Source organism: Cibotium barometz, chromosome 55, assembly GCF_041138505.1.
Source record: "Cibotium barometz isolate CiBa-2024 chromosome 55, ASM4113850v1, whole genome shotgun sequence".
NCBI classification, from domain to species: Eukaryota; Viridiplantae; Streptophyta; class Polypodiopsida; order Cyatheales; family Cibotiaceae; genus Cibotium; species Cibotium barometz.
In genome coordinates this window covers 39,386,626-39,458,714 of record NC_141100.1, presented here as the reverse complement: position 1 = coordinate 39,458,714, position 72,089 = coordinate 39,386,626, and positions in this window count along the sequence as shown.

Here is a 72,089-nt window from a genome sequence, read left to right as displayed (position 1 = left end):
GTAGATTCTCCTAACCTTTTCACAGGTTCTTTCACAATTACATCTCCTCTTTTACAGCCTCTATCCAAGAGCTTGTTCCCACACACACCCTATTCACTTGTATATTTCAACAATGCGTTCGCTACAGTAGAAAAACCAGGCTACTCTCCTTGAAAGCCATTGAAGCTTCCATTAAAGCTTCAAAATCAAGCTTCTTTTTGCTCTAATCCTGTCCTCTTAGCTCTAATCACTTAAGTGCTCTTGTGAGGGCTTGTTGCAGATCCTATTTTGAGTTTGAAGTGGTGGGCATACACCATGAGGTATTCATGAGCCTCATTCTCATCAAGCTCCATCAACATCTTCAAGTGCACAAAGCTTTTCAAAGTGTGCTTATAAGCACTAATAGTGTTGATTAACACTAATGCGGCTTCTAATCCAACAAAGGGGAGTCATTCCAAAGTGTTTCTAAACACTAAGAGTGTTCTTAAACATTAATGGTGAATCTAATCAGCAATGCAAGTGTCATTAGATGCTAGAAATGTGCTCTTAAGCACTAATCATGTTTTTAAACACTAATGGTGATCTTTATCACCAAACAAAGTGTTCTTTGACACTAATGAAGCTAATCTCCATCAAAATTAATGGTTGGGCACAAACCCTAAATGCTAAACCATAAGCTTCACCATCTTAATCTCCTTTTTTATGCAACATCCTTGGCTTGGTTAAGGGTTGTTGCATTCTCATAAGCCTCTCTCTTTCTACTTAAGCCAAAACATCACAAATTTTTGGTTTTTTCTTCTTTATAAATCAGCCCATTACTCTCTAGTAATCTCAAAGGACAACACCCAAATTTTTGGTTTTTTCTTCTTCATAAATCAGCCCATTACTCTCTAGTAATCTCCTTCAATACCCAATGTCAAAGGACGACACCCAAATTAAGAAGTTCTCAAGAGAGGGCTTCCACACTTAGCAAGTCCTTGTCAAGATGATGTCCAAAGGTTTTGGGCCATTCATTCCCGTCGGCACTAAGGTTATTGATCGAACTAAGGCTGAAGATATTGAAGATGATGAGAGGGCACAAGCCATCATCATGCTTCATCTTGATGAGGCTCTCATACTAGCTTCTGACTGCAAAGGAGAAATGGGATGAGCTTGATAAGCTCTATGGAGCTCGTGGTAAGAATTCCAAGATCTCACTTAAAATTGAATTTTTCAGCTTGGAACTCAAAGAGGGAGACGGCATCGGAGCCTTCATCTCTCACTTGAAGGGCCTTATGGCTCAACTTGCATCAGTGAATGCGAGAATGGATGAAGATGATGTAGTGGCTGAAGAACATACCTAATCCCACCCTTAAAGGAGTCATTCAATCTTGTCTTATTGATGAAGAAAAGAGGCCAAAGGGAGGAGTTGAATCTTCAAATGCAACTTCATCGAATATCGAACAAGCTTTGTCACATCAAGTGATCAAAGTAAGACGTGTCCATTGCAAAAAGGTGGGTCATTTGGCAAATAATTGTTGGATCAAACATCCCAACAAAATGAAATGTAACAAGTGTAAACAAACGGGACATATCACTTCTAAATGTCCTAACAAAGAGTCAAAGGCTAACTTTGTATCAGCCTCTAACTCCACTGAGAAATTATTTTAAATCTCAATGTACCCACACCTATATTCCTAACCTTGTACGTCTAAGGTTATAAAGGCAACCTATGTCCAATACCACCTATTCCAATTTTCTTTCATAGTTGGTATTGAGGGGGGGTATTAAGAGACTAAGGTTATGTAAAAGGGGAGGAGAAGGGTGTGTGTGTGTGAATGGACTTATGGTCCACTAGCTCACCTATTTAAAGGTGGAGCTAGAAGGCATCGTATTGAGCAAGAAGCCTAGTTGTATTTTGAGCAACTTAATAAGCAAGATATTTTCTTGTATTTTGTGAGTCTCTCTCTTCCACATCTTTGATCTAGCATGAGCACCATGAAATTATAACAGTGTGTGTGCTTGCAAGAGCTCAAGCTCTTTTCTCCTTTGCATCTTTTTAGATATACTAACTGGGAATTTAAGCTTACAATAGCTTTATACACCTATCGCATATTATACAAAGTTGCAATTAGTTGCACACCCTTTAAAATGGTGTATGGACTTGAGGTAGTAATGCCTTGGGAGTTCATGATTCCTAGCTTAAGAGTAGCTGATGGTGAGATGAATTGGTTGACCAATTATTTGTTTTAGAATGACTCGAAGAGGAAAGACAAATTATAGTACAAAACATGCTGACAGAGAAAGACTGTAGAGAGAAGTGGTTTGACCAAAATATCAAGAATAAGGAGATCAATCAAGGAGATCTTGTACTTATCTATGTAATCCGTAGTGAAAAGAAAAATCCCAAATACACTTGAAAGCAACCATTTAGGGTTTTTGAAGTTACACCACAAGGTACTATACATATTGAGACTCTTAACAGAGCTAAGACTATCAATTTCCTTAGTGGTATAGTAAGTTTAAGAAATGATGGACCTCTTATTAAAGAATCCTTATATGCTTCTCATGATACACAAGCTGCCATGGAAAAGGCCGCTCAAAAGAAGATCTAATCCCAAGGGAAAGACAAGCAAAACTTTAACAATAGGAGTCAAGGGAAACTTTAACAACATTGAGAAGAAAACCTTGGACCTTCCACACAAGCTTATGTTGGAGAGGTAATCGACAACATGGATGCATTCCATCTCTCAGAACACCCATTGAATTATCTAGCCCCTATGGTAAAGTGTTCTATAATGCTATGCTTGACATGGGTGCTAATCACAATCTACTCTCATTTGCTACATGGAATCAGTTGGGTGAATCTCAACTTGAAAAGTATAACATGAGAATAGAGGGGATAAGTGGTGCCAAAAATACCAAAGTGCTTGGTTTGTTTAAAACTATCATCCAAGGTGATAACGAGCACTTGGTTATGTCGATTTTTTATGCCCATGGGAACTTTAAAAGAACATGTCATTTTTGGACGAACCTAGATGATAGTGGCTCAATGCAAAATTGAATGGGCCAAAAGGAGTGTCTCAGTCGTAAAACATCCTAACCCTTTTACACTCCACGAACATTACTCTCATGGGTCCCTAAAGCTTTTCACTCGCCAACTTACTGTCAAGGAAATGAGGAGGCATCGCAACAAAAATCAATCCAAACCACGGGTTACCTCTCGATGGATTCCAACTCGTCTTCTGCAAGCTCAAGGCTACTATGAGGGTAACAAGTGGATTTGGGTGCTAAAAAGGAAGCAAATTCCCATAACCTTATCAACAACCAAAGCAACATCTATGGGGTGACCCTCAATCTTGTCCACTCACAATGCCCAAAAAAAAAGAGGGAAGAATCAAACCTTCCTCATTAGTCACTTAAAGTATTTGGATTGTAAGATTCCTCCCCAGCCTCTCAAGATGTCCGCATCTTCCCCTGTAATCAAATCCCTCTTCAGAAATATAAGAGATCTTGTTTCTACCAGTTTTGGCCTAGAGAGAGAAAATGTTCTAGAGAGATAATATTCAGATTTTAAATATTTTCGGATGGAAAAAATTCTCATCTTATTAAAATAAGTTTCCCTGAAACAGAAGTTCAAAAAGATTTCCAGAAGGTGCATTAGAAATTAAGTATAATCTGTTCAAGAGGTATTATCCAGGGGGTGAAGATTTTTTCGAAATTTTAAATTAAGGTTCCTATGGACCTATCCTATAAGATTCATCCAAATGTAGGAAGGAGATAAATAGAAGAATAAAAGAAAAATCCCCCAAAAATGAGTAAATACTCACATAAGATGAAGAGTTGACTAAGGAAAAGGTTAATAGTTAAAAAAGAGAGATATTTGGAAGTAATGATGCATTTTTGACACCTCTGCATGGGGGAATTTCCCTCATGAAGGAGGAGCCTATTTCACATGCTTGAATGAGTTTTAAACTCCCAAATAATGAGATATTTTTATCTCTCCTCTCTCCTGTTTCAACTAGATCCAAAAAGGGAGCAAAACTGACCCAAAAATGGTCAAAAATTGACCAAACTGATCTGGAAAATTCTAGAATCAGTTGGCTTGGTTAGAAGCTCACTTTTTCCTATAAATAGAAGCCTTCCCCTTTGTTGAAACTCAATAGTGTTTTTGCACTCTTACCCTGCTTCTCCCTAGAGCCAGAAAACTGTGAATTTACTCATAATTCATTAGTTTTTGACCTTCCCTCTTCTAAAGACTAGTGGCCACTCTTGTTTCAAACAAGAGTTACCCTCAATTTACCCTCAAACCATCAAGCCAAAGGAAAGCTCTCAAATTCCTTCGTAAGTTGGAGATTCTTCTCTTTTTTTATTCATTTTTATGGTTTTTACGATTTTTGTCTTCTCTAAATTGTAAATGATGTTATGCCTCATTAAAAAAAGGCATTCCCCTCTCTTCTTTAGCAAATCCAACCATTCTTTATCCTAGATGAACGATTAATGGATAAAATCAAGTTTTTCATAATGTTTCTCTTAAACAATGGAACCATTTCCCTCCATGACCTTCACGGGAACAAAGTTCAAGGAACTGGAGTTTCCGGATCCCCAGACCTTCAGTTAGTAAAAGCTTCTAAGTTGCTGAAAGGACTTAGAAAGAAGCAGCAAATTTATGTTGTCGAAATGAACCGAGTAGACTCAAAGCTTAAGGCTAAAGAACCAGGATGGTTAAATGAATTTGATGATCTATTCCCAGCAGAGCTAACTGAAATGCCTCCAATTCGGGAAGTAGATCATGTGATAGAATTGACCCCCGGAGCTCAGCCAGTAGCCCTGCGCACATACTATAAGATTCCTCCCCAGCCTCTCAAGAAGTCCAGTATCTTCCTGTGTAATCAAATCCCTCTTCAGAAATATAAAAGATCTTATTTCTAACTGTTTTAGCCTAGAGAGAGAAAATATTCCAGAGAGAGAATATTCAAATTATGAATATTTTTGGATACCCAAAATATCCCATATTTTTAATATTGCTCATAGTTTTTTACTAATAAACCTTGTACATTTCAACTCTTCATCTTATGTGAGCATTTACTCATTTTTGGATACCCAAAATATCTCATATTTTTGATATTACTCATAGTTTCTTACTAATAAACCTTGTAAAGCATGTGAGCGTGATTAATGGCATGTAGAGTTCCAAGGCAATGTAAACATAAGGCAAGGAAATGTAGAAAATCCTTGGTTTATGAGGATTCCTAAACCCTATTTTCTCATAAAACCCTTTTTCTTTGGCCAAATAGATCAAGAAACATATGGTAGAATAGAAGAGACCATGGGAAAGAGGATTATGGATTGAATTTATTGAGAAATTTCACTAAAAACCCTAATCTTGGAGAATTTCCTAAACCCTTTTCCTCTCAAGAAACCATAAAATCATGAACATTCTGTCATAAAAATGGTATGGGAGGGTAGAGGAAGCTTGAGGAAGAGAACTAACACCCAAAAACTCAAAAATCCTAATTCCTTTGAAAAACAAAGCATAGGTAGCATATATAAGAAGAGAAGAGCATGTAGAAGATGGTTAGGGTGTTACTTATATAAGCATGAGAAACTCTAATTTCGAAGGAAAACCTAAATCACCAAAATTATTCTCAAATGAAGCATTGAAGGTATCAACATGAAGCTTACATGAAGATAAGAAGTTTCCATATCATGTAGAAGTGATTTAAGCAAGTAGCTAACTCTTCATATGCATCTCAACATGGCCCCACACATGGGTGGCGTAACGGTGCAAAATTACCTTCCTTCCATGGCCGAAAGAAGCTCCTTGTTTAGCTCTTGAAGAGAATGATCCATGGCTTCATTTATTGGTGGAAGAAAAGTGGTATAATATGTAGTAAAGAGCATACTTGTCTCTTGAAGAGAATGATCCATGGCTTCATTTTATTAGTATAATGTGTAGTAAAGAGCATACTTTCAAGGTCTCCATGAAAGATTAAAAGGGGGAAAAAGGGGAAGAAGAAGGACACTCACTTTTCACCATTTTAAAAAAAATGAAAGACAACCCTAAAAGTGGGGAAAAAAACTTTTTCCTTCTCCCTTTTTCTCCAAAAATTTTCTCAAACCATAGTATAACACTCCTATTCTCACCAATTTGAATCTAACACTCCATATCTAGCAAGATTGTACTCAATCTTGGCTATAATTCAATAAAATGGTGCAACATTTAAAAAAAAAAACAAGAAAACCAAAAAATGTGTGCATAGATTCAAGAATTTGTGGAAAATAAACATGTAGGATCACTTAAATTTTATTATTCTTTACATTTGGGTTTTAAAAGTGTTCTACATATGTTCTAGCCACATAACGTTGTTTAGGCATCATGCCAACCACATAAGGTGCCATTTAGAGGTGAAAGTATTGATTTTAGTAAGCAAGGGTGTGATACCTCTTGTCCAACCATGATGATACCTTGGTGGTAAGGGGTGTAACTTCAAATATTGTGTCCTTCCAACTTGCGAGTTGATGTTGAGGGGTTGATCATCCCAACCGCATAAGGTACCATTTTTAGAGGTGAAAGTATTGATATTAGTAAGTAGTAAGCAAGGGTGTGATACCTCTTGTCCAAACATGATGATACCTTGGTGGTAAGGTATGCAACTTCAAATATGGTATCCTACTAGCTTGTGAGTTGATGTTGAGGGATTGCTATACATCTCCTTCTACCACTAGAGGAGGTACTTGTCACCTTGCCTTCTTCGGCGGATGAAAATTCTTATACAACTCAGTTTGACAGTTTTGGTTTTGTCCCGTTGTTGCAAATAGGTTTGTGTGGTACCTCTCCTTTTTTAGGAGTGGGTTTTGTGTGTATATTTATAGGATTGAGATTGAGGGCTCTTGTGTGTCTTCACGTTTTCTAGGTGAAGGTTTTTGCTTGCTTCTTTCCTTTTTGTTGTCATGATTAAAACTAGTAGGTTCTTATGAGTTTATCTCCATTTTAAGATTATATTCTTATGCTTCTACTAGTATGGGATGTAATTCAACTCGTGCTCCTTGTTATTGACTTTGGTTGCCATACTTGGTCTTGAAATGTTACTTTTGTGGTTATTATTATGGAGTTTGCTTGCCACATTGCAATTCCATGGCTTTGGCACCTAGATTTAGCAGTTGTCTTGGTAGTATCTTTGGGAAATTCAGCTAGTCCTTCTGTACCCAACATTGGCTTACTTTAGCAAGTTGAGATTGTGAAGAGGTTTTTAACCAAAATTTCTTTGAAGAGTTCTTTTTTAAGGAAAACTTTCTTGGGTTAAGTATCAATGCTTGATTGGTAGCATTCTCAGTGTGGCTAGTTATTAGCACTACTCGGTGTCACTGTCAGATTTCTTCAAGGCAAGCCCAAAATTTGATTGGGATTTCTAAATTTCAGTTGCTGAAAATATACCCAAGGCCAGTTTTTCGTGAACATTGACTAACATCCATCACAAATCTTGTCACATAAGAGACCTATGTATGCCAATTATATGAAGCCTTAAATCAGGCTTCATTCACTAAAGCTATCTCACATCCCATGCCACACATCTACCACCCTCTAACACAGTTAATGTCACCAAGGTTGTGTTAAGTTGCACCATGGTAGAGCCCAAGGATCATGAAGACCTTGCTTTTGAACCACTCTCCTTGCTAGAACATCTTTAATAGGACTTTGTGAGAAGGTTTCCCCGCTCTTGGACCACCATACAACAGTTGTCCCCATCCACCAAGAAACCTTGTGGGACCTAATAACTATCATGATTGGTCATAATATACTTTGGCGAATATACTTTGGTGTAATACTGGAGGTCAAGATTAGCTCTTGGGTAGTGAAACACAAATATCAAGCAAAATTCATGGAGGAATTACTTGACGTTTTATCATATTTTTTCTCCAAGCTATCATTAGGCAGATAGGTTGCTTGCATGATTCAGAGAGACTTGATCGTATTTTTCCTCTCAGGGTTATCATTGAGGAGATGAGGGCACGTAGGTAACAATTCTCTTTCTTTCTTTCTTTCTTTCTTTTTTGTGTGTCTTTGGAAGGTCTCCGATTCAATTGACTCGGGATGTTTGCAGAAACTTTATTTTTTCCACCAAAGATGATGTGGGGGACTGATGGCGGTCAAAATCGGGCACTAAGATGTGCGTCAGGTGAGGTTAGAAGTACTACTGGGGTTAAAATGGGTTGTGTACTCTCTCCCTCACAGCATACATTGATGAGTATACATACTACTACTGAATCACAAACACACACAAAGATAGCGAGCGAGTCTTTTGCTGGTTCATGACTCTTGTAGAAACTTTCTTTATTTTCCATGATGAGAGATAATGCTACTATAGGTGAGTGGCTGTGAGATCAACAATACTAATTATGGTTGTTAACGTAGACTTCTCTCAACAACTGTTGCACCTGCACCACCCATTATATATATATATACCCTCCTCCCCCAATGTTGGTCATGCAATATATTACTATCATTATCTTTTATGTAGAATTTATGTTGTACACACATATATCCTTTGGTTATATGTATGTATATATACTGTACCACACTAGTGCAATGCAAAGCTTTCCATCTTGAAAAACTAGAGTAAGAAAATCCAAACATTACACACACAACACAGACACCTTAACACTTATATATCACACAAAAAAGAGCAAATATTTGCATACATATTTTCTCAAGGGGAGAACCAAAATATGGAATACATTTCTATGTATTCAAAAAGCACGTGCACACACACACACACACACACACACACACACACACACACACACACACACACACACACACACACACACAATTATCACAATACATATTTCACTATCTAGAATCTATATTATTAACAACATTTACACTCCCAAGGGAGGGCACATTCTTTGGTGTGTAATTTTTAGAAGAGAAAGTGTGCCGACTCTCCACCCACATAAAAATTTGGTTATTTATATTTATATATGTACATTTATATATAGTAGCACACTAGTGCAAGAAAAAAACCATATGTACTATATTGAATTCCAGAATCTTGTAGCCCACTAATTAAAACTAAGAAAATAATGCTATGTCATTAAGACTATATGAAAGAAACCTTTTCATGTCACTCTAAAATTCAAGATACTAAAATTCAAAACTTAAACACTAAGAAAACAAGGCTCAAAGCTCTAAAGGTTGCCAAAATTAAAGCAGATCAATACATACATTAAAGAAAGCGCACAAATATATACACAATACTACTTTACATACATCAAAGCTGAGGAAACTATCTTTGTTTGTGAAATCTGTTTTTAAATGATTGTTTTATGTCAAGAATGCTGGGGAAGCATTTTGACCGTCTTGTGAATGAGGTCATGGAGACCTATCTGTTAAAGTTGCAACTGCTGTGACGAAGAGTCATCGGAGGACGTCTCGCGTTAAATGGTGAGCTTCCGGTACAGTGGATGAGGGACCAAGGAAGCGGCCTATGAGTGAAACACTAGGTGACCTGTGAAGGATCCTAGAGGGTGCTGACCATACGGTGCTCAAGCTCTGGGCCACCAAAGATACCCACAAGTACGTCAGGGAAGATATTGGAACAAGGAGTAAGAGTTGTTTTCTGAATTTGGGCATGGATCTGGTTGATTGACCTTGCTGGTCCTCAACGGATGAGTCCATGACTCTTTTATATGGATCTGTTGGTTGATCTTGCTGATCTTCAACGGAGATTCCATCTGGATATTTTTATGTGATTATATTGCCGGGTACTATGAGCTAGGAACTATTGAAAAGGCCCCTGGTAAACAGGTGGTGAGCGTTCTGGTTGCCAATGATGCCATAGGTACACTGATGAAGGAAGGAATTGGAAATTAGGATTCAACTGGATAATTAGAGGATTATGATCAGTAACACTATGGTTTCATTAAATGATTATTTTAAAGATTGTTGAATCTATGAAAAATGCAAGTTCATATTGGGTGTGTAAGTGGTGTGACTAGTTTTATGTTTACATGAATATCCTGCTAAGGGGCCTGGGAACTCTTTTCCCTGGTACCCGGGACAAAACCTATCAAAATTCCTAATTGGATCCCATCACTACAGTGGTTGGGCAGTTGACTAACCCATGGGACTCGATGGGGTTAGGCTGGACTGATGGATCTCTCAATTTCTGTATAGTACGATAGATGAGGTAAATCTTGGATAAAAACTATTCTATGGAAAAGAATCAACAGTTGTGCCTCTCAATGAGGAAAAAAGCGTTGGTCTCTATGATCCAAGTACAATCTTTTCCCTGATTTGATTATGGGACTTACGGGTTCGGTCAGATCAGTTCAGTTAGTTCAGGCTTTTGACTACGCTAGAGAAAAGTTATCCTGGAGGAATCACTCGTGCTTTTCAGGCAAGGGAATTTTTTCCGAGTTTGGTTTTGGAAGAACCGATGGATTAGTCTCTTGTCTAGATATCCGTGGGCGAGGCCCCGACTGTGGGACCCTGCCCCGTGCAAGAAGTGCTACTTCCGCTGCTAGCACCCCCAAATTCGTTGCGCAGTGGGGTCAGGGATCTTACAAAGGATTTGGGGGAGCTCAGATATTTCTTGGGCATTGAGGTGATTATGTCACCACATGGTATTGGATTACTGCAGAGACAGTATGGCTTGGACATGTTGTCCAAGTATGGTATGAGAGGCTATAAGCCTATCATACCATACTTGGATTAGAATGGCAAGTTGAGTGCAGATTGAGGAGAGATTTTGGAGGATCCTACTTTGTATAGGTGCATAGTAGGAAGCTTGATCTACATGACAATCACCAGGCCAGATTTGAGCTATGTTGTTGGGTTGGTGAGTCAATTTATGCAGGCTCCTCGAAAGCCGCATTTGGATGCATTGAGACGCATACTGAGGTATGTGAGGTCTACTTTGCATTGTGGACTATTTTATGAAATTGGGACAGAGATATGTGTACATGGGTACACAGATGCTGATTGGGTTGGTAGTATCTCAGATAGAAGATCTAGAAGGCATTGTATTGAGCAAGAAGCCTAGTTGTATTTTGAGCAACTTAATAAGCAAGATATTTTCTTGTATTTTGTGAGTCTCTCTCCTGCACATCTTTGATCTAGCATGAAATTATAACATGGTATCTAGAGCTTTGGTTGCTTAGGTCACTTTTGTGGTGTAGAATAGGTCAACTCTATTATTATTTTTCTTTGTGGAGCTGAACCTCCTGCAAGTGGAGCAGCTCCAGCAACTCGTGGAGGCAAGCACTCATGGAGCTTTCAACTAAAAACTTGCAGAGGACGTTCGGGCGCTCAAGATCGTACAGCTCATCAGACAAGTGACCCCTTCTCTGCCGTAGCATTGTCGTCTGAGCAAGCCGGCACAATTTTCTAGCTACCGTCGATGTCGTACACGCATTCGATGTCTGCAAGTGATTACAGGCTATGAGAGATTAGGGCTTTTGAAGCCCATAGTCTCAACTACCTACAGCCCGAATCTTAGCCCTAATGGCGGCCTGATGCGTTCGCTACAATAGAAAAACCAGGCTACTCTCCTTGAAAGCCATTGAAGCTTCCATTAAAGCTTCAAAATCAAGCTTCTTTTTGCTCTAATCCTATCCTCTTAGCTCTAATCACTTAAGTGCTCTTGTGAGGGCTTGTTGCAGATCCTATTTTGAGTTTGAAGTGGTGGGCATACACCATGAGGTATTCATGAGCCTCATTCTCATCAAGCTCCATCAACATCTTCAAGTGCACAAAGCTTTTCAAAGTGTGCTTATAAGCACTAATAGTGTTGATTAACACTAATGAGGCTTCTAATCCAACAAAGGGGAGTCATTCCAAAGTGTTTCTAAACACTAAGAGTGTTCTTAAACATTAATGGTGAATCTAATCAGTAATGCAAGTGTCATTAGATGCTAGAAATGTGCTCTTAAGCACTAATCATGTTTTTAAACACTAATGAAGCTAATCTCCATCAAAATTAATGGTTGGGCACAAACCCTAAATGCTAAACCATAAGCTTCACCATCTTAATCTCCTTTTTTATGCAACATCCTTGGCTTGGTTAAGGGTTGTTGCATTCTCATAAGCCTCTCTCTTTCTACTTAAGCCAAAACATCACAAATTTTTGGTTTTTTCTTCTTTATAAATCAGCCCATTACTCTCTAGTAATCTCAAAGGACAACACCCAAATTTTTGGTTTTTTCTTCTTCATAAATCAGCCCATTACTCTCTAGTAATCTCCTTCAATACCCAATGTCAAAGGACCACACCCAAATTAAGAAGTTCTCAAGAGAGGGCTTCCACACTTAGCAAGTCCTTGTCAAGATGATGTCCAAAGGTTTTGGGCCATTCATCCCCGCCGGCACTAAGGTTATTGATCGAACTAAGGCTGAAGATATTGAAGATGATGAGAGGGCACAAGCCATCATCATGCTTCATCTTGATGAGGCTCTCATACTAGCTTCTGACTGCAAAGGAGAAATGGGATGAGCTTGATAAGCTCTATGGAGCTCGTGGTAAGAATTCCAAGATCTCACTTAAAATTGAATTTTTCAGCTTGGAACTCAAAGAGGGAGACGGCATCGGAGCCTTCATCTCTTAGTTGAAGGGCCTTATGGCTCAACTTGCATCAGTGAATGCGAGAATGGATGAAGATGATGTAGTGGCTGAAGAACATACCTAATCCCACCCTTAAAGGAGTCATTCAATCTTGTCTTGATGAAGAAAAGAGGCCAAAGGGAGGAGTTGAATCTTCAAATGCAACAACTTCATCGAATATCGAACAAGCTTTGTCACATCAAGTGATCAAAGTAAGATGTGTCCATTGCAAAAAGGTGGGTCATTTGGCAAATAATTGTTGGATCAAACATCCCAACAAAATGAAATGTAACAAGTGTAAACAAACGGGACATATCACTTCTAAATGTCCTAACAAAGAGTCAAAGGCTAACTTTGTATCAGCCTCTAACTCCACTGAGAAATTATTTTAAATCTCAATGTACCCACACCTATATTCCTAACCTTGTACGTCTAATGTTATAAAGGCAACCTATGTCCAATACCACCTATTCCAATTTTCTTTCATAGTTGGTATTGAGGGGGGGTATTAAGAGACTAAGGTTATGTAAAAGGGGAGGAGAAGGGTGTGTGTGTGAATGGACTTATGGTCTACTAGCTCACCTATTTAAAGGTGGAGCTAGAAGGCATCGTATTGAGCAAGAAGCCTAGTTGTATTTTGAGCAACTTAATAAGCAAGATATTTTCTTGTATTTTGTGAGTCTCTCTCCTCCACATCTTTGATCTAGCATGAGCACCATGAAATTATAACAGTGTGTGTGCTTGCAAGAGCTCAACCTCTTTTCTCCTTTGCATCTTTTTAGATATACTAACTGGGAATTTAAGCTTACAATAGCTTTATACACCTATCGCATATTATACAAAGTTGCAATTAGTTGCACACCCTTTAAAATGGTGTATGGACTTGAGGTAGTAATGCCTCGGGAGTTCATGATTCCTAGCTTAAGAGTAGTTGATGGTGAGATGAATTGGTTGACCAATTATTTGTTTTAGAATGACTCGAAGAGGAAAGACAAATTATAGTACAAAACATGCTGACAGAGAAAGACTGTAGAGAGAAGTGGTTTGACCAAAATATCAAGAATAAGGAGATCAATCAAGGAGATCTTGTACTTATCTATGTAATCCGTAGTGAAAAGAAAAATCCCAAATACACTTGAAAGCAACCATTTAGGGTTTTTGAAGTTACACCACAAGGTACTATACATATTGAGACTCTTAACGGAGCTAAGACTATCAATTTCCTTAGTGGTATAGTAAGTTTAAGAAATGATGGACCTCTTATTAAAGAATCCTTATATGCTTCTCATGATACACAAGCTGCCATGGAAAAGGCCGCTCAAAAGAAGATCTAATCCCAAGGGAAAGACAAGCAAAACTTTAACAATAGGAGTCAAGGGAAACTTTAACAACATTGAGAAGAAAACCTTGGACCTTCCACACAAGCTTATGTTGGAGAGGTAATCGACAACATGGATGCATTCCATCTCTCAGAACACCCATTGAATTATCTAGCCCCTATGGTAAAGTGTTCTATAATGCTATGCTTGACATGGGTGCTAATCACAATCTACTCTCATTTGCTACATGGAATCAGTTGGGTGAATCTCAACTTAAAAAGTATAACATGAGAATAGAGGGGATAAGTGGTGCCAAAAATACCAAAGTGCTTGGTTTGTTTAAAACTATCATCCAAGGTGATAACGAGCACTTGGTTATGTCGATTTTTTATGCCCATGGGAACTTTAAAAGAACATGTCATTTTTGGACGAACCTAGATGATAGTGGCTCAATGCAAAATTGAATGGGCCAAAAGGAGTGTCTCAGTCGTAAAACATCCTAACCCTTTTACACTCCACGAACATTACTCTCATGGGTCCCTAAAGCTTTTCACTCGCCAACTTACTGTCAAGGAAATGAGGAGGCATCGCAACAAAAATCAATCCAAACCACGGGTTACCTCTCGATGGATTCCAACTCGTCTTCTGCAAGCTCAAGGCTACTATGAGGGTAACAAGTGGATTTGGGTGCTAAAAAGGAAGCAAATTCCCATAACCTTATCAACAACCAAAGCAACATCTATGGGGTGACCCTCAATCTTGTCCACTCACAATGCCCAAAAAAAAGAGGGAAGAATCAAACCTTCCTCATTAGTCACTTAAAGTATTTGGATTGTAAGATTCCTCCCCAGCCTCTCAAGATGTCCGCATCTTCCCCTGTAATCAAATCCCTCTTCAGAAATATAAGAGATCTTGTTTCTACCAATTTTGGCCTAGAGAGAGAAAATGTTCTAGAGAGATAATATTCAGATTTTAAATATTTTCGGATGGAAAAAATTCTCATCTTATTAAAATAAGTTTCCCTGAAACAGAAGTTCAAAAAGATTTCCAGAAGGTGCATTAGAAATTAAGTATAATCTGTTCAAGAGGTATTATCCAGGGGGTGAAGATTTTTTCGAAATTTTAAATTAAGGTTCCTATGGACCTATCCTATAAGATTCATCCAAATGTAGGAAGGAGATAAATAGAAGAATAAAAGAAAAATCCCCCAAAAATGAGTAAATACTCACATAAGATGAAGAGTTGACTAAGGACAAGGTTAATAGTTAAAAAGAGAGATATTTGGAAGTAATGATGCATTTTTGACACCTCTGCATGGGGGAATTTCCCTCATGAAGGAGGAGCCTATTTCACATGCTTGAATGAGTTTTAAACTCCCAAATAATGAGATATTTTTATCTCTCCTCTCTCCTGTTTCAACTAGATCCAAAAAGGGAGCAAAACTGACCCAAAAATGGTCAAAAATTGACCAAACTGATCTGGAAAATTCTAGAATCAGTTGGCTTGGTTAGAAGCTCACTTTTTCCTATAAATAGAAGCCTTCCCCTTTGTTGAAACTCAATAGTGTTTTTGCACTCTTACCCTGCTTCTCCCTAGAGCCAGAAAACTGTGAATTTACTCATAATTCATTAGTTTTTGACCTTCCCTCTTCTAAAGACTGGTGGCCACTCTTGTTTCAAACAAGAGTTACCCTCAAACCATCAATCCAAAGGAAAGCTCTCAAATTCCTTCGTAAGTTGGAGATTCTTCTCTTTTTTTATTCATTTTTATGGTTTTTACGATTTTTGTCTTCTCTAAATTGTAAATGATGTTATGCCTCATTAAAAAAAGGCATTCCCCTCTCTTCTTTAGCAAATCCAACCATTCTTTATCCTAGATGAACGATTAATGGATAAAATCAAGTTTTTCATAATGTTTCTCTTAAACAATGGAACCATTTCCCTCCATGACCTTCACGGGAACAAAGTTCAAGGAACTGGAGTTTCCGGATCCCCAGACCTTCAGTTAGTAAAAGCTTCTAAGTTGCTGAAAGGACTTAGAAAGAAGCAGCAAATTTATGTTGTCGAAATGAACCTAGTAGACTCAAAGCTTAAGGCTAAAGAACCAGGATGGTTAAATGAATTTGATGATCTATTCCCAGCAGAGCTAACTGAAATGCCTCCAATTCGGGAAGTAGATCATGTGATAGAATTGACCCCCGGAGCTCAGCCAGTAGCCCTGCGCACATACTATAAGATTCCTCCCCAGCCTCTCAAGAAGTCCAGTATCTTCCTGTGTAATCAAATCCCTCTTCAGAAATATAAAAGATCTTATTTCTAACTGTTTTAGCCTAGAGAGAGAAAATATTCCAGAGAGAGAATATTCAGATTATGAATATTTTTGGATACCCAAAATATCCCATATTTTTAATATTGCTCATAGTTTTTTACTAATAAACCTTGTACATTTCAACTCTTCATCTTATGTGAGCATTTACTCATTTTTGGATACCCAAAATATCTCATATTTTTGATATTACTCATAGTTTCTTACTAATAAACCTTGTAAAGCATGTGAGCGTGATTAATGGCATGTAGAGTTCCAAGGCAATGTAAACATAAGGCAAGGAAATGTAGAAAATCCTTGGTTTATGAGGATTCCTAAACCCTATTTTCTCATAAAACCCTTTTTCTTTGGCCAAATAGATCAAGAAACATATGGTAGAATAGAAGAGACCATGGGAAAGAGGATTATGGATTGAATTTATTGAGAAATTTCACTAAAAACCCTAATCTTGGAGAATTTCCTAAACCCTTTTCCTCTCAAGAAACCATAAAATCATGAACATTCTGCCATAAAAATGGTATGGGAGGGTAGAGGAAGCTTGAGGAAGAGAACTAACACCCAAAAACTCAAAAATCCTAATTCCTTTGAAAAACGAAGCATAGGTAGCATATATAAGAAGAGAAGAGCATGTAGAAGATGGTTAGGGTGTTACTTATATAAGCATGAGAAACTCTAATTTCGAAGGAAAACCTAAATCACCAAAATTATTCTCAAATGAAGCATTGAAGGTATCAACATGAAGCTTACATGAAGATAAGAAGTTTCCATATCATGTAGAAGTGATTTAAGCAAGTAGCTAACTCTTCATATGCATCTCAACATGGCCCCACACATGGGTGGCGTAACGGTGCAAAATTACCTTCCTTCCATGGCCGAAAGAAGCTCCTTGTTTAGCTCTTGAAGAGAATGATCCATGGCTTCATTTATTGGTGGAAGAAAAGTGGTATAATATGTAGTAAAGAGCATACTTGTCTCTTGAAGAGAATGATCCATGGCTTCATTTTATTAGTATAATGTGTAGTAAAGAGCATACTTTCAAGGTCTCCATGAAAGATTAAAAGGGGGAAAAAGGGGAAGAAGAAGGACACTCACTTTTCACCATTTTAAAAAAAATGAAAGACAACCCTAAAAGTGGGGAAAAAAACTTTTTCCTTCTCCCTTTTTCTCCAAAAATTTTCTCAAACCATAGTATAACACTCCTATTCTCACCAATTTGAATCTAACACTCCATATCTAGCAAGATTGTACTCAATCTTGGCTATAATTCAATAAAATGGTGCAACATTTAAAAAAAAAACAAGAAAACCAAAAAATGTGTGCATAGATTCAAGAATTTGTGGAAAATAAACATGTAGGATCACTTAAATTTTATTATTCTTTACACTTGGGTTTTAAAAGTGTTCTACATATGTTCTAGCCACATAACGTTGTTTAGGCATCATGCCAACCACATAAGGTGCCATTTAGAGGTGAAAGTATTGATTTTAGTAAGCAAGGGTGTGATACCTCTTGTCCAACCATGATGATACCTTGGTGGTAAGGGGTGTAACTTCAAATATTGTGTCCTTCCAACTTGCGAGTTGATGTTGAGGGGTTGATCATCCCAACCGCATAAGGTACCATTTTTAGAGGTGAAAGTATTGATATTAGTAAGTAGTAAGCAAGGGTGTGATACCTCTTGTCCAAACATGATGATACCTTGGTGGTAAGGTATGCAACTTCAAATATGGTATCCTACTAGCTTGTGAGTTGATGTTGAGGGATTGCTATACATCTCCTTCTACCACTAGAGGAGGTACTTGTCACCTTGCCTTCTTCGGCGGATGAAAATTCTTATACAACTCAGTTTGACAGTTTTGGTTTTGTCCCGTTGTTGCAAATAGGTTTGTGTGGTACCTCTCCTTTTTTAGGAGTGGGTTTTGTGTGTATATTTATAGGATTGAGATTGAGGGCTCTTGTGTGTCTTCACGTTTTCTAGGTGAAGGTTTTTGCTTGCTTCTTTCCTTTTTGTTGTCATGATTAAAACTAGTAGGTTCTTATGAGTTTATCTCCATTTTAAGATTATATTCTTATGCTTCTACTAGTATGGGATGTAATTCAACTGGTGCTCCTTGTTATTGACTTTGGTTGCCATACTTGGTCTTGAAATGTTACTTTTGTGGTTATTATTATGGAGTTTGCTTGCCACATTGCAATTCCATGGCTTTGGCACCTAGATTTAGCAGTTGTCTTGGTAGTATCTTTGGGAAATTCAGCTAGTCCTTCTGTACCCAACATTGGCTTACTTTAGCAAGTTGAGATTGTGAAGAGGTTTTTAACCAAAATTTCTTTGAAGAGTTCTTTTTTAAGGAAAACTTTCTTGGGTTAAGTATCAATGCTTGATTGGTAGCATTCTCAGTGTGGCTAGTTATTAGCACTACTCGGTGTCACTGTCAGATTTCTTCAAGGCAAGCCCAAAATTTGATTGGGATTTCTAAATTTCACTTGCTGAAATATACCCAAGGCCAGTTTTTCGTGAACATTGACTAACATCCGTCACAAATCTTGTCACATAAGAGACCTATGTATGCCAATTATATGAAGCCTTAAATCAGGCTTCATTCACTAAAGCTATCTCACATCCCATGCCACACATCTACCACCCTCTAACACAGTTAATGTCACCAAGGTTGTGTTAAGTTGCACCATGGTAGAGCCCAAGGATCATGAAGACCTTGCTTTTGAACCACTCTCCTTGCTAGAACATCTTTAATAGGACTTTGTGAGAAGGTTTCCCCGCTCTTGGACCACCATACAACAGTTGTCCCCATCCACCAAGAAACCTTGTGGGACCTAATAACTATCATGATTGGTCATAATATACTTTGGCGAATATACTTTGGTGTAATACTGGAGGTCAAGATTAGCTCTTGGATAGTGAAACACAAATATCAAGCAAAATTCATGGAGGAATTACTTGACGTTTTATATATTTTTTCTCCAAGCTATAATTAGGCAGATAGGTTGCTTGCATGATTCAGAGAGACTTGATCGTATTTTTCCTCTCAGGGTTATCATTGAGGAGATGAGGGCACGTAGGTAACAATTCTCTTTCTTTCTTTCTTTCTTTCTTTTTTGTGTGTCTTTGGAAGGTCTCCGATTCAATTGACTCGGGATGTTTGCAGAAACTTTATTTTTTCCACCAAAGATGATGTGGGGGACTGATGGCGGTCAAAATCGGGCACTAAGATGTGCGTCAGGTGAGGTTAGAAGTACTACTGGGGTTAAAATGGGTTGTGTACTCTCTCCCTCACAGCATACATTGATGAGTATACATACTACTACTGAATCACAAACACACACAAAGATAGCGAGCGAGTCTTTTGCTGGTTCATGACTCTTGTAGAAACTTTCTTTATTTTCCATGATGAGAGATAATGCTACTATAGGTGAGTGGCTGTGAGATCAACAATACTAATTATGGTTGTTAACGTAGACTTCTCTCAACAACTGTTGCACCTGCACCACCCATTATATATATATATACCCTCCTCCCCCAATGTTGGTCATGCAATATATTACTATCATTATCTTTTATGTAGAATTTATGTTGTACACACATATATCCTTTGGTTATATGTATGTATATATACTGTACCACACTAGTGCAATGCAAAGCTTTCCATCTTGAAAAACTAGAGTAAGAAAATCCAAACATTACACCCACAACACAGACACCTTAACACTTATATATCACACAAAAAAGAGCAAATATTTGCATACATATTTTCTCAAGGGGAGAACCAAAATATGGAATACATTTCTATGTATTCAAAAAGCACGTGCACACACACACACACACACACATCACAATACATATTTCACTATCTAGAATCTATATTATTAACAACATATACACTCCCAAGGGAGGGCACATTCTTTGGTGTGTAATTTTTAGAAGAGAAAGTGTGCCGACTCTCCACCCACATAAAAATTTGGTTATTTATATTTATATATGTACATTTATATATAGTAGCACACTAGTGCAAGAAAAAAACCATATGTACTATATTGAATTCCAGAATCTTGTAGCCCACTAATTAAAACTAAGAAAATAATGCTATATCATTAAGACTATATGAAAGAAACCTTTTCATGTCACTCTAAAATTCAAGATACTAAAATTCAAAACTTAAACACTAAGAAAACAAGGCTCAAAGCTCTAAAGGCTGCCAAAATTAAAGCAGATCAATACATACATTAAAGAAAGCGCACAAATATATACACAATACTACTTTACATACATCAAAGCTGAGGAAACTATCTTTGTTTGTGAAATCTGTTTTTAAATGATTATTTTATGTCAAGAATGCTGGGAAAGCATTTTGACCGTCTTGTGAATGAGGTCATGGAGACCTATCTGTTAAAGTTGCAACTGCTGTGACGAAGAGTCATCGGAGGACGTCTCGCGTTAAATGGTGAGCTTCCGGTACAGTGGATGAGGGACCAAGGAAGCGGCCTATGAGTGAAACACTAGGTGACCTGTGAAGGATCCTAGAGGGTGCTGACCATACGATGCTCAAGCTCTGGGCCACCAAAGATACCCACAAGTACGTCGGGGAAAATATTGGAACAAGGAGTAAGAGTTGTTTTCTGAATTTGGGCATGGATCTGGTTGATTGACCTTGCTGGTCCTCAACGGATGAGTCCATGACTCTTTTATATGGATCTGTTGGTTGATCTTGCTGATCTTCAACGGAGGTTCCATCTGGATATTTTTATGTGATTATATTGCCGGGTACTATGAGCTAGGAACTATTGAAAAGGCCCCTGGTAAACAGGTGGTGAGCGTTCTGGTTGCCAATGATGCCATAGGTACACTGATGAAGGAAGGAATTGGAAATTAGGATTCAACTGGATAATTAGAGGATTATGATCAGTAACACTATGGTTTCATTAAATGATTATTTTAAAGATTGTTGAATCTATGAAAAATGCAAGTTCATATTGGGTGTGTAAGTGGTGTGACTAGTTTTATGTTTACATGAATATCCCGCTAAGGGGCCTGGGAACTCTTTTCCCTGGTACCCGGGACAAAACCTATCAAAATTCCTAATTGGATCCCATCACTACAGTGGTTGGGCAGTTGGCTAACCCATGGGACTCGATGGGGTTAGGCTGGACTGATGGATCTCTCAATTTCTGTATAGTACGATAGATGAGGTAAATCTTGGATAAAAACTATTCTATGGAAAAGAATCAACAGTTGTGCCTCTCAATGAGGAAAAAAGCATTGGTCTCTATGATCCAAGTACAATCTTTTCCCTGATTTGATTATGGGACTTACGGGTTCGGTCAGATCAGTTCAGTTAGTTCAGGCTTTTGACTATGCTAGAGAAAAGTTATCCTGGAGGAATCGCTCGTGCTTTTCAGGCAAGGGAAGTTTTTCCGAGTTTGGTTTTGGAAGAACCGATGGATTAGTCTCTTGTCTAGATATCCGTGGGCGAGGCCCCGACTGTGGGACGCTGCCCCGTGCAAGAAGTGCTACTTTCGCTGCTAGCACCCCCAAATTCGTTGCGCAGTGGGGTCAGGGATCTTACAAAGGATTTGGGGGAGCTCAGATATTTCGTGGGCATTGAGGTGATTATGTCACCACATGGTATTGGATTACTGCAGAGACAGTATGGCTTGGACATGTTGTCCAAGTATGGTATGAGAGGCTATAAGCCTATCATACCATACTTGGATTAGAATGGCAAGTTGAGTGCAGATTGAGGAGAGATTTTGGAGGATCCTACTTTGTATAGGTGCATAGTAGGAAGCTTGATCTACATGACAATCACCAGGCCAGATTTGAGCTATGTTGTTGGGTTGGTGAGTCAGTTTATGCAGGCTCCTCGAAAGCCGCATTTGGATGCATTGAGACGCATACTGAGGTATGTGAGGTCTACTTTGCATTGTGGACTATTTTATGAAATTGGGACAGAGATATGTGTACATGGGTACACAGATGCTGATTGGGTTGGTAGTATCTCAGATAGAAGATCTAGAAGGCATTGTATTGAGCAAGAAGCCTAGTTGTATTTTGAGCAACTTAATAAGCAAGATATTTTCTTGTATTTTGTGAGTCTCTCTCCTGCACATCTTTGATCTAGCATGAAATTATAACATGGTATCTAGAGCTTTGGTTGCTTAGGTCACTTTTGTGGTGTAGAATAGGTCAACTCTATTATTATTTTTCTTTGTGGAGCTGAACCTCGTGCAAGTGGAGCAGCTCCAGCAACTCGTGGAGGCAAGAACTCATGGAGCTTTCAACTAAAAACTTGAAGAGGACGTTCGGGCGCTCAAGATCGTACAGCTCATCAGACAAGTGACCCCTTCTCTGCCGTAGCATTGTCGTCTGAGCAAGCCGGCACAATTTCTAGCTACCGTCGATGTCGTACACGCATTCGATGTCTGCAAGTGATTACAGGCTATGAGAGATTAGGGCTTTTGAAGCCCATAGTCTCAACTACCTACAGCCCGAATCTTAGCCCTAATGGCGGCCTGATGCGTGTTGAAATTTGAGCATAATGATGAGCTATGGTGGATCATACACTAGAATCAACATGATTAATAAAGTGATTAAGAAATGATTAAGACGTAATTAGTGAATAATTAGCAGATAGATTAATGTAGGCATGGATACTCAAAAACCAGCAAATTCTCATTAGGGCTATGCCTCAATTTATAGTGTTTACATCAAGCATCAAATCCCCTTGATTTCTCCATGATTCACTCCCTGAATATCTCCACCTCTTGCCTGATTCTCTCCACCTCTTCTCTTTTCCCTGAATATCTCCCAGAATATCTCCACACTCCTAAATTCCCTCATGCTACCCATTATTCTCTCCCAGTAGATTCTCCTAACCTTTTCACAGGTTCTTTCACAATTACATCTCCTCTTTTACAGCCTCTATCCAAGAGCTTGTTCCCACACACACCCTATTCACTTGTATATTTCAACACCTCCCCTCAAGTGAATAATCCTAGTACACCTAGACCCTATACCAAGTTTGCCACCCATTAATTGGTAGTCCGCGACCAGTGTCTAATCCTCCCCTCAAGTTATCTCAGCACACCTGGACCCTGTATCAAGTTTCTCTCTTACTTGACAGTCCGCGACCAGTGCCTCAAGTCCCTAAACTCCATAGTCCTTGACACTCTCTCTCTCAATGTGTCCAAGGCTACTATAAGTGCCCGTGACCTTGACTAAAGTGCTCACACATACATCTACCACTTGGCCTACATCATCGGTGGCTCAGAGGTGGTTTTACTTTATTGGGGCAGGTTACATTGGGTTGTGGGTTCTCTCTCTCTCTCTCTCTCTCTCTCTCTCTCTCTCTCTCTCTCTCTCTCTCTCTCTCTCTCTCTCTGAGATTTTTACATGGCTCCTCACTCTTTGGAGCCTCACATCTTCTCTTTTCTTCAGTCTTCTTCTCGTGGCAGCATCTCTTCTCGGGGCAGCTTCTCTTCTTGTGGCAGCTTCTCTTCTCGTGTCCATGTCTTCCTTCAGGTCTTCTTCTCGGTGTGGATCCTCTTCTTGGGAAGAGATATTCTTCTTCTTTCATGGCTGGAGCCATGAGCTCGTCCGTCAGGTCATTTTGCTCCATGTAAGCAACATGTTTCAATGTTTTGCTGACAGTTCCTTTGGGCTTTTTATGTTTATCTTTTGTCATTATGCAATGCAAACCCAAATTTATGCGTGAGGTCTTACCTCTTGCCTTAATCTGGACAAGGGCAGTGTCTGTTCCCATTTTTACACTGATAAAATGTGCCCAATACATAATGCGTATAGCATTCATTCTCATGCACATTCCAAATGCAATTCTGGCTGTGAATAATCTTGAATTTGAGTGAGATTTACAGGCATTAACCAAGGGTTGAATGCAAAATGTTGATTTTCACAATTTTATCAGCACAATTTTCCCAGAAATTACACTAAATTAAGGGTAACCAATTTGTACGGGATGGTTGGAGTATCAAACCAACTCCGATTTGAAATCTGAAGTTATAGGGATCTGTATCAGATACCTAATGGTTAATTTGAACCCTCAATTGCACCAAAGTATAGTGATTAGCACTGATTAATCACTGATTAGCAAATTAATGCTCTGGTTTGTGTGCAGAAAATAGAGTATGCGGGGAGCTCAGATCTGATGCCTTCCACTTCAAATGAGCTCAAATGCTTTCAAAGGCATCAATAGCAATGAGTCTAGTAGAGGATTAAGCCAAGAAACACAAGATTTGACCAAATAATGAAAGCTTAATCTCTGTTTTACCAAAGTCACCTGCAGATTTGATGAAGAGCTTTGATCTCTCTGTAGACTTGATGAAATTGATTTCTGTCTTCACCAGCTTGTAGAGCATGCTTGATTACCCCTTGGGCTAGGAGGAATTGAAGTAATTTGATTGGAGCCAAGAGAAATCTGCAGTTTGCTTCAGAAAAAATGCGCCGGTTCAAACGTCGATTTTCGCTTCATTTCTGCGCGGTTTGCTACGCCGTCTTGATAGGCTTGAAGCCAAAGACCTAAGCTAGCTTGTGTAAGAATCTTATGCCCTAATTTTGAGTGTGCTAGATGCTAGAGACCCTCCACTGGCTGGGGGTGAAGGGGAAGAGTAAAAACTCACTAAAAACTGATTTTTTGCTAATTATCTTACTAATCTTGATTAATTCACTAATGGGCTCATAAATCTGGTTGATTCTAGGCATGGCTCTGATACCATGTTGAAATTTGAGCATAATGATGAGCTATGGTGGATCATACACTAGAATCAACATGATTAACAAAGTGATTAAGAAATGATTAAGACGTAATTAGTGAATAATTAGCAGATAGATTAATGTAGGCATGGATACTCAAAAACCAGCAAATTCTCATTAGGGCTATGCCTCAATTTATAGTGTTTACATCAAGCATCAAATCCCCTTGATTTCTCCATGATTCACTCCCTGAATATCTCCACCTCTTGCCTGATTCTCTCCACCTCTTCTCTTTTCCCTGAATATCTCCCAGAATATCTCCACACTCCTAAATTCCCTCATGCTACCCATTATTCTCTCCCAGTAGATTCTCCTAACCTTTTCACAGGTTCTTTCACAATTACATCTCCTCTTTTACAGCCTCTATCCAAGAGCTTGTTCCCACACACACCCTATTCACTTGTATATTTCAACACCTCCCCTCAAGTGAATAATCCTAGTACACCTAGACCCTATACCAAGTTTGCCACCCATTACTTGGTAGTCCGCGACCAGTGTCTAATCCTCCCCTCAAGTTATCTCAGCACACCTGGACCCTGTATCAAGTTTCTCTCTTACTTGACAATCCGCGACCAGTGCCTCAAGTCCCTAAACTCCATAGTCCTTGACACTCTCTCTCTCAATGTGTCCAAGGCTACTATAAGTGCCCGTGACCTTGACTAAAGTGCTCACACATACATCTACCACTTGGCCTACATCATCGGTGGCTCAGAGTTGGTTTTACTTTATTGGGGCAGGTTACATTGGGTTGTGGGTTCTCTCTCTCTCTCTCTCTCTCTCTCTCTCTCTCTCTCTCTCTCTCTCTCTCTCTCTGAGATTTTTACATGGCTCCTCACTCTTTGGAGCCTCACATCTTCTCTTTTCTTCAGTCTTCTTCTCGTGGCAGCATCTCTTCTCGGGGCAGCTTCTCTTCTTGTGGCAGCTTCTCTTCTCGTGTCCATGTCTTCCTTCAGGTCTTCTTCTCGGTGTGGATCCTCTTCTTGGGAAGAGATATTCTTCTTCTTTCATGGCTGGAGCCATGAGCTCGTCCGTCAGGTCATTTTGCTCCATGTGAGCAACATGTTTCAATGTTTTGCTGACAGTTCCTTTGGGCTTTTTATGTTTATCTTTTGTCATTATGCAATGCAAACCCAAATTTATGCGGGAGGTCTTACCTCTTGCCTTAATCTGGACAAGGGCAGTGTCTGTTCCCATTTTTACACTGATAAAATGTGCCCAATACATAATGCGTATAGCATTCATTCTCATGCACATTCCAAATGCAATTCTGGCTGTGAATAATCTTGAATTTGAGTGAGATTTACAGGCATTAACCAAGGGTTGAATGCAAAATGTTGATTTTCACAATTTTATCAGCACAATTTTCCCAGAAATTACACTAAATTAAGGGTAACCAATTTGTACGGGATGGTTGGAGTATCAAACCAACTCCGATTTGAAATCTGAAGTTATAGGGATCTGTATCAGATACCTAATGGTTAATTTGAACCCTCAATTGCACCAAAGTATAGTGATTAGCACTGATTAATCACTGATTAGCAAATTAATGCTCTGGTTTGTGTGCAGAAAACAGAGTATGCGGGGAGCTCAGATCTGATGCCTTCCACTTCAAATGAGCTCAAATGCTTTCAAAGGCATCAATAGCAATGAGTCTAGTAGAGGATTAAGCCAAGAAACACAAGATTTGACCAAATAATGAAAGCTTAATCTCTGTTTTACCAAAGTCACCTGCAGATTTGATGAAGAGCTTTGATCTCTCTGTAGACTTGATGAAATTGATTTCTGTCTTCACCAGCTTGTAGAGCATGCTTGATTACCCCTTGGGCTAGGAGGAATTGAAGTAATTTGATTGGAGCCAAGAGAAATCTGCAGTTTGCTTCAGAAAAAACGCGCCGGTTCAAACGTCGATTTTTGCTTCATTTCTGCACGGTTTGCTACGCCGTCTTGATAGGCTTGAAGCCAAAGACCTAAGCTAGCTTGTGTAAGAATCTTATGCCCTAATTTTGAGTGTGCTAGATGCTAGAGACCCTCCACTGGCTGGGGGTGAAGGGGAAGAGTAAAAACTCACTAAAAACTGATTTTTTGCTAATTATCTTACTAATCTTGATTAATTCACTAATGGGCTCATAAATCTGGTTGATTCTAGGCATGGCTCTGATACCATGTTGAAATTTGAGCATAATGATGAGCTATGGTGGATCATACACTAGAATCAACATGATTAACAAAGTGATTAAGAAATGATTAAGACGTAATTAGTGAATAATTAGCAGATAGATTAATGTAGGCATGGATACTCAAAAACCAGCAAATTCTCATTAGGGCTATGCCTCAATTTATAGTGTTTACATCAAGCATCAAATCCCCTTGATTTCTCCATGATTCACTCCCTGAATATCTCCACCTCTTGCCTGATTCTCTCCACCTCTTCTCTTTTCCCTGAATATCTCCCAGAATATCTCCACACTCCTAAATTCCCTCATGCTACCCATTATTCTCTCCCAGTAGATTCTCCTAACCTTTTCACAGGTTCTTTCACAATTACATCTCCTCTTTTACAGCCTCTATCCAAGAGCTTGTTCCCACACACACCCTATTCACTTGTATATTTCAACAATGCGTTTGCTACAGTAGAAAAACCAGGCTACTCTCCTTGAAAGCCATTGAAGCTTCCATTAAAGCTTCAAAATCAAGCTTCTTTTTGCTCTAATCCTGTCCTCTTAGCTCTAATCACTTAAGTGCTCTTGTGAGGGCTTGTTGCAGATCCTATTTTGAGTTTGAAGTGGTGGGCATACACCATGAGGTATTCATGAGCCTCATTCTCATCAAGCTCCATCAACATCTTCAAGTGCACAAAGCTTTTCAAAGTGTGCTTATAAGCACTAATAGTGTTGATTAACACTAATGAGGCTTCTAATCCAACAAAGGGGAGTCATTCCAAAGTGTTTCTAAACACTAAGAGTGTTCTTAAACATTAATGGTGAATCTAATCAGCAATGCAAGTGTCATTAGATGCTAGAAATGTGCTCTTAAGCACTAATCATGTTTTTAAACACTAATGGTGATCTTTATCACCAAACAAAGTGTTCTTTGACACTAATGAAGCTAATCTCCATCAAAATTAATGGTTGGGCACAAACCCTAAATGCTAAACCATAAGCTTCACCATCTTAATCTCCTTTTTTATGCAACATCCTTGGCTTGGTTAAGGGTTGTTGCATTCTCATAAGCCTCTCTCTTTCTACTTAAGCCAAAACATCACAAATTTTTGGTTTTTTCTTCTTTATAAATCAGCCCATTACTCTCTAGTAATCTCAAAGGACAACACCCAAATTTTTGGTTTTTTCTTCTTCATAAATCAGCCCATTACTCTCTAGTAATCTCCTTCAATACCCAATGTCAAAGGACGACACCCAAATTAAGAAGTTCTCAAGAGAGGGCTTCCACACTTAGCAAGTCCTTGTCAAGATGATGTCCAAAGGTTTTGGGCCATTCATCCCCGTCGGCACTAAGGTTATTGATCGAACTAAGGCTGAAGATATTGAAGATGATGAGAGGGCACAAGCCATCATCATGCTTCATCTTGATGAGGCTCTCATACTAGCTTCTGACTGCAAAGGAGAAATGGGATGAGCTTGATAAGCTCTATGGAGCTCGTGGTAAGAATTCCAAGATCTCACTTAAAATTGAATTTTTCAGCTTGGAACTCAAAGAGGGAGACGGCATCGGAGCCTTCATCTCTCACTTGAAGGGCCTTATGGCTCAACTTGCATCAGTGAATGCGAGAATGGATGAAGATGATGTAGTGGCTGAAGAACATACCTAATCCCACCCTTAAAGGAGTCATTCAATCTTGTCTTATTGATGAAGAAAAGAGGCCAAAGGGAGGAGTTGAATCTTCAAATGCAACTTCATCGAATATCGAACAAGCTTTGTCACATCAAGTGATCAAAGTAAGACGTGTCCATTGCAAAAAGGTGGGTCATTTGGCAAATAATTGTTGGATCAAACATCCCAACAAAATGAAATGTAACAAGTGTAAACAAACGGGACATATCACTTCTAAATGTCCTAACAAAGAGTCAAAGGCTAACTTTGTATCAGCCTCTAACTCCACTGAGAAATTATTTTAAATCTCAATGTACCCACACCTATATTCCTAACCTTGTACGTCTAAGGTTATAAAGGCAACCTATGTCCAATACCACCTATTCCAATTTTCTTTCATAGTTGGTATTGAGGGGGGGTATTAAGAGACTAAGGTTATGTAAAAGGGGAGGAGAAGGGTGTGTGTGTGTGAATGGACTTATGGTCCACTAGCTCACCTATTTAAAGGTGGAGCTAGAAGGCATCGTATTGAGCAAGAAGCCTAGTTGTATTTTGAGCAACTTAATAAGCAAGATATTTTCTTGTATTTTGTGAGTCTCTCTCTTCCACATCTTTGATCTAGCATGAGCACCATGAAATTATAACAGTGTGTGTGCTTGCAAGAGCTCAAGCTCTTTTCTCCTTTGCATCTTTTTAGATATACTAACTGGGAATTTAAGCTTACAATAGCTTTATACACCTATCGCATATTATACAAAGTTGCAATTAGTTGCACACCCTTTAAAATGGTGTATGGACTTGAGGTAGTAATGCCTTGGGAGTTCATGATTCCTAGCTTAAGAGTAGCTGATGGTGAGATGAATTGGTTGACCAATTATTTGTTTTAGAATGACTCGAAGAGGAAAGACAAATTATAGTACAAAACATGCTGACAGAGAAAGACTGTAGAGAGAAGTGGTTTGACCAAAATATCAAGAATAAGGAGATCAATCAAGGAGATCTTGTACTTATCTATGTAATCCGTAGTGAAAAGAAAAATCCCAAATACACTTGAAAGCAACCATTTAGGGTTTTTGAAGTTACACCACAAGGTACTATACATATTGAGACTCTTAACAGAGCTAAGACTATCAATTTCCTTAGTGGTATAGTAAGTTTAAGAAATGATGGACCTCTTATTAAAGAATCCTTATATGCTTCTCATGATACACAAGCTGCCATGGAAAAGGCCGCTCAAAAGAAGATCTAATCCCAAGGGAAAGACAAGCAAAACTTTAACAATAGGAGTCAAGGGAAACTTTAACAACATTGAGAAGAAAACCTTGGACCTTCCACACAAGCTTATGTTGGAGAGGTAATCGACAACATGGATGCATTCCATCTCTCAGAACACCCATTGAATTATCTAGCCCCTATGGTAAAGTGTTCTATAATGCTATGCTTGACATGGGTGCTAATCACAATCTACTCTCATTTGCTACATGGAATCAGTTGGGTGAATCTCAACTTGAAAAGTATAACATGAGAATAGAGGGGATAAGTGGTGCCAAAAATACCAAAGTGCTTGGTTTGTTTAAAACTATCATCCAAGGTGATAACGAGCACTTGGTTATGTCGATTTTTTATGCCCATGGGAACTTTAAAAGAACATGTCATTTTTGGACGAACCTAGATGATAGTGGCTCAATGCAAAATTGAATGGGCCAAAAGGAGTGTCTCAGTCGTAAAACATCCTAACCCTTTTACACTCCACGAACATTACTCTCATGGGTCCCTAAAGCTTTTCACTCGCCAACTTACTGTCAAGGAAATGAGGAGGCATCGCAACAAAAATCAATCCAAACCACGGGTTACCTCTCGATGGATTCCAACTCGTCTTCTGCAAGCTCAAGGCTACTATGAGGGTAACAAGTGGATTTGGGTGCTAAAAAGGAAGCAAATTCCCATAACCTTATCAACAACCAAAGCAACATCTATGGGGTGACCCTCAATCTTGTCCACTCACAATGCCCAAAAAAAAAGAGGGAAGAATCAAACCTTCCTCATTAGTCACTTAAAGTATTTGGATTGTAAGATTCCTCCCCAGCCTCTCAAGATGTCCGCATCTTCCCCTGTAATCAAATCCCTCTTCAGAAATATAAGAGATCTTGTTTCTACCAGTTTTGGCCTAGAGAGAGAAAATGTTCTAGAGAGATAATATTCAGATTTTAAATATTTTCGGATGGAAAAAATTCTCATCTTATTAAAATAAGTTTCCCTGAAACAGAAGTTCAAAAAGATTTCCAGAAGGTGCATTAGAAATTAAGTATAATCTGTTCAAGAGGTATTATCCAGGGGGTGAAGATTTTTTCGAAATTTTAAATTAAGGTTCCTATGGACCTATCCTATAAGATTCATCCAAATGTAGGAAGGAGATAAATAGAAGAATAAAAGAAAAATCCCCCAAAAATGAGTAAATACTCACATAAGATGAAGAGTTGACTAAGGAAAAGGTTAATAGTTAAAAAAGAGAGATATTTGGAAGTAATGATGCATTTTTGACACCTCTGCATGGGGGAATTTCCCTCATGAAGGAGGAGCCTATTTCACATGCTTGAATGAGTTTTAAACTCCCAAATAATGAGATATTTTTATCTCTCCTCTCTCCTGTTTCAACTAGATCCAAAAAGGGAGCAAAACTGACCCAAAAATGGTCAAAAATTGACCAAACTGATCTGGAAAATTCTAGAATCAGTTGGCTTGGTTAGAAGCTCACTTTTTCCTATAAATAGAAGCCTTCCCCTTTGTTGAAACTCAATAGTGTTTTTGCACTCTTACCCTGCTTCTCCCTAGAGCCAGAAAACTGTGAATTTACTCATAATTCATTAGTTTTTGACCTTCCCTCTTCTAAAGACTAGTGGCCACTCTTGTTTCAAACAAGAGTTACCCTCAAACCATCAAGCCAAAGGAAAGCTCTCAAATTCCTTCGTAAGTTGGAGATTCTTCTCTTTTTTTATTCATTTTTATGGTTTTTACGATTTTTGTCTTCTCTAAATTGTAAATGATGTTATGCCTCATTAAAAAAAGGCATTCCCCTCTCTTCTTTAGCAAATCCAACCATTCTTTATCCTAGATGAACGATTAATGGATAAAATCAAGTTTTTCATAATGTTTCTCTTAAACAATGGAACCATTTCCCTCCATGACCTTCACGGGAACAAAGTTCAAGGAACTGGAGTTTCCGGATCCCCAGACCTTCAGTTAGTAAAAGCTTCTAAGTTGCTGAAAGGACTTAGAAAGAAGCAGCAAATTTATGTTGTCGAAATGAACCGAGTAGACTCAAAGCTTAAGGCTAAAGAACCAGGATGGTTAAATGAATTTGATGATCTATTCCCAGCAGAGCTAACTGAAATGCCTCCAATTCGGAAAGTAGATCATGTGATAGAATTGACCCCCGGAGCTCAGCCAGTAGCCCTGCGTACATACTATAAGATTCCTCCCCAGCCTCTCAAGAAGTCCAGTATCTTCCTGTGTAATCAAATCCCTCTTCAGAAATATAAAAGATCTTATTTCTAACTGTTTTAGCCTAGAGAGAGAAAATATTCCAGAGAGAGAATATTCAGATTATGAATATTTTTGGATACCCAAAATATCCCATATTTTTAATATTGCTCATAGTTTTTGACTAATAAACCTTGTACATTTCAACTCTTCATCTTATGTGAGCATTTACTCATTTTTGGATACCCAAAATATCTCATATTTTTGATATTACTCATAGTTTCTTACTAATAAACCTTGTAAAGCATGTGAGCGTGATTAATGGCATGTAGAGTTCCAAGGCAATGTAAACATAAGGCAAGGAAATGTAGAAAATCCTTGGTTTATGAGGATTCCTAAACCCTATTTTCTCATAAAACCCTTTTTCTTTGGCCAAATAGATCAAGAAACATATGGTAGAATAGAAGAGACCATGGGAAAGAGGATTATGGATTGAATTTATTGAGAAATTTCACTAAAAACCCTAATCTTGGAGAATTTCCTAAACCCTTTTCCTCTCAAGAAACCATAAAATCATGAACATTCTGCCATAAAAATGGTATGGGAGGGTAGAGGAAGCTTGAGGAAGAGAACTAACACCCAAAAACTCAAAAATCCTAATTCCTTTGAAAAACAAAGCATAGGTAGCATATATAAGAAGAGAAGAGCATGTAGAAGATGGTTAGGGTGTTACTTATATAAGCATGAGAAACTCTAATTTCGAAGGAAAACCTAAATCACCAAAATTATTCTCAAATGAAGCATTGAAGGTATCAACATGAAGCTTACATGAAGATAAGAAGTTTCCATATCATGTAGAAGTGATTTAAGCAAGTAGCTAACTCTTCATATGCATCTCAACATGGCCCCACACATGGGTGGCGTAACGGTGCAAAATTACCTTCCTTCCATGGCCGAAAGAAGCTCCTTGTTTAGCTCTTGAAGAGAATGATCCATGGCTTCATTTATTGGTGGAAGAAAAGTGGTATAATATGTAGTAAAGAGCATACTTGTCTCTTGAAGAGAATGATCCATGGCTTCATTTTATTAGTATAATGTGTAGTAAAGAGCATACTTTCAAGGTCTCCATGAAAGATTAAAAGGGGGAAAAAGGGGAAGAAGAAGGACACTCACTTTTCACCATTTTAAAAAAAATGAAAGACAACCCTAAAAGTGGGGAAAAAAACTTTTTCCTTCTCCCTTTTTCTCCAAAAATTTTCTCAAACCATAGTATAACACTCCTATTCTCACCAATTTGAATCTAACACTCCATATCTAGCAAGATTGTACTCAATCTTGGCTATAATTCAATAAAATGGTGCAACATTTTAAAAAAAAAACAAGAAAACCAAAAAATGTGTGCATAGATTCAAGAATTTGTGGAAAATAAACATGTAGGATCACTTAAATTTTATTATTCTTTACACTTGGGTTTTAAAAGTGTTCTACATATGTTCTAGCCACATAACGTTGTTTAGGCATCATGCCAACCACATAAGGTGCCATTTAGAGGTGAAAGTATTGATTTTAGTAAGCAAGGGTGTGATACCTCTTGTCCAACCATGATGATACCTTGGTGGTAAGGGGTGTAACTTCAAATATTGTGTCCTTCCAACTTGCGAGTTGATGTTGAGGGGTTGATCATCCCAACCGCATAAGGTACCATTTTTAGAGGTGAAAGTATTGATATTAGTAAGTAGTAAGCAAGGGTGTGATACCTCTTGTCCAAACATGATGATACCTTGGTGGTAAGGTATGCAACTTCAAATATGGTATCCTACTAGCTTGTGAGTTGATGTTGAGGGATTGCTATACATCTCCTTCTACCACTAGAGGAGGTACTTGTCACCTTGCCTTCTTCGGCGGATGAAAATTCTTATACAACTCAGTTTGACAGTTTTGGTTTTGTCCCGTTGTTGCAAATAGGTTTGTGTGGTACCTCTCCTTTTTTAGGAGTGGGTTTTGTGTGTATATTTATAGGATTGAGATTGAGGGCTCTTGTGTGTCTTCACGTTTTCTAGGTGAAGGTTTTTGCTTGCTTCTTTCCTTTTTGTTGTCATGATTAAAACTAGTAGGTTCTTATGAGTTTATCTCCATTTTAAGATTATATTCTTATGCTTCTACTAGTATGGGATGTAATTCAACTCGTGCTCCTTGTTATTGACTTTGGTTGCCATACTTGGTCTTGAAATGTTACTTTTGTGGTTATTATTATGGAGTTTGCTTGCCACATTGCAATTCCATGGCTTTGGCACCTAGATTTAGCAGTTGTCTTGGTAGTATCTTTGGGAAATTCAGCTAGTCCTTCTGTACCCAACATTGGCTTACTTTAGCAAGTTGAGATTGTGAAGAGGTTTTTAACCAAAATTTCTTTGAAGAGTTCTTTTTTAAGGAAAACTTTCTTGGGTTAAGTATCAATGCTTGATTGGTAGCATTCTCAGTGTGGCTAGTTATTAGCACTACTCGGTGTCACTGTCAGATTTCTTCAAGGCAAGCCCAAAATTTGATTGGGATTTCTAAATTTCAGTTGCTGAAAATATACCCAAGGCCAGTTTTTTGTGAACATTGACTAACATCCATCACAAATCTTGTCACATAAGAGACCTATGTATGCCAATTATATGAAGCCTTAAATCAGGCTTCATTCACTAAAGCTATCTCACATCCCATGCCACACATCTACCACCCTCTAACACAGTTAATGTCACCAAGGTTGTGTTAAGTTGCACCATGGTAGAGCCCAAGGATCATGAAGACCTTGCTTTTGAACCACTCTCCTTGCTAGAACATCTTTAATAGGACTTTGTGAGAAGGTTTCCCCGCTCTTGGACCACCATACAACAGTTGTCCCCATCCACCAAGAAACCTTGTGGGACCTAATAACTATCATGATTGGTCATAATATACTTTGGCGAATATACTTTGGTGTAATACTGGAGGTCAAGATTAGCTCTTGGGTAGTGAAACACAAATATCAAGCAAAATTCATGGAGGAATTACTTGACGTTTTATCATATTTTTTCTCCAAGCTATCATTAGGCAGATAGGTTGCTTGCATGATTCAGAGAGACTTGATCGTATTTTTCCTCTCAGGGTTATCATTGAGGAGATGAGGGCACGTAGGTAACAATTCTCTTTCTTTCTTTCTTTCTTTCTTTTTTGTGTGTCTTTGGAAGGTCTCCGATTCAATTGACTCGGGATGTTTGCAGAAACTTTATTTTTTCCACCAAAGATGATGTGGGGGACTGATGGCGGTCAAAATCGGGCACTAAGATGTGCGTCAGGTGAGGTTAGAAGTACTACTGGGGTTAAAATGGGTTGTGTACTCTCTCCCTCACAGCATACATTGATGAGTATACATACTACTACTGAATCACAAACACACACAAAGATAGCGAGCGAGTCTTTTGCTGGTTCATGACTCTTGTAGAAACTTTCTTTATTTTCCATGATGAGAGATAATGCTACTATAGGTGAGTGGCTGTGAGATCAACAATACTAATTATGGTTGTTAACGTAGACTTCTCTCAACAACTGTTGCACCTGCACCACCCATTATATATATATATACCCTCCTCCCCCAATGTTGGTCATGCAATATATTACTATCATTATCTTTTATGTAGAATTTATGTTGTACACACATATATCCTTTGGTTATATGTATGTATATATACTGTACCACACTAGTGCAATGCAAAGCTTTCCATCTTGAAAAACTAGAGTAAGAAAATCCAAACATTACACACACAACACAGACACCTTAACACTTATATATCACACAAAAAAGAGCAAATATTTGCATACATATTTTCTCAAGGGGAGAACCAAAATATGGAATACATTTCTATGTATTCAAAAAGCACGTGCACACACACACACACACACACACACACACACACACACACACACACACACACACACAATTATCACAATACATATTTCACTATCTAGAATCTATATTATTAACAACATTTACACTCCCAAGGGAGGGCACATTCTTTGGTGTGTAATTTTTAGAAGAGAAAGTGTGCCGACTCTCCACCCACATAAAAATTTGGTTATTTATATTTATATATGTACATTTATATATAGTAGCACACTAGTGCAAGAAAAAAACCATATGTACTATATTGAATTCCAGAATCTTGTAGCCCACTAATTAAAACTAAGAAAATAATGCTATGTCATTAAGACTATATGAAAGAAACCTTTTCATGTCACTCTAAAATTCAAGATACTAAAATTCAAAACTTAAACACTAAGAAAACAAGGCTCAAAGCTCTAAAGGTTGCCAAAATTAAAGCAGATCAATACATACATTAAAGAAAGCGCACAAATATATACACAATACTACTTTACATACATCAAAGCTGAGGAAACTATCTTTGTTTGTGAAATCTATTTTTAAATGATTGTTTTATGTCAAGAATGCTGGGGAAGCATTTTGACCGTCTTGTGAATGAGGTCATGGAGACCTATCTGTTAAAGTTGCAACTGCTGTGACGAAGAGTCATCGGAGGACGTCTCGCGTTAAATGGTGAGCTTCCGGTACAGTGGATGAGGGACCAAGGAAGCGGCCTATGAGTGAAACACTAGGTGACCTGTGAAGGATCCTAGAGGGTGCTGACCATACGGTGCTCAAGCTCTGGGCCACCAAAGATACCCACAAGTACGTCGGGGAAGATATTGGAACAAGAAGTAAGAGTTGTTTTCTGAATTTGGGCATGGATCTGGTTGATTGACCTTGCTGGTCCTCAACGGATGAGTCCATGACTCTTTTATATGGATCTGTTGGTTGATCTTGCTGATCTTCAACGGAGATTCCATCTGGATATTTTTATGTGATTATATTGCCGGGTACTATGAGCTAGGAACTATTGAAAAGGCCCCTGGTAAACAGGTGGTGAGCGTTCTGGTTGCCAATGATGCCATAGGTACACTGATGAAGGAAGGAATTGGAAATTAGGATTCAACTGGATAATTAGAGGATTATGATCAGTAACACTATGGTTTCATTAAATGATTATTTTAAAGATTGTTGAATCTATGAAAAATGCAAGTTCATATTGGGTGTGTAAGTGGTGTGACTAGTTTTATGTTTACATGAATATCCCGCTAAGGGGCCTGGGAACTCTTTTCCCTGGTACCCGGGACAAAACCTATCAAAATTCCTAATTGGATCCCATCACTACAGTGGTTGGGCAGTTGACTAACCCATGGGACTCGATGGGGTTAGGCTGGACTGATGGATCTCTCAATTTCTGTATAGTACGATAGATGAGGTAAATCTTGGATAAAAACTATTCTATGGAAAAGAATCAACAGTTGTGCCTCTCAATGAGGAAAAAAGCGTTGGTCTCTATGATCCAAGTACAATCTTTTCCCTGATTTGATTATGGGACTTATGGGTTCGGTCAGATCAGTTCAGTTAGTTCAGGCTTTTGACTACGCTAGAGAAAAGTTATCCTGGAGGAATCACTCGTGCTTTTCAGGCAAGGGAATTTTTTCCGAGTTTGGTTTTGGAAGAACCGATGGATTAGTCTCTTGTCTAGATATCCGTGGGCGAGGCCCCGACTGTGGGACCCTGCCCCGTGCAAGAAGTGCTACTTCCGCTGCTAGCACCCCCAAATTCGTTGCGCAGTGGGGTCAGGGATCTTACAAAGGATTTGGGGGAGCTCAGATATTTCTTGGGCATTGAGGTGATTATGTCACCACATGGTATTGGATTACTGCAGAGACAGTATGGCTTGGACATGTTGTCCAAGTATGGTATGAGAGGCTATAAGCCTATCATACCATACTTGGATTAGAATGGCAAGTTGAGTGCAGATTGAGGAGAGATTTTGGAGGATCCTACTTTGTATAGGTGCATAGTAGGAAGCTTGATCTACATGACAATCACCAGGCCAGATTTGAGCTATGTTGTTGGGTTGGTGAGTCAATTTATGCAGGCTCCTCGAAAGCCGCATTTGGATGCATTGAGACGCATACTGAGGTATGTGAGGTCTACTTTGCATTGTGGACTATTTTATGAAATTGGGACAGAGATATGTGTACATGGGTACACAGATGCTGATTGGGTTGGTAGTATCTCAGATAGAAGATCTAGAAGGCATTGTATTGAGCAAGAAGCCTAGTTGTATTTTGAGCAACTTAATAAGCAAGATATTTTCTTGTATTTTGTGAGTCTCTCTCCTACACATCTTTGATCTAGCATGAAATTATAACATGGTATCTAGAGCTTTGGTTGCTTAGGTCACTTTTGTGGTGTAGAATAGGTCAACTCTATTATTATTTTTCTTTGTGGAGCTGAACCTCCTGCAAGTGGAGCAGCTCCAGCAACTCGTGGAGGCAAGCACTCATGGAGCTTTCAACTAAAAACTTGAAGAGGACGTTCGGGCGCTCAAGATCGTACAGCTCATCAGACAAGTGACCCCTTCTCTGCCGTAGCATTGTCGTCTGAGCAAGCCGGCACAATTTTCTAGCTACCGTCGATGTCGTACACGCATTCGATGTCTGCAAGTGATTACAGGCTATGAGAGATTAGGGCTTTTGAAGCCCATAGTCTCAACTACCTACAGCCCGAATCTTAGCCCTAATGGCGGCCTGATGCGTTCGCTACAATAGAAAAACCAGGCTACTCTCCTTGAAAGCCATTGAAGCTTCCATTAAAGCTTCAAAATCAAGCTTCTTTTTGCTCTAATCCTGTCCTCTTAGCTCTAATCACTTAAGTGCTCTTGTGAGGGCTTGTTGCAGATCCTATTTTGAGTTTGAAGTGGTGGGCATACACCATGAGGTATTCATGAGCCTCATTCTCATCAAGCTCCATCAACATCTTCAAGTGCACAAAGCTTTTCAAAGTGTGCTTATAAGCACTAATAGTGTTGATTAACACTAATGAGGCTTCTAATCCAACAAAGGGGAGTCATTCCAAAGTGTTTCTAAACACTAAGAGTGTTCTTAAACATTAATGGTGAATCTAATCAGTAATGCAAGTGTCATTAGATGCTAGAAATGTGCTCTTAAGCACTAATCATGTTTTTAAACACTAATGAAGCTAATCTCCATCAAAATTAATGGTTGGGCACAAACCCTAAATGCTAAACCATAAGCTTCACCATCTTAATCTCCTTTTTTATGCAACATCCTTGGCTTGGTTAAGGGTTGTTGCATTCTCATAAGCCTCTCTCTTTCTACTTAAGCCAAAACATCACAAATTTTTGGTTTTTTCTTCTTTATAAATCAGCCCATTACTCTCTAGTAATCTCAAAGGACAACACCCAAATTTTTGGTTTTTTCTTCTTCATAAATCAGCCCATTACTCTCTAGTAATCTCCTTCAATACCCAATGTCAAAGGACCACACCCAAATTAAGAAGTTCTCAAGAGAGGGCTTCCACACTTAGCAAGTCCTTGTCAAGATGATGTCCAAAGGTTTTGGGCCATTCATCCCCGCCGGCACTAAGGTTATTGATCGAACTAAGGCTGAAGATATTGAAGATGATGAGAGGGCACAAGCCATCATCATGCTTCATCTTGATGAGGCTCTCATACTAGCTTCTGACTGCAAAGGAGAAATGGGATGAGCTTGATAAGCTCTATGGAGCTCGTGGTAAGAATTCCAAGATCTCACTTAAAATTGAATTTTTCAGCTTGGAACTCAAAGAGGGAGACGGCATCGGAGCCTTCATCTCTTAGTTGAAGGGCCTTATGGCTCAACTTGCATCAGTGAATGCGAGAATGGATGAAGATGATGTAGTGGCTGAAGAACATACCTAATCCCACCCTTAAAGGAGTCATTCAATCTTGTCTTGATGAAGAAAAGAGGCCAAAGGGAGGAGTTGAATCTTCAAATGCAACAACTTCATCGAATATCGAACAAGCTTTGTCACATCAAGTGATCAAAGTAAGATGTGTCCATTGCAAAAAGGTGGGTCATTTGGCAAATAATTGTTGGATCAAACATCCCAACAAAATGAAATGTAACAAGTGTAAACAAACGGGACATATCACTTCTAAATGTCCTAACAAAGAGTCAAAGGCTAACTTTGTATCAGCCTCTAACTCCACTGAGAAATTGTTTTAAATCTCAATGTACCCACACCTATATTCCTAACCTTGTACGTCTAATGTTATAAAGGCAACCTATGTCCAATACCACCTATTCCAATTTTCTTTCATAGTTGGTATTGAGGGGGGGTATTAAGAGACTAAGGTTATGTAAAAGGGGAGGAGAAGGGTGTGTGTGTGTGAATGGACTTATGGTCCACTAGCTCACCTATTTAAAGGTGGAGCTAGAAGGCATCGTATTGAGCAAGAAGCCTAGTTGTATTTTGAGCAACTTAATAAGCAAGATATTTTCTTGTATTTTGTGAGTCTCTCTCCTCCACATCTTTGATCTAGCATGAGCACCATGAAATTATAACAGTGTGTGTGCTTGCAAGAGCTCAAGCTCTTTTCTCCTTTGCATCTTTTTAGATATACTAACTGGGAATTTAAGCTTACAATAGCTTTATACACCTATCGCATATTATACAAAGTTGCAATTAGTTTCACACCCTTTAAAATGGTGTATGGACTTGAGGTAGTAATGCCTTGGGAGTTCATGATTCCTAGCTTAAGAGTAGTTGATGGTGAGATGAATTGGTTGACCAATTATTTGTTTTAGAATGACTCGAAGAGGAAAGACAAATTATAGTACAAAATATGCTGACAGAGAAAGACTGTAGAGAGAAGTGGTTTGACCAAAATATCAAGAATAAGGAGATCAATCAAGGAGATCTTGTACTTATCTATGTAATCCGTAGTGAAAAGAAAAATCCCAAATACACTTGAAAGCAACCATTTAGGGTTTTTGAAGTTACACCACAAGGTAGTATACATATTGAGACTCTTAACGGAGCTAAGACTATCAATTTCCTTAGTGGTATAGTAAGTTTAAGAAATGATGGACCTCTTATTAAAGAATCCTTATATGCTTCTCATGATACACAAGCTGCCATGGAAAAGGCCGCTCAAAAGAAGATCTAATCCCAAGGGAAAGACAAGCAAAACTTTAACAATAGGAGTCAAGGGAAACTTTAACAACATTGAGAAGAAAACCTTGGACCTTCCACACAAGCTTATGTTGGAGAGGTAATCGACAACATGGATGCATTCCATCTCTCAGAACACCCATTGAATTATCTAGCCCCTATGGTAAAGTGTTCTATAATGCTATGCTTGACATGGGTGCTAATCACAATCTACTCTCATTTGCTACATGGAATCAGTTGGGTGAATCTCAACTTAAAAAGTATAACATGAGAATAGAGGGGATAAGTGGTGCCAAAAATACCAAAGTGCTTGGTTTGTTTAAAACTATCATCCAAGGTGATAACGAGCACTTGGTTATGTCGATTTTTTATGCCCATGGGAACTTTAAAAGAACATGTCATTTTTGGACGAACCTAGATGATAGTGGCTCAATGCAAAATTGAATGGGCCAAAAGGAGTGTCTCAGTCGTAAAACATCCTAACCCTTTTACACTCCACGAACATTACTCTCATGGGTCCCTAAAGCTTTTCACTCGCCAACTTACTGTCAAGGAAATGAGGAGGCATCGCAACAAAAATCAATCCAAACCACGGGTTACCTCTCGATGGATTCCAACTCGTCTTCTGCAAGCTCAAGGCTACTATGAGGGTAACAAGTGGATTTGGGTGCTAAAAAGGAAGCAAATTCCCATAACCTTATCAACAACCAAAGCAACATCTATGGGGTGACCCTCAATCTTGTCCACTCACAATGCCCAAAAAAAGAGAGGGAAGAATCAAACCTTCCTCATTAGTCACTTAAAGTATTTGGATTGTAAGATTCCTCCCCAGCCTCTCAAGATGTCCGCATCTTCCCCTGTAATCAAATCCCTCTTCAGAAATATAAGAGATCTTGTTTCTACCAGTTTTGGCCTAGAGAAAGAAAATATTTTAGAGAGATAATATTCAGATTTTAAATATTTTCGGATGGAAAAAATTCTCATCTTATTAAAATAAGTTTCCCTGAAACAGAAGTTCAAAAAGATTTCCAGAAGGTGCATTAGAAATTAAGTATAATCTGTTCAAGAGGTATTATCCAGGGGGTGAAGATTTTTTCGAAATTTTAAATTAAGGTTCCTATGGACCTATCCTATAAGATTCATCCAAATGTAGGAAGGAGATAAATAGAAGAATAAAAGAAAAATCCCCCAAAAATGAGTAAATACTCACATAAGATGAAGAGTTGACTAAGGACAAGGTTAATAGTTAAAAAAGAGAGATATTTGGAAGTAATGATGCATTTTTGACACCTCTGCATGGGGGAATTTCCCTCATGAAGGAGGAGCCTATTTCACATGCTTGAATGAGTTTTAAACTCCCAAATAATGAGATATTTTTATCTCTCCTCTCTCCTGTTTCAACTAGATCCAAAAAGGGAGCAAAACTGACCCAAAAATAGTCAAAAATTGACCAAACTGATCTGGAAAATTCTAGAATCAGTTGGCTTGGTTAGAAGCTCACTTTTTCCTATAAATAGAAGCCTTCCCCTTTGTTGAAACTCAATAGTGTTTTTGCACTCTTACCCTGCTTCTCCCTAGAGCCAGAAAACTGTGAATTTACTCATAATTCATTAGTTTTTGACCTTCCCTCTTCTAAAGACTAGTGGCCACTCTTGTTTCAAACAAGAGTTACCCTCAAACCATCAAGCCAAAGGAAAGCTCTCAAATTCCTTCGTAAGTTGGAGATTCTTCTCTTTTTTTATTCATTTTTATGGTTTTTACGATTTTTGTCTTCTCTAAATTGTAAATGATGTTATGCCTCATTAAAAAAAGGCATTCCCCTCTCTTCTTTAGCAAATCCAACCATTCTTTATCCTAGATGAACGATTAATGGATAAAATCAAGTTTTTCATAATGTTTCTCTTAAACAATGGAACCATTTCCCTCCATGACCTTCACGGGAACAAAGTTCAAGGAACTGGAGTTTCCGGATCCCCAGACCTTCAGTTAGTAAAAGCTTCTAAGTTGCTGAAAGGACTTAGAAAGAAGCAGCAAATTTATGTTGTCGAAATGAACCTAGTAGACTCAAAGCTTAAGGCTAAAGAACCAGGATGGTTAAATGAATTTGATGATCTATTCCCAGCAGAGCTAACTGAAATGCCTCCAATTCGGGAAGTAGATCATGTGATAGAATTGACCCCCGGAGCTCAGCCAGTAGCCCTGCGCACATACTATAAGATTCCTCCCCAGCCTCTCAAGAAGTCCAGTATCTTCCTGTGTAATCAAATCCCTCTTCAGAAATATAAAAGATCTTATTTCTAACTGTTTTAGCCTAGAGAGAGAAAATATTCCAGAGAGAGAATATTCAGATTATGAATATTTTTGGATACCCAAAATATCCCATATTTTTAATATTGCTCATAGTTTTTGACTAATAAACCTTGTACATTTCAACTCTTCATCTTATGTGAGCATTTACTCATTTTTGGATACCCAAAATATCTCATATTTTTGATATTACTCATAGTTTCTTACTAATAAACCTTGTAAAGCATGTGAGCGTGATTAATGGCATGTAGAGTTCCAAGGCAATGTAAACATAAGGCAAGGAAATGTAGAAAATCCTTGGTTTATGAGGATTCCTAAACCCTATTTTCTCATAAAACCCTTTTTCTTTGGCCAAATAGATCAAGAAACATATGGTAGAATAGAAGAGACCATGGGAAAGAGGATTATGGATTGAATTTATTGAGAAATTTCACTAAAAACCCTAATCTTGGAGAATTTCCTAAACCCTTTTCCTCTCAAGAAACCATAAAATCATGAACATTCTGCCATAAAAATGGTATGGGAGGGTAGAGGAAGCTTGAGGAAGAGAACTAACACCCAAAAACTCAAAAATCCTAATTCCTTTGAAAAACAAAGCATAGGTAGCATATATAAGAAGAGAAGAGCATGTAGAAGATGGTTAGGGTGTTACTTATATAAGCATGAGAAACTCTAATTTCGAAGGAAAACCTAAATCACCAAAATTATTCTCAAATGAAGCATTGAAGGTATCAACATGAAGCTTACATGAAGATAAGAAGTTTCCATATCATGTAGAAGTGATTTAAGCAAGTAGCTAACTCTTCATATGCATCTCAACATGGCCCCACACATGGGTGGCGTAACGGTGCAAAATTACCTTCCTTCCATGGCCGAAAGAAGCTCCTTGTTTAGCTCTTGAAGAGAATGATCCATGGCTTCATTTATTGGTGGAAGAAAAGTGGTATAATATGTAGTAAAGAGCATACTTGTCTCTTGAAGAGAATGATCCATGGCTTCATTTTATTAGTATAATGTGTAGTAAAGAGCATACTTTCAAGGTCTCCATGAAAGATTAAAAGGGGGAAAAAGGGGAAGAAGAAGGACACTCACTTTTCACCATTTTAAAAAAAATGAAAGACAACCCTAAAAGTGGGGAAAAAAACTTTTTCCTTCTCCCTTTTTCTCCAAAAATTTTCTCAAACCATAGTATAACACTCCTATTCTCACCAATTTGAATCTAACACTCCATATCTAGCAAGATTGTACTCAATCTTGGCTATAATTCAATAAAATGGTGCAACATTTTAAAAAAAAAACAAGAAAACCAAAAAATGTGTGCATAGATTCAAGAATTTGTGGAAAATAAACATGTAGGATCACTTAAATTTTATTATTCTTTACACTTGGGTTTTAAAAGTGTTCTACATATGTTCTAGCCACATAACGTTGTTTAGGCATCATGCCAACCACATAAGGTGCCATTTAGAGGTGAAAGTATTGATTTTAGTAAGCAAGGGTGTGATACCTCTTGTCCAACCATGATGATACCTTGGTGGTAAGGGGTGTAACTTCAAATATTGTGTCCTTCCAACTTGCGAGTTGATGTTGAGGGGTTGATCATCCCAACCGCATAAGGTACCATTTTTAGAGGTGAAAGTATTGATATTAGTAAGTAGTAAGCAAGGGTGTGATACCTCTTGTCCAAACATGATGATACCTTGGTGGTAAGGTATGCAACTTCAAATATGGTATCCTACTAGCTTGTGAGTTGATGTTGAGGGATTGCTATACATCTCCTTCTACCACTAGAGGAGGTACTTGTCACCTTGCCTTCTTCGGCGGATGAAAATTCTTATACAACTCAGTTTGACAGTTTTGGTTTTGTCCCGTTGTTGCAAATAGGTTTGTGTGGTACCTCTCCTTTTTTAGGAGTGGGTTTTGTGTGTATATTTATAGGATTGAGATTGAGGGCTCTTGTGTGTCTTCACGTTTTCTAGGTGAAGGTTTTTGCTTGCTTCTTTCCTTTTTGTTGTCATGATTAAAACTAGTAGGTTCTTATGAGTTTATCTCCATTTTAAGATTATATTCTTATGCTTCTACTAGTATGGGATGTAATTCAACTCGTGCTCCTTGTTATTGACTTTGGTTGCCATACTTGGTCTTGAAATGTTACTTTTGTGGTTATTATTATGGAGTTTGCTTGCCACATTGCAATTCCATGGCTTTGGCACCTAGATTTAGCAGTTGTCTTGGTAGTATCTTTGGGAAATTCAGCTAGTCCTTCTGTACCCAACATTGGCTTACTTTAGCAAGTTGAGATTGTGAAGAGGTTTTTAACCAAAATTTCTTTGAAGAGTTCTTTTTTAAGGAAAACTTTCTTGGGTTAAGTATCAATGCTTGATTGGTAGCATTCTCAGTGTGGCTAGTTATTAGCACTACTCGGTGTCACTGTCAGATTTCTTCAAGGCAAGCCCAAAATTTGATTGGGATTTCTAAATTTCAGTTGCTGAAAATATACCCAAGGCCAGTTTTTCGTGAACATTGACTAACATCCATCACAAATCTTGTCACATAAGAGACCTATGTATGCCAATTATATGAAGCCTTAAATCAGGCTTCATTCACTAAAGCTATCTCACATCCCATGCCACACATCTACCACCCTCTAACACAGTTAATGTCACCAAGGTTGTGTTAAGTTGCACCATGGTAGAGCCCAAGGATCATGAAGACCTTGCTTTTGAACCACTCTCCTTGCTAGAACATCTTTAATAGGACTTTGTGAGAAGGTTTCCCCGCTCTTGGACCACCATACAACAGTTGTCCCCATCCACCAAGAAACCTTGTGGGACCTAATAACTATCATGATTGGTCATAATATACTTTGGCGAATATACTTTGGTGTAATACTGGAGGTCAAGATTAGCTCTTGGGTAGTGAAACACAAATATCAAGCAAAATTCATGGAGGAATTACTTGACGTTTTATCATATTTTTTCTCCAAGCTATCATTAGGCAGATAGGTTGCTTGCATGATTCAGAGAGACTTGATCGTATTTTTCCTCTCAGGGTTATCATTGAGGAGATGAGGGCACGTAGGTAACAATTCTCTTTCTTTCTTTCTTTCTTTCTTTTTTGTGTGTCTTTGGAAGGTCTCTGATTCAATTGACTCGGGATGTTTGCAGAAACTTTATTTTTTCCACCAAAGATGATGTGGGGGACTGATGGCGGTCAAAATCGGGCACTAAGATGTGCGTCAGGTGAGGTTAGAAGTACTACTGGGGTTAAAATGGGTTGTGTACTCTCTCCCTCACAGCATACATTGATGAGTATACATACTACTACTGAATCACAAACACACACAAAGATAGCGAGCGAGTCTTTTGTTGGTTCATGACTCTTGTAGAAACTTTCTTTATTTTCCATGATGAGAGATAATGCTACTATAGGTGAGTGGCTGTGAGATCAACAATACTAATTATGGTTGTTAACGTAGACTTCTCTCAACAACTGTTGCACCTGCACCACCCATTATATATATATATACCCTCCTCCCCCAATGTTGGTCATGCAATATATTACTATCATTATCTTTTATGTAGAATTTATGTTGTACACACATATATCCTTTGGTTATATGTATGTATATATACTGTACCACACTAGTGCAATGCAAAGCTTTCCATCTTGAAAAACTAGAGTAAGAAAATCCAAACATTACACACACAACACAGACACCTTAACACTTATATATCACACAAAAAAGAGCAAATATTTGCATACATATTTTCTCAAGGGGAGAACCAAAATATGGAATACATTTCTATGTATTCAAAAAGCACGTGCACACACACACACACACACACACACACACACACAATTATCACAATACATATTTCACTATCTAGAATCTATATTATTAACAACATTTACACTCCCAAGGGAGGGCACATTCTTTGGTGTGTAATTTTTAGAAGAGAAAGTGTGCCGACTCTCCACCCACATAAAAATTTGGTTATTTATATTTATATATGTACATTTATATATAGTAGCACACTAGTGCAAGAAAAAAACCATATGTACTATATTGAATTCCAGAATCTTGTAGCCCACTAATTAAAACTAAGAAAATAATGCTATGTCATTAAGACTATATGAAAGAAACCTTTTCATGTCACTCTAAAATTCAAGATACTAAAATTCAAAACTTAAACACTAAGAAAACAAGGCTCAAAGCTCTAAAGGTTGCCAAAATTAAAGCAGATCAATACATACATTAAAGAAAGCGCACAAATATATACACAATACTACTTTACATACATCAAAGCTGAGGAAACTATCTTTGTTTGTGAAATTTGTTTTTAAATGATTGTTTTATGTCAAGAATGCTGGGGAAGCATTTTGACCGTCTTGTGAATGAGGTCATGGAGACCTATCTGTTAAAGTTGCAACTGCTGTGACGAAGAGTCATCGGAGGACGTCTCGCGTTAAATGGTGAGCTTCCGGTACAGTGGATGAGGGACCAAGGAAGCGGCCTATGAGTGAAACACTAGGTGACCTGTGAAGGATCCTAGAGGGTGCTGACCATACGGTGCTCAAGCTTTGGGCCACCAAAGATACCCACAAGTACGTCGGGGAAGATATTGGAACAAGAAGTAAGAGTTGTTTTCTGAATTTGGGCATGGATCTGGTTGATTGACCTTGCTGGTCCTCAACGGATGAGTCCATGACTCTTTTATATGGATCTGTTGGTTGATCTTGCTGATCTTCAACGGAGATTCCATCTGGATATTTTTATGTGATTATATTGCCGGGTACTATGAGCTAGGAACTATTGAAAAGGCCCCTGGTAAACAGGTGGTGAGCGTTCTGGTTGCCAATGATGCCATAGGTACACTGATGAAGGAAGGAATTGGAAATTAGGATTCAACTGGATAATTAGAGGATTATGATCAGTAACACTATGGTTTCATTAAATGATTATTTTAAAGATTGTTGAATCTATGAAAAATGCAAGTTCATATTGGGTGTGTAAGTGGTGTGACTAGTTTTATGTTTACATGAATATCCCGCTAAGGGGCCTGGGAACTCTTTTCCCTGGTACCCGGGACAAAACCTATCAAAATTCCTAATTGGATCCCATCACTACAGTGGTTGGGCAGTTGACTAACCCATGGGACTCGATGGGGTTAGGCTGGACTGATGGATCTCTCAATTTCTGTATAGTACGATAGATGAGGTAAATCTTGGATAAAAACTATTCTATGGAAAAGAATCAACAGTTGTGCCTCTCAATGAGGAAAAAAGCGTTGGTCTCTATGATCCAAGTACAATCTTTTCCCTGATTTGATTATGGGACTTACGGGTTCGGTCAGATCAGTTCAGTTAGTTCAGGCTTTTGACTACGCTAGAGAAAAGTTATCCTGGAGGAATCACTCGTGCTTTTCAGGCAAGGGAATTTTTTCCGAGTTTGGTTTTGGAAGAACCGATGGATTAGTCTCTTGTCTAGATATCCGTGGGCGAGGCCCCGACTGTGGGACCCTGCCCCGTGCAAGAAGTGCTACTTCCGCTGCTAGCACCCCCAAATTCGTTGCGCAGTGGGGTCAGGGATCTTACAAAGGATTTGGGGGAGCTCAGATATTTCTTGGGCATTGAGGTGATTATGTCACCACATGGTATTGGATTACTGCAGAGACAGTATGGCTTGGACATGTTGTCCAAGTATGGTATGAGAGGCTATAAGCCTATCATACCATACTTGGATTAGAATGGCAAGTTGAGTGCAGATTGAGGAGAGATTTTGGAGGATCCTACTTTGTATAGGTGCATAGTAGGAAGCTTGATCTACATGACAATCACCAGGCCAGATTTGAGCTATGTTGTTGGGTTGGTGAGTCAATTTATGCAGGCTCCTCGAAAGCCGCATTTGGATGCATTGAGACGCATATTGAGGTATGTGAGGTCTACTTTGCATTGTGGACTATTTTATGAAATTGGGACAGAGATATGTGTACATGGGTACACAGATGCTGATTGGGTTGGTAGTATCTCAGATAGAAGATCTAGAAGGCATTGTATTGAGCAAGAAGCCTAGTTGTATTTTGAGCAACTTAATAAGCAAGATATTTTCTTGTATTTTGTGAGTCTCTCTCCTGCACATCTTTGATCTAGCATGAAATTATAACATGGTATCTAGAGCTTTGGTTGCTTAGGTCACTTTTGTGGTGTAGAATAGGTCAACTCTATTATTATTTTTCTTTGTGGAGCTGAACCTCCTGCAAGTGGAGCAGCTCCAGCAACTCGTGGAGGCAAGCACTCATGGAGCTTTCAACTAAAAACTTGAAGAGGACGTTCGGGCGCTCAAGATCGTACAGCTCATCAGACAAGTGACCCCTTCTCTGCCGTAGCATTGTCGTCTGAGCAAGCCGGTACAATTTTCTAGCTACCGTCGATGTCGTACACGCATTCGATGTCTGCAAGTGATTACAGGCTATGAGAGATTAGGGCTTTTGAAGCCCATAGTCTCAACTACCTACAGCCCGAATCTTAGCCCTAATGGCGGCCTGATGCGTTCGCTACAATAGAAAAACCAGGCTACTCTCCTTGAAAGCCATTGAAGCTTCCATTAAAGCTTCAAAATCAAGCTTCTTTTTGCTCTAATCCTGTCCTCTTAGCTCTAATCACTTAAGTGCTCTTGTGAGGGCTTGTTGCAGATCCTATTTTGAGTTTGAAGTGGTGGGCATACACCATGAGGTATTCATGAGCCTCATTCTTATCAAGCTCCATCAACATCTTCAAGTGCACAAAGCTTTTCAAAGTGTGCTTATAAGCACTAATAGTGTTGATTAACACTAATGAGGCTTCTAATCCAACAAAGGGGAGTCATTCCAAAGTGTTTCTAAACACTAAGAGTGTTCTTAAACATTAATGGTGAATCTAATCAGTAATGCAAGTGTCATTAGATGCTAGAAATGTGCTCTTAAGCACTAATCATATTTTTAAACACTAATGAAGCTAATCTCCATCAAAATTAATGGTTAGGCACAAACCCTAAATGCTAAACCATAAGCTTCACCATCTTAATCTCCTTTTTTATGCAACATCCTTGGCTTGGTTAAGGGTTGTTGCATTCTCATAAGCCTCTCTCTTTCTACTTAAGCCAAAACATCACAAATTTTTGGTTTTTTCTTCTTTATAAATCAGCCCATTACTCTCTAGTAATCTCAAAGGACAACACCCAAATTTTTGGTTTTTTCTTCTTCATAAATCAGCCCATTACTCTCTAGTAATCTCCTTCAATACCCAATGTCAAAGGACCACACCCAAATTAAGAAGTTCTCAAGAGAGGGCTTCCACACTTAGCAAGTCCTTGTCAAGATGATGTCCAAAGGTTTTGGGCCATTCATCCCCGCCGGCACTAAGGTTATTGATCGAACTAAGGCTGAAGATATTGAAGATGATGAGAGGGCACAAGCCATCATCATGCTTCATCTTGATGAGGCTCTCATACTAGCTTCTGACTGCAAAGGAGAAATGGGATGAGCTTGATAAGCTCTATGGAGCTCGTGGTAAGAATTCCAAGATCTCACTTAAAATTGAATTTTTCAGCTTGGAACTCAAAGAGGGAGACGGCATCGGAGCCTTCATCTCTTAGTTGAAGGGCCTTATGGCTCAACTTGCATCAGTGAATGCGAGAATGGATGAAGATGATGTAGTGGCTGAAGAACATACCTAATCCCACCCTTAAAGGAGTCATTCAATCTTGTCTTGATGAAGAAAAGAGGCCAAAGGGAGGAGTTGAATCTTCAAATGCAACAACTTCATCGAATATCGAACAAGCTTTGTCACATCAAGTGATCAAAGTAAGATGTGTCCATTGCAAAAAGGTGGGTCATTTGGCAAATAATTGTTGGATCAAACATCCCAACAAAATGAAATGTAACAAGTGTAAACAAACGGGACATATCACTTCTAAATGTCCTAACAAAGAGTCAAAGGCTAACTTTGTATCAGCCTCTAACTCCACTGAGAAATTGTTTTAAATCTCAATGTACCCACACCTATATTCCTAACCTTGTACGTCTAATGTTATAAAGGCAACCTATGTCCAATACCACCTATTCCAATTTTCTTTCATAGTTGGTATTGAGGGGGGGTATTAAGAGACTAAGGTTATGTAAAAGGGGAGGAGAAGGGTGTGTGTGTGAATGGACTTATGGTCTACTAGCTCACCTATTTAAAGGTGGAGCTAGAAGGCATCGTATTGAGCAAGAAGCCTAGTTGTATTTTGAGCAACTTAATAAGCAAGATATTTTCTTGTATTTTGTGAGTCTCTCTCCTCCACATCTTTGATCTAGCATGAGCACCATGAAATTATAACAGTGTGTGTGCTTGCAAGAGCTCAAGCTCTTTTCTCCTTTGCATCTTTTTAGATATACTAACTGGGAATTTAAGCTTACAATAGCTTTATACACCTATCGCATATTATACAAAGTTGCAATTAGTTTCACACCCTTTAAAATGGTGTATGGACTTGAGGTAGTAATGCCTTGGGAGTTCATGATTCCTAGCTTAAGAGTAGTTGATGGTGAGATGAATTGGTTGACCAATTATTTGTTTTAGAATGACTCGAAGAGGAAAGACAAATTATAGTACAAAATATGCTGACAGAGAAAGACTGTAGAGAGAAGTGGTTTGACCAAAATATCAAGAATAAGGAGATCAATCAAGGAGATCTTGTACTTATCTATGTAATCCGTAGTGAAAAGAAAAATCCCAAATACACTTGAAAGCAACCATTTAGGGTTTTTGAAGTTACACCACAAGGTAGTATACATATTGAGACTCTTAACGGAGCTAAGACTATCAATTTCCTTAGTGGTATAGTAAGTTTAAGAAATGATGGACCTCTTATTAAAGAATCCTTATATGCTTCTCATGATACACAAGCTGCCATGGAAAAGGCCGCTCAAAAGAAGATCTAATCCCAAGGGAAAGACAAGCAAAACTTTAACAATAGGAGTCAAGGGAAACTTTAACAACATTGAGAAGAAAACCTTGGACCTTCCACACAAGCTTATGTTGGAGAGGTAATCGACAACATGGATGCATTCCATCTCTCAGAACACCCATTGAATTATCTAGCCCCTATGGTAAAGTGTTCTATAATGCTATGCTTGACATGGGTGCTAATCACAATCTACTCTCATTTGCTACATGGAATCAGTTGGGTGAATCTCAACTTAAAAAGTATAACATGAGAATAGAGGGGATAAGTGGTGCCAAAAATACCAAAGTGCTTGGTTTGTTTAAAACTATCATCCAAGGTGATAACGAGCACTTGGTTATGTCGATTTTTTATGCCCATGGGAACTTTAAAAGAACATGTCATTTTTGGACGAACCTAGATGATAGTGGCTCAATGCAAAATTGAATGGGCCAAAAGGAGTGTCTCAGTCGTAAAACATCCTAACCCTTTTACACTCCACGAACATTACTCTCATGGGTCCCTAAAGCTTTTCACTCGCCAACTTACTGTCAAGGAAATGAGGAGGCATCGCAACAAAAATCAATCCAAACCACGGGTTACCTCTCGATGGATTCCAACTCGTCTTCTGCAAGCTCAAGGCTACTATGAGGGTAACAAGTGGATTTGGGTGCTAAAAAGGAAGCAAATTCCCATAACCTTATCAACAACCAAAGCAACATCTATGGGGTGACCCTCAATCTTGTCCACTCACAATGCCCAAAAAAAGAGAGGGAAGAATCAAACCTTCCTCATTAGTCACTTAAAGTATTTGGATTGTAAGATTCCTCCCCAGCCTCTCAAGATGTCCGCATCTTCCCCTGTAATCAAATCCCTCTTCAGAAATATAAGAGATCTTGTTTCTACCAGTTTTGGCCTAGAGAAAGAAAATATTTTAGAGAGATAATATTCAGATTTTAAATATTTTCGGATGGAAAAAATTCTCATCTTATTAAAATAAGTTTCCCTGAAACAGAAGTTCAAAAAGATTTCCAGAAGGTGCATTAGAAATTAAGTATAATCTGTTCAAGAGGTATTATCCAGGGGGTGAAGATTTTTTCGAAATTTTAAATTAAGGTTCCTATGGACCTATCCTATAAGATTCATCCAAATGTAGGAAGGAGATAAATAGAAGAATAAAAGAAAAATCCCCCAAAAATGAGTAAATACTCACATAAGATGAAGAGTTGACTAAGGACAAGGTTAATAGTTAAAAAAGAGAGATATTTGGAAGTAATGATGCATTTTTGACACCTCTGCATGGGGGAATTTCCCTCATGAAGGAGGAGCCTATTTCACATGCTTGAATGAGTTTTAAACTCCCAAATAATGAGATATTTTTATCTCTCCTCTCTCCTGTTTCAACTAGATCCAAAAAGGGAGCAAAACTGACCCAAAAATGGTCAAAAATTGACCAAACTGATCTGGAAAATTCTAGAATCAGTTGGCTTGGTTAGAAGCTCACTTTTTCCTATAAATAGAAGCCTTCCCCTTTGTTGAAACTCAATAGTGTTTTTGCACTCTTACCCTGCTTCTCCCTAGAGCCAGAAAACTGTGAATTTACTCATAATTCATTAGTTTTTGACCTTCCCTCTTCTAAAGACTAGTGGCCACTCTTGTTTCAAACAAGAGTTACCCTCAAACCATCAAGCCAAAGGAAAGCTCTCAAATTCCTTCGTAAGTTGGAGATTCTTCTCTTTTTTTATTCATTTTTATGGTTTTTACGATTTTTGTCTTCTCTAAATTGTAAATGATGTTATGCCTCATTAAAAAAAGGCATTCCCCTCTCTTCTTTAGCAAATCCAACCATTCTTTATCCTAGATGAACGATTAATGGATAAAATCAAGTTTTTCATAATGTTTCTCTTAAACAATGGAACCATTTCCCTCCATGACCTTCACGGGAACAAAGTTCAAGGAACTGGAGTTTCCGGATCCCCAGACCTTCAGTTAGTAAAAGCTTCTAAGTTGCTGAAAGGACTTAGAAAGAAGCAGCAAATTTATGTTGTCGAAATGAACCTAGTAGACTCAAAGCTTAAGGCTAAAGAACCAGGATGGTTAAATGAATTTGATGATCTATTCCCAGCAGAGCTAACTGAAATGCCTCCAATTCGGGAAGTAGATCATGTGATAGAATTGACCCCCGGAGCTCAGCCAGTAGCCCTGCGCACATACTATAAGATTCCTCCCCAGCCTCTCAAGAAGTCCAGTATCTTCCTGTGTAATCAAATCCCTCTTCAGAAATATAAAAGATCTTATTTCTAACTGTTTTAGCCTAGAGAGAGAAAATATTCCAGAGAGAGAATATTCAGATTATGAATATTTTTGGATACCCAAAATATCCCATATTTTTAATATTGCTCATAGTTTTTTACTAATAAACCTTGTACATTTCAACTCTTCATCTTATGTGAGCATTTACTCATTTTTGGATACCCAAAATATCTCATATTTTTGATATTACTCATAGTTTCTTACTAATAAACCTTGTAAAGCATGTGAGCGTGATTAATGGCATGTAGAGTTCCAAGGCAATGTAAACATAAGGCAAGGAAATGTAGAAAATCCTTGGTTTATGAGGATTCCTAAACCCTATTTTCTCATAAAACCCTTTTTCTTTGGCCAAATAGATCAAGAAACATATGGTAGAATAGAAGAGACCATGGGAAAGAGGATTATGGATTGAATTTATTGAGAAATTTCACTAAAAACCCTAATCTTGGAGAATTTCCTAAACCCTTTTCCTCTCAAGAAACCATAAAATCATGAACATTCTGCCATAAAAATGGTATGGGAGGGTAGAGGAAGCTTGAGGAAGAGAACTAACACCCAAAAACTCAAAAATCCTAATTCCTTTGAAAAACAAAGCATAGGTAGCATATATAAGAAGAGAAGAGCATGTAGAAGATGGTTAGGGTGTTACTTATATAAGCATGAGAAACTCTAATTTCGAAGGAAAACCTAAATCACCAAAATTATTCTCAAATGAAGCATTGAAGGTATCAACATGAAGCTTACATGAACATAAGAAGTTTCCATATCATGTAGAAGTGATTTAAGCAAGTAGCTAACTCTTCATATGCATCTCAACATGGCCCCACACATGGGTGGCGTAACGGTGCAAAATTACCTTCCTTCCATGGCCGAAAGAAGCTCCTTGTTTAGCTCTTGAAGAGAATGATCCATGGCTTCATTTATTGGTGGAAGAAAAGTGGTATAATATGTAGTAAAGAGCATACTTGTCTCTTGAAGAGAATGATCCATGGCTTCATTTTATTAGTATAATGTGTAGTAAAGAGCATACTTTCAAGGTCTCCATGAAAGATTAAAAGGGGGAAAAAGGGGAAGAAGAAGGACACTCACTTTTCACCATTTTAAAAATAATGAAAGACAACCCTAAAAGTGGGGAAAAAAACTTTTTCCTTCTCCCTTTTTCTCCAAAAATTTTCTCAAACCATAGTATAACACTCCTATTCTCACCAATTTGAATCTAACACTCCATATCTAGCAAGATTGTACTCAATCTTGGCTATAATTCAATAAAATGGTGCAACATTTAAAAAAAAAACAAGAAAACCAAAAAATGTGTGCATAGATTCAAGAATTTGTGGAAAATAAACATGTAGGATCACTTAAATTTTATTATTCTTTACACTTGGGTTTTAAAAGTGTTCTACATATGTTCTAGCCACATAACGTTGTTTAGGCATCATGCCAACCACATAAGGTGCCATTTAGAGGTGAAAGTATTGATTTTAGTAAGCAAGGGTGTGATACCTCTTGTCCAACCATGATGATACCTTGGTGGTAAGGGGTGTAACTTCAAATATTGTGTCCTTTCAACTTGCGAGTTGATGTTGAGGGGTTGATCATCCCAACCGCATAAGGTACCATTTTTAGAGGTGAAAGTATTGATATTAGTAAGTAGTAAGCAAGGGTGTGATACCTCTTGTCCAAACATGATGATACCTTGGTGGTAAGGTATGCAACTTCAAATATGGTATCCTACTAGCTTGTGAGTTGATGTTGAGGGATTGCTATACATCTCCTTCTACCACTAGAGGAGGTACTTGTCACCTTGCCTTCTTCGCGGATGAAAATTCTTATACAACTCAGTTTGACAGTTTTGGTTTTGTCCCGTTGTTGCAAATAGGTTTGTGTGGTACCTCTCTTTTTTTAGGAGTGGGTTTTGTGTGTATATTTATAGGATTGAGATTGAGGGCTCTTGTGTCTTCACGTTTTCTAGGTGAAGGTTTTTGCTTGCTTCTTTCCTTTTTGTTGTCATGATTAAAACTAGTAGGTTCTTATGAGTTTATCTCCATTTTAAGATTATATTCTTATGCTTCTACTAGTATGGGATGTAATTCAACTGGTGCTCCTTGTTATTGACTTTGGTTGCCATACTTGGTCTTGAAATGTTACTTTTGTGGTTATTATTATGGAGTTTGCTTGCCACATTGCAATTCCATGGCTTTGGCACCTAGATTTAGCAGTTGTCTTGGTAGTATCTTTGGGAAATTCAGCTAGTCCTTCTGTACCCAACATTGGCTTACTTTAGCAAGTTGAGATTGTGAAGAGGTTTTTAACCAAAATTTCTTTGAAGAGTTCTTTTTTAAGGAAAACTTTCTTGGGTTAAGTATCAATGCTTGATTGGTAGCATTCTCAGTGTGGCTAGTTATTAGCACTACTCGGTGTCACTGTCAGATTTCTTCAAGGCAAGCCCAAAATTTGATTGGGATTTCTAAATTTCAGTTGCTGAAAATATACCCAAGGCCAGTTTTTCGTGAACATTGACTAACATCCGTCACAAATCTTGTCACATAAGAGACCTATGTATGCCAATTATATGAAGCCTTAAATCAGGCTTCATTCACTAAAGCTATCTCACATCCCATGCCACACATCTACCACCCTCTAACACAGTTAATGTCACCAAGGTTGTGTTAAGTTGCACCATGGTAGAGCCCAAGGATCATGAAGACCTTGCTTTTGAACCACTCTCCTTGCTAGAACATCTTTAATAGGACTTTGTGAGAAGGTTTCCCCGCTCTTGGACCACCATACAACAGTTGTCCCCATCCACCAAGAAACCTTGTGGGACCTAATAACTATCATGATTGGTCATAATATACTTTGGCGAATATACTTTGGTGTAATACTGGAGGTCAAGATTAGCTCTTGGGTAGTGAAACACAAATATCAAGCAAAATTCATGGAGGAATTACTTGACGTTTTATCATATTTTTTCTCCAAGCTATCATTAGGCAGATAGGTTGCTTGCATGATTCAGAGAGACTTGATCGTATTTTTCCTCTCAGGGTTATCATTGAGGAGATGAGGGCACGTAGGTAACAATTCTCTTTCTTTCTTTCTTTCTTTCTTTTTTGTGTGTCTTTGGAAGGTCTCCGATTCAATTGACTCGGGATGTTTGCAGAAACTTTATTTTTTCCACCAAAGATGATGTGGGGGACTGATGGCGGTCAAAATCAGGCACTAAGATGTGCGTCAGGTGAGGTTAGAAGTACTACTGGGGTTAAAATGGGTTGTGTACTCTCTCCCTCACAGCATACATTGATGAGTATACATACTACTACTGAATCACAAACACACACAAAGATAGCGAGCGAGTCTTTTGCTGGTTCATGACTCTTGTAGAAACTTTCTTTATTTTCCATGATGAGAGATAATGCTACTATAGGTGAGTGGCTGTGAGATCAACAATACTAATTATGGTTGTTAACGTAGACTTCTCTCAACAACTGTTGCACCTGCACCACCCATTATATATATATATACCCTCCTCCCCCAATGTTGGTTATGCAATATATTACTATCATTATCTTTTATGTAGAATTTATGTTGTACACACATATATCCTTTGGTTATATGTATGTATATATACTGTACCACACTAGTGCAATGCAAAGCTTTCCATCTTGAAAAACTAGAGTAAGAAAATCCAAACATTACACACACAACACAGACACCTTAACACTTATATATCACACAAAAAAGAGCAAATATTTGCATACATATTTTCTCAAGGGGAGAACCAAAATATGGAATACATTTCTATGTATTCAAAAAGCACGTGCACACACACACACACACACACACACACACACACAATTATCACAATACATATTTCACTATCTAGAATCTATATTATTAACAACATATACACTCCCAAGGGAGGGCACATTCTTTGGTGTGTAATTTTTAGAAGAGAAAGTGTGCCGACTCTCCACCCACATAAAAATTTGGTTATTTATATTTATATATGTACATTTATATATAGTAGCACACTAGTGCAAGAAAAAAACCATATGTACTATATTGAATTCCAGAATCTTGTAGCCCACTAATTAAAACTAAGAAAATAATGCTATGTCATTAAAACTATATGAAAGAAACCTTTTCATGTCACTCTAAAATTCAAGATACTAAAATTCAAAACTTAAACACTAAGAAAACAAGGCTCAAAGCTCTAAAGGCTGCCAAAATTAAAGTAGATCAATACATACATTAAAGAAAGCGCACAAATATATACACAATACTACTTTACATACATCAAAGCTGAGGAAACTATCTTTGTTTGTGAAATCTGTTTTTAAATGATTGTTTTATGTCAAGAATGCTGGGGAAGCATTTTGACCGTCTTGTGACCTATCTGTTAAAGTTGCAACTGCTGTGACGAAGAGTCATCGGAGGACGTCTCGCGTTAAATGGTGAGCTTCCGGTACAGTGGATGAGGGACCAAGGAAGCGGCCTATGAGTGAAACACTAGGTGACCTGTGAAGGATCCTAGAGGGTGCTGACCATACGGTGCTCAAGCTCTGGGCCACCAAAGATACCCACAAGTACGTCGGGGAAGATATTGGAACAAGGAGTAAGAGTTGTTTTCTGAATTTGGGCATGGATCTGGTTGATTGACCTTGCGGTCCTCAACGGATGAGTCCATGACTCTTTTATATGGATCTGTTGGTTGATCTTGCTGATCTTCAACGGAGATTCCATCTGGATATTTTTATGTGATTATATTGCCGGGTACTATGAGCTAGGAACTATTGAAAAGGCCCCTGGTAAACAGGTGGTGAGCGTTCTGGTTGCCAATGATGCCATAGGTACACTGATGAAGGAAGGAATTGGAAATTAGGATTCAACTGGATAATTAGAGGATTATGATCAGTAACACTATGGTTTCATTAAATGATTATTTTAAAGATTGTTGAATCTATGAAAAATGCAAGTTCATATTGGGTGTGTAAGTGGTGTGACTAGTTTTATGTTTACATGAATATCCCGCTAAGGGGCCTGGGAACTCTTTTCCCTGGTACCCGGGACAAAACCTATCAAAATTCCTAATTGGATCCCATCACTACAGTGGTTGGGCAGTTGGCTAACCCATGGGACTCGATGGGGTTAGGCTGGACTGATGGATCTCTCAATTTCTGTATAGTACGATAGATGAGGTAAATCTTGGATAAAAACTATTCTATGGAAAAGAATCAACAGTTGTGCCTCTCAATGAGGAAAAAAGCGTTGGTCTCTATGATCCAAGTACAATCTTTTCCCTGATTTGATTATGGGACTTACGGGTTCGGTCAGATCAGTTCAGTTAGTTCAGGCTTTTGACTACGCTAGAGAAAAGTTATCCTGGAGGAATCACTCGTGCTTTTCAGGCAAGGGAAGTTTTTCCGAGTTTGGTTTTGGAAGAACCGATGGATTAGTCTCTTGTCTAGATATCCGTGGGCGAGGCCCCGACTGTGGGACGCTGCCCCGTGCAAGAAGTGCTACTTCCGCTGCTAGCACCCCCAAATTCGTTGCGCAGTGGGGTCAGGGATCTTACAAAGGATTTGGGGGAGCTCAGATATTTCTTGGGCATTGAGGTGATTATGTCACCACATGGTATTGGATTACTGCAGAGACAGTATGGCTTGGACATGTTGTCCAAGTATGGTATGAGAGGCTATAAGCCTATCATACCATACTTGGATTAGAATGGCAAGTTGAGTGCAGATTGAGGAGAGATTTTGGAGGATCCTACTTTGTATAGGTGCATAGTAGGAAGCTTGATCTACATGACAATCACCAGGCCAGATTTGAGCTATGTTGTTGGGTTGGTGAGTCAATTTATGCAGGCTCCTCGAAAGCCGCATTTGGATGCATTGAGACGCATACTGAGGTATGTGAGGTCTACTTTGCATTGTGGACTATTTTATGAAATTGGGACAGAGATATGTGTACATGGGTACACAGATGCTGATTGGGTTGGTAGTATCTCAGATAGAAGATCTAGAAGGCATTGTATTGAGCAAGAAGCCTAGTTGTATTTTGAGCAACTTAATAAGCAAGATATTTTCTTGTATTTTGTGAGTCTCTCTCCTGCACATCTTTGATCTAGCATGAAATTATAACATGGTATCTAGAGCTTTGGTTGCTTAGGTCACTTTTGTGGTGTAGAATAGGTCAACTCTATTATTATTTTTCTTTGTGGAGCTGAACCTCCTGCAAGTGGAGCAGCTCCAGCAACTCGTGGAGGCAAGCACTCATGGAGCTTTCAACTAAAAACTTGAAGAGGACGTTCGGGCGCTCAAGATCGTACAGCTCATCAGACAAGTGACCCCTTCTCTGCCGTAGCATTGTCGTCTGAGCAAGCCGGCACAATTTTCTAGCTACCGTCGATGTCGTACACGCATTCGATGTCTGCAAGTGATTACAGGCTATGAGAGATTAGGGCTTTTGAAGCCCATAGTCTCAACTACCTACAGCCCGAATCTTAGCCCTAATGGCGGCCTGATGCGTTCGCTACAGTAGAAAAACCAGGCTACTCTCCTTGAAAGCCATTGAAGCTTCCATTAAAGCTTCAAAATCAAGCTTCTTTTTGCTCTAATCTTGTCCTCTTAGCTCTAATCACTTAAGTGCTCTTGTGAGGGCTTGTTGTAGATCCTATTTTGAGTTTGAAGTGGTGGGCATACACCATGAGGTATTCATGAGCCTCATTCTCATCAAGCTCCATCAACATCTTCAAGTGCACAAAGCTTTTCAAAGTGTGCTTATAAGCACTAATAGTGTTGATTAACACTAATGAGGCTTCTAATCCAACAAAGGGGAGTCATTCCAAAGTGTTTCTAAACACTAAGAGTGTTCTTAAACATTAATGGTGAATCTAATCAGTAATGCAAGTGTCATTAGATGCTAGAAATGTGCTCTTAAGCACTAATCATGTTTTTAAACACTAATGGTGATCTTTATCACCAAACAAAGTGTTCTTTGACACTAATGAAGCTAATCTCCATCAAAATTAATGGTTGGGCACAAACCCTAAATGCTAAACCATAAGCTTCACCATCTTAATCTCCTTTTTTATGCAACATCCTTGGCTTGGTTAAGGGTTGTTGCATTCTCATAAGCCTCTCTCTTTCTACTTAAGCCAAAACATCACAAATTTTTGGTTTTTTCTTCTTTATAAATCAGCCCATTACTCTCTAGTAATCTCAAAGGACAACACCCAAATTTTTGGTTTTTTCTTCTTCATAAATCAGCCCATTACTCTCTAGTAATCTCCTTCAATACCCAATGTCAAAGGACCACACCCAAATTAAGAAGTTCTCAAGAGAGGGCTTCCACACTTAGCAAGTCCTTGTTAAGATGATGTCCAAAGGTTTTGGGCCATTCATCCCCGCCGGCACTAAGGTTATTGATCGAACTAAGGCTGAAGATATTGAAGATGATGAGAGGGCACAAGCCATCATCATGCTTCATCTTGATGAGGCTCTCATACTAGCTTCTGACTGCAAAGGAGAAATGGGATGAGCTTGATAAGCTCTATGGAGCTCGTGGTAAGAATTCCAAGATCTCACTTAAAATTGAATTTTTCAGCTTGGAACTCAAAGAGGGAGACGGCATCGGAGCCTTCATCTCTTAGTTGAAGGGCCTTATGGCTCAACTTGCATCAGTGAATGCGAGAATGGATGAAGATGATGTAGTGGCTGAAGAACATACCTAATCCCACCCTTAAAGGAGTCATTCAATCTTGTCTTGATGAAGAAAAGAGGCCAAAGGGAGGAGTTGAATCTTCAAATGCAACAACTTCATCGAATATCGAACAAGCTTTGTCACATCAAGTGATCAAAGTAAGATGTGTCCATTGCAAAAAGGTGGGTCATTTGGCAAATAATTGTTGGATCAAACATCCCAACAAAATGAAATGTAACAAGTGTAAACAAACGGGACATATCACTTCTAAATGTCCTAACAAAGAGTCAAAGGCTAACTTTGTATCAGCCTCTAACTCCACTGAGAAATTATTTTAAATCTCAATGTACCCACACCTATATTCCTAACCTTGTACGTCTAATGTTATAAAGGCAACCTATGTCCAATACCACCTATTCCAATTTTCTTTCATAGTTGGTATTGAGGGGGGGTATTAAGAGACTAAGGTTATGTAAAAGGGGAGGAGAAGGGTGTGTGTGTGAATGGACTTATGGTCTACTAGCTCACCTATTTAAAGGTGGAGCTAGAAGGCATCGTATTGAGCAAGAAGCCTAGTTGTATTTTGAGCAACTTAATAAGCAAGATATTTTCTTGTATTTTGTGAGTCTCTCTCCTCCACATCTTTGATCTAGCATGAGCACCATGAAATTATAACAGTGTGTGTGCTTGCAAGAGCTCAAGCTCTTTTCTCCTTTGCATCTTTTTAGATATACTAACTGGGAATTTAAGCTTACAATAGCTTTATACACCTATCGCATATTATACAAAGTTGCAATTAGTTTCACACCCTTTAAAATGGTGTATGGACTTGAGGTAGTAATGCCTTGGGAGTTCATGATTCCTAGCTTAAGAGTAGTTGATGGTGAGATGAATTGGTTGACCAATTATTTGTTTTAGAATGACTCGAAGAGGAAAGACAAATTATAGTACAAAACATGCTGACAGAGAAAGACTGTAGAGAGAAGTGGTTTGACCAAAATATCAAGAATAAGGAGATCAATCAAGGAGATCTTGTACTTATCTATGTAATCCGTAGTGAAAAGAAAAATCCCAAATACACTTGAAAGCAACCATTTAGGGTTTTTGAAGTTACACCACAAGGTAGTATACATATTGAGACTCTTAACGGAGCTAAGACTATCAATTTCCTTAGTGGTATAGTAAGTTTAAGAAATGATGGACCTCTTATTAAAGAATCCTTATATGCTTCTCATGATACACAAGCTGCCATGGAAAAGGCCGCTCAAAAGAAGATCTAATCCCAAGGGAAAGACAAGCAAAACTTTAACAATAGGAGTCAAGGGAAACTTTAACAACATTGAGAAGAAAACCTTGGACCTTCCACACAAGCTTATGTTGGAGAGGTAATCGACAACATGGATGCATTCCATCTCTCAGAACACCCATTGAATTATCTAGCCCCTATGGTAAAGTGTTCTATAATGCTATGCTTGACATGGGTGCTAATCACAATCTACTCTCATTTGCTACATGGAATCAGTTGGGTGAATCTCAACTTAAAAAGTATAACATGAGAATAGATAAGTGGTGCCAAAAATACCAAAGTGCTTGGTTTGTTTAAAACTATCATCCAAGGTGATAACGAGCACTTGGTTATGTCGATTTTTTATGCCCATGGGAACTTTAAAAGAACATGTCATTTTTGGACGAACCTAGATGATAGTGGCTCAATGCAAAATTGAATGGGCCAAAAGGAGTGTCTCAGTCGTAAAACATCCTAACCCTTTTACACTCCACGAACATTACTCTCATGGGTCCCTAAAGCTTTTCACTCGCCAACTTACTGTCAAGGAAATGAGGAGGCATCGCAACAAAAATCAATCCAAACCACGGGTTACCTCTCGATGGATTCCAACTCGTCTTCTGCAAGCTCAAGGCTACTATGAGGGTAACAAGTGGATTTGGGTGCTAAAAAGGAAGCAAATTCCCATAACCTTATCAACAACCAAAGCAACATCTATGGGGTGACCCTCAATCTTGTCCACTCACAATGCCCAAAAAAAGAGAGGGAAGAATCAAACCTTCCTCATTAGTCACTTAAAGTATTTGGATTGTAAGATTCCTCCCCAGCCTCTCAAGATGTCCGCATCTTCCCCTGTAATCAAATCCCTCTTCAGAAATATAAGAGATCTTGTTTCTACCAGTTTTGGCCTAGAGAGAGAAAATATTTTAGAGAGATAATATTCAGATTTTAAATATTTTCGGATGGAAAAAATTCTCATCTTATTAAAATAAGTTTCCCTGAAACAGAAGTTCAAAAAGATTTCCAGAAGGTGCATTAGAAATTAAGTATAATCTGTTCAAGAGGTATTATCCAGGGGGTGAAGATTTTTTCGAAATTTTAAATTAAGGTTCCTATGGACCTATCCTATAAGATTCATCCAAATGTAGGAAGGAGATAAATAGAAGAATAAAAGAAAAATCCCCCAAAAATGAGTAAATACTCACATAAGATGAAGAGTTGACTAAGGACAAGGTTAATAGTTAAAAAAGAGAGATATTTGGAAGTAATGATGCATTTTTGACACCTCTGCATGGGGGAATTTCCCTCATGAAGGAGGAGCCTATTTCACATGCTTGAATGAGTTTTAAACTCCCAAATAATGAGATATTTTTATCTCTCCTCTCTCCTGTTTCAACTAGATCCAAAAAGGGAGCAAAACTGACCCAAAAATGGTCAAAAATTGACCAAACTGATCTGGAAAATTCTAGAATCAGTTGGCTTGGTTAGAAGCTCACTTTTTCCTATAAATAGAAGCCTTCCCCTTTGTTGAAACTCAATAGTGTTTTTGCACTCTTACCCTGCTTCTCCCTAGAGCCAGAAAACTGTGAATTTACTCATAATTCATTAGTTTTTGACCTTCCCTCTTCTAAAGACTAGTGGCCACTCTTGTTTCAAACAAGAGTTACCCTCAAACCATCAAGCCAAAGGAAAGCTCTCAAATTCCTTCGTAAGTTGGAGATTCTTCTCTTTTTTTATTCATTTTTATGGTTTTTACGATTTTTGTCTTCTCTAAATTGTAAATGATGTTATGCCTCATTAAAAAAAGGCATTCCCCTCTCTTCTTTAGCAAATCCAACCATTCTTTATCCTAGATGAACGATTAATGGATAAAATCAAGTTTTTCATAATGTTTCTCTTAAACAATGGAACCATTTCCCTCCATGACCTTCACGGGAACAAAGTTCAAGGAACTGGAGTTTCCGGATCCCCAGACCTTCAGTTAGTAAAAGCTTCTAAGTTGCTGAAAGGACTTAGAAAGAAGCAGCAAATTTATGTTGTCGAAATGAACCTAGTAGACTCAAAGCTTAAGGCTAAAGAACCAGGATGGTTAAATGAATTTGATGATCTATTCCCAGCAGAGCTAACTGAAATGCCTCCAATTCGGGAAGTAGATCATGTGATAGAATTGACCCCCGGAGCTCAGCCAGTAGCCCTGCGCACATACTATAAGATTCCTCCCCAGCCTCTCAAGAAGTCCAGTATCTTCCTGTGTAATCAAATCCCTCTTCAGAAATATAAAAGATCTTATTTCTAACTGTTTTAGCCTAGAGAGAGAAAATATTCCAGAGAGAGAATATTCAGATTATGAATATTTTTGGATACCCAAAATATCCCATATTTTTAATATTGCTCATAGTTTTTTACTAATAAACCTTGTACATTTCAACTCTTCATCTTATGTGAGCATTTACTCATTTTTGGATACCCAAAATATCTCATATTTTTGATATTACTCATAGTTTCTTACTAATAAACCTTGTAAAGCATGTGAGCGTGATTAATGGCATGTAGAGTTCCAAGGCAATGTAAACATAAGGCAAGGAAATGTAGAAAATCCTTGGTTTATGAGGATTCCTAAACCCTATTTTCTCATAAAACCCTTTTTCTTTGGCCAAATAGATCAAGAAACATATGGTAGAATAGAAGAGACCATGGGAAAGAGGATTATGGATTGAATTTATTGAGAAATTTCACTAAAAACCCTAATCTTGGAGAATTTCCTAAACCCTTTTCCTCTCAAGAAACCATAAAATCATGAACATTCTGCCATAAAAATGGTATGGGAGGGTAGAGGAAGCTTGAGGAAGAGAACTAACACCCAAAAACTCAAAAATCCTAATTCCTTTGAAAAACAAAGCATAGGTAGCATATATAAGAAGAGAAGAGCATGTAGAAGATGGTTAGGGTGTTACTTATATAAGCATGAGAAACTCTAATTTCGAAGGAAAACCTAAATCACCAAAATTATTCTCAAATGAAGCATTGAAGGTATCAACATGAAGCTTACATGAAGATAAGAAGTTTCCATATCATGTAGAAGTGATTTAAGCAAGTAGCTAACTCTTCATATGCATCTCAACATGGCCCCACACATGGGTGGCGTAACGGTGCAAAATTACCTTCCTTCCATGGCCGAAAGAAGCTCCTTGTTTAGCTCTTGAAGAGAATGATCCATGGCTTCATTTATTGGTGGAAGAAAAGTGGTATAATATGTAGTAAAGAGCATACTTGTCTCTTGAAGAGAATGATCCATGGCTTCATTTTATTAGTATAATGTGTAGTAAAGAGCATACTTTCAAGGTCTCCATGAAAGATTAAAAGGGGGAAAAAGGGGAAGAAGAAGGACACTCACTTTTCACCATTTTAAAAATAATGAAAGACAACCCTAAAAGTGGGGAAAAAAACTTTTTCCTTCTCCCTTTTTCTCCAAAAATTTTCTCAAACCATAGTATAACACTCCTATTCTCACCAATTTGAATCTAACACTCCATATCTAGCAAGATTGTACTCAATCTTGGCTATAATTCAATAAAATGGTGCAACATTTAAAAAAAAAACAAGAAAACCAAAAAATGTGTGCATAGATTCAAGAATTTGTGGAAAATAAACATGTAGGATCACTTAAATTTTATTATTCTTTACACTTGGGTTTTAAAAGTGTTCTACATATGTTCTAGCCACATAACGTTGTTTAGGCATCATGCCAACCACATAAGGTGCCATTTAGAGGTGAAAGTATTGATTTTAGTAAGCAAGGGTGTGATACCTCTTGTCCAACCATGATGATACCTTGGTGGTAAGGGGTGTAACTTCAAATATTGTGTCCTTCCAACTTGCGAGTTGATGTTGAGGGGTTGATCATCCCAACCGCATAAGGTACCATTTTTAGAGGTGAAAGTATTGATATTAGTAAGTAGTAAGCAAGGGTGTGATACCTCTTGTCCAAACATGATGATACCTTGGTGGTAAGGTATGCAACTTCAAATATGGTATCCTACTAGCTTGTGAGTTGATGTTGAGGGATTGCTATACATCTCCTTCTACCACTAGAGGAGGTACTTGTCACCTTGCCTTCTTCGGCGGATGAAAATTCTTATACAACTCAGTTTGACAGTTTTGGTTTTGTCCCGTTGTTGCAAATAGGTTTGTGTGGTACCTCTCCTTTTTTAGGAGTGGGTTTTGTGTGTATATTTATAGGATTGAGATTGAGGGCTCTTGTGTGTCTTCACGTTTTCTAGGTGAAGGTTTTTGCTTGCTTCTTTCCTTTTTGTTGTCATGATTAAAACTAGTAGGTTCTTATGAGTTTATCTCCATTTTAAGATTATATTCTGATGCTTCTACTAGTATGGGATGTAATTCAACTGGTGCTCCTTGTTATTGACTTTGGTTGCCATACTTGGTCTTGAAATGTTACTTTTGTGGTTATTATTATGGAGTTTGCTTGCCACATTGCAATTCCATGGCTTTGGCACCTAGATTTAGCAGTTGTCTTGGTAGTATCTTTGGGAAATTCAGCTAGTCCTTCTGTACCCAACATTGGCTTACTTTAGCAAGTTGAGATTGTGAAGAGGTTTTTAACCAAAATTTCTTTGAAGAGTTCTTTTTTAAGGAAAACTTTCTTGGGTTAAGTATCAATGCTTGATTGGTAGCATTCTCAGTGTGGCTAGTTATTAGCACTACTCGGTGTCACTGTCAGATTTCTTCAAGGCAAGCCCAAAATTTGATTGGGATTTCTAAATTTCAGTTGCTGAAAATATACCCAAGGCCAGTTTTTCGTGAACATTGACTAACATCCATCACAAATCTTGTCACATAAGAGACCTATGTATGCCAATTATATGAAGCCTTAAATTAGGCTTCATTCACTAAAGCTATCTCACATCCCATGCCACACATCTACCACCCTCTAACACAGTTAATGTCACCAAGGTTGTGTTAAGTTGCACCATGGTAGAGCCCAAGGATCATGAAGACCTTGCTTTTGAACCACTCTCCTTGCTAGAACATCTTTAATAGGACTTTGTGAGAAGGTTTCCCCGCTCTTGGACCACCATACAACAGTTGTCCCCATCCACCAAGAAACCTTGTGGGACCTAATAACTATCATGATTGGTCATAATATACTTTGGCGAATATACTTTGGTGTAATACTGGAGGTCAAGATTAGCTCTTGGGTAGTGAAACACAAATATCAAGCAAAATTCATGGAGGAATTACTTGACGTTTTATCATATTTTTTCTCCAAGCTATCATTAGGCAGATAGGTTGCTTGCATGATTCAGAGAGACTTGATCGTATTTTTCCTCTCAGGGTTATCATTGAGGAGATGAGGGCACGTAGGTAACAATTCTCTTTCTTTCTTTCTTTCTTTCTTTCTTTTTTGTGTGTCTTTGGAAGCTCTTCGATTCAATTGACTCGGGATGTTTGCAGAAACTTTATTTTTTCCACCAAAGATGATGTGGGGGACTGATGGCGGTCAAAATCAGGCACTAAGATGTGCGTCAGGTGAGGTTAGAAGTACTACTGGGGTTAAAATGGGTTGTGTACTCTCTCCCTCACAGCATACATTGATGAGTATACATACTACTACTGAATCACAAACACACACAAAGATAGCGAGCGAGTCTTTTGCTGGTTCATGACTCTTGTAGAAACTTTCTTTATTTTCCATGATGAGAGATAATGCTACTATAGGTGAGTGGCTGTGAGATCAACAATACTAATTATGGTTGTTAACGTAGACTTCTCTCAACAACTGTTGCACCTGCACCACCCATTATATATATATATACCCTCCTCCCCCAATGTTGGTTATGCAATATATTACTATCATTATCTTTTATGTAGAATTTATGTTGTACACACATATATCCTTTGGTTATATGTATGTATATATACTGTACCACACTAGTGCAATGCAAAGCTTTCCATCTTGAAAAACTAGAGTAAGAAAATCCAAACATTACACACACAACACAGACACCTTAACACTTATATATCACACAAAAAAGAGCAAATATTTGCATACATATTTTCTCAAGGGGAGAACCAAAATATGGAATACATTTCTATGTATTCAAAAAGCACGTGCACACACACACACACACACACACACACACACACACACACACACACACACAATTATCACAATACATATTTCACTATCTAGAATCTATATTATTAACAACATATACACTCCCAAGGGAGGGCACATTCTTTGGTGTGTAATTTTTAGAAGAGAAAGTGTGCCGACTCTCCACCCACATAAAAATTTGGTTATTTATATTTATATATGTACATTTATATATAGTAGCACACTAGTGCAAGAAAAAAACCATATGTACTATATTGAATTCCAGAATCTTGTAGCCCACTAATTAAAACTAAGAAAATAATGCTATGTCATTAAAACTATATGAAAGAAACCTTTTCATGTCACTCTAAAATTCAAGATACTAAAATTCAAAACTTAAACACTAAGAAAACAAGGCTCAAAGCTCTAAAGGCTGCCAAAATTAAAGCAGATCAATACATACATTAAAGAAAGCGCACAAATATATACACAATACTACTTTACATACATCAAAGCTGAGGAAACTATCTTTGTTTGTGAAATCTGTTTTTAAATGATTGTTTTATGTCAAGAATGCTGGGGAAGCATTTTGACCGTCTTGTGAATGAGGTCATGGAGACCTATCTGTTAAAGTTGCAACTGCTGTGACGAAGAGTCATCGGAGGACGTCTCGCGTTAAATGGTGAGCTTCCGGTACAGTGGATGAGGGACCAAGGAAGCGGCCTATGAGTGAAACACTAGGTGACCTGTGAAGGATCCTAGAGGGTGCTGACCATACGGTGCTCAAGCTCTGGGCCACCAAAGATACCCACAAGTACGTCGGGGAAGATATTGGAACAAGGAGTAAGAGTTGTTTTCTGAATTTGGGCATGGATCTGGTTGATTGACCTTGCTGGTCCTCAACGGATGAGTCCATGACTCTTTTATATGGATCTGTTGGTTGATCTTGCTGATCTTCAACGGAGATTCCATCTGGATATTTTTATGTGATTATATTGCCGGGTACTATGAGCTAGGAACTATTGAAAAGGCCCCTGGTAAACAGGTGGTGAGCGTTCTGGTTGCCAATGATGCCATAGGTACACTGATGAAGGAAGGAATTGAAAATTAGGATTCAACTGGATAATTAGAGGATTATGATCAGTAACACTATGGTTTCATTAAATGATTATTTTAAAGATTGTTGAATCTATGAAAAATGCAAGTTCATATTGGGTGTGTAAGTGGTGTGACTAGTTTTATGTTTACATGAATATCCCGCTAAGGGGCCTGGGAACTCTTTTCCCTGGTACCCGGGACAAAACCTATCAAAATTCCTAATTGGATCCCATCACTACAGTGGTTGGGCAGTTGGCTAACCCATGGGACTCGATGGGGTTAGGCTGGACTGATGGATCTCTCAATTTCTGTATAGTACGATAGATGAGGTAAATCTTGGATAAAAACTATTCTATGGAAAAGAATCAACAGTTGTGCCTCTCAATGAGGAAAAAAGCGTTGGTCTCTATGATCCAAGTACAATCTTTTCCCTGATTTGATTATGGGACTTACGGGTTCGGTCAGATCAGTTCAGTTAGTTCAGGCTTTTGACTACGCTAGAGAAAAGTTATCCTGGAGGAATCACTCGTGCTTTTCAGGCAAGGGAAGTTTTTCCGAGTTTGGTTTTGGAAGAACCGATGGATTAGTCTCTTGTCTAGATATCCGTGGGCGAGGCCCCGACTGTGGGACGCTGCCCCGTGCAAGAAGTGCTACTTCCGCTGCTAGCACCCCCAAATTCGTTGCGCAGTGGGGTCAGGGATCTTACAAAGGATTTGGGGGAGCTCAGATATTTCTTGGGCATTGAGGTGATTATGTCACCACATGGTATTGGATTACTGCAGAGACAGTATGGCTTGGACATGTTGTCCAAGTATGGTATGAGAGGCTATAAGCCTATCATACCATACTTGGATTAGAATGGCAAGTTGAGTGCAGATTGAGGAGAGATTTTGGAGGATCCTACTTTGTATAGGTGCATAGTAGGAA